This window comes from Pongo abelii, chromosome 4 (assembly GCF_028885655.2).
Source record: "Pongo abelii isolate AG06213 chromosome 4, NHGRI_mPonAbe1-v2.0_pri, whole genome shotgun sequence".
Lineage (NCBI taxonomy): Eukaryota > Metazoa > Chordata > Mammalia > Primates > Hominidae > Pongo > Pongo abelii.
This window is the reverse complement of record NC_071989.2, coordinates 80,616,857-80,688,945: the sequence shown is the minus strand read 5'-3', so window position 1 is coordinate 80,688,945 and position 72,089 is coordinate 80,616,857. Positions and strand designations below refer to the sequence as shown.

The 72,089-nt window shown below is 43.6% G+C and overlaps 1 protein-coding gene and 1 pseudogene across 1 annotated transcript; one reads left to right on the top strand and one right to left on the bottom strand.

The window, feature by feature from the left end:
• Nucleotides 1-49,057: 49,057 nt before the first annotated feature.
• Nucleotides 49,058-50,635, bottom strand: TMEM174 (transmembrane protein 174). The gene is made up of 2 exons (NM_001132669.2): nucleotides 49,911-50,635; nucleotides 49,058-49,720 (listed from the first exon to the last, which is right to left on the bottom strand). The coding sequence occupies exons 1-2, from the start codon at nucleotides 50,534-50,536 to the stop codon at nucleotides 49,615-49,617; spliced, it is 732 nt and encodes a 243-aa protein (NP_001126141.1). The 5' UTR covers nucleotides 50,537-50,635; the 3' UTR covers nucleotides 49,058-49,614.
• Nucleotides 50,636-64,262: 13,627 nt separating this feature from the next.
• Nucleotides 64,263-71,365, top strand: LOC100433739 (small ribosomal subunit protein uS3-like; annotated as a pseudogene).
• Nucleotides 71,366-72,089: the final 724 nt, after the last annotated feature.

Sequence of the window (72,089 nt, the reverse complement as noted above, 5' to 3'; positions counted from 1 at the left end):
CTAACTCTTAGTGCTTGTCTAAGTACACAAAATAAGTTAATCAATCATTTCAGATGATATTAAAGTCTTTCCAAGTTTTGACCAGGTGTGGTGGCTCATGCCTGTAATCCCAGCATTTTGGGAGGCCGAGGCAGGCAGATCACGAGGCTAGGAGTTTGAGACCAGCCTGGCCAACACAGTGAAACCACGTCTCTACTAAAAATACAAAAAATTAGTGGGGGGCGCCTATAATCCCAGCTACTCGGGAGGCTGAGGCAGGAGAATCGCTTGAACCGGGAGGTGGAGGATGCAGTAAGCTGAGATTGTGCCATTGCACTCCAGCCCAGGCGACAGTGAGAGACTTGGTCTCAAAAAAAAAAAAAAAAAAGTCTTTCCAAGTTTTTAAAACAATGGGATTAAAGTAGTGTGTATGCTCTTCTGTTTTCTATAGGCACTAACGCCAGACATTGCTTCACTGAACTAAGCAAGCCGGTTTTCTAAACATGCTCAACATATGCTTCTGATAACTTTCTAAAACTAGTAATGAATGGCACAGTATGTTAGAGCATGCTTATTTAAATTAATATCCAAGAAGTAATGGTTCTTAATTTTTATTCTCATCTTAAAGCCAGTTTTCTTTGCTTTAGTATTTAATACTATGCAATAATCATTCAAATCTCCCAAATCTTGGAGAGCTTTCTTTTTTCTTACATTTGGAGGTGTAACATAATTTTCTAAAAATAAAGAACACCATTTTCTAGCAGAAAAATTACATTAGTTTCTTCAGGAAGTGATTATTTATATTGTAAAGGTTTGGAACATGAAATTTTATACCTTCAACTCTTCGAATCTAATCAAGCCGGTTTTGGCCTTTGTCTCATTTTTAATCCTCCTTCTCATCTTCCTCTTTGTGGATCTTCATCCTTCCCCAACCATACACAATTTCATTATTCTTCCCTGAAAGCCATTCTCTGTAGCTCTCTATTCTAGGCAGATCCTCTAACTTCAGTAATCTTCCAGCATCAGCAGACCCTTTCTGGTTCCTCAGCCACTGGTGAAAAAGTCTGTTCCTTCCTCCACCGGCTCCCCCCCTCCTCCCTCCTCCTCCCTGACCCGCCACAAGCAGCAGAAGGGTAGGGTGCATTCCCTCCCTCTTTTCTCTGCTGAACCCAAAGAAAATTCCCCAAGAAGCTTTCCAGAGAGACCTGGCTTTAGCAAAGGAACATGCTTACAGGGCAAGAAGAGAAAGAGGGAGGACTTCTTAAGACTTATAATAACATTAAGAACAAGGAGAAGAGTTGACATGCAGCTTTAGGTGTGTGTAGGATGCTTCTAGTTGTCTTTCTAAAGCATCCTACTTGCTACTTTCCCAACCCGTTCGGGGCACTCCCACATAATTTGCTGTTACTAGCCACGCAAGTATTTTTCTAATTCACAATTCAAATTCCACCTTGCAAACAGGTGCCTTTTAGTGCAATCTGCACGTGTGGCTATTATTCTGTTTCTTTGAAAAAGGTGATGAATGGCGCAAGGGACTATCAGGCCCGCCATCCCTGGGTAATCTGCCATGAACCTCTGTGTGGATCCAGACCCTCCCTTTGTTTGCAATTCAGCATGTGATTCCTGTGGGTGACTGACAACGGCAAACTTGTAACAACATTATTTCAGGAGGATAATAACCAGCCATCATAAATTCCTTTTTTAATAGCTTATTGCAGGTTGCAGGCTATTGACAACGACTTTATTTTACAACATGAAGGAAAATAGTTCCTTGTTGCTGCTAGTGTCTAAAACCACTTTAAGACGTTTTAGTACCCTCTGAGAAAACTTAGCCTTTCATGAAATGAATCATAAATAGTTGAGTTAAGAAAATCACTGTTAAATAGGAAGAGAGAGAAACGGAATAAAAAAGAAATAATCTGTTTAAGATACAAAAGAGATGGCTCTAGGAGTCCCTTTCATGCAAATACAATTTTAATTAAACTTTCTTGGCTGTTTTTCTATGTCTTTCTTTCCTGAGTAATAAGTGAAATGGAATGATAAATGTCTAAAAATCTTAACCATAACTATGTAGAGAAATGAAAATTAGTTAGGAGGTAGCTCACTCTGAGATTTGAATGAGGAATTCAGTTTCATTTCATTTCTTGTTCTGCTAGAAGTATATCACTTCACTACTAATTCCTTTCCGTGAGAAAGGGACATTACATTTTTTCACTGACAATCTCATATTTTGTTAGGATTTCTACATCTTTACCTCAAATTATGAGGCAACAGATCTTTACCACTGTCAGTTCTTATAGTTTCAGACCACACACCAGTACCTATGCCAAAAACGTCTGTCATGAAATAGAAAATAATTTTATGGACATTTAATTAGAGAAGAGTGTTTCTAAGAGTGTGTGCATCCATTTCTCCTTTCCTTTAAACATGTGTTGTTTTTCATTGTAAAAACATGTAAGTCTCAAAATATCTTTTTAAAAAGCAATTCTTATAAAACACACATAGAGCTAGAACCATGCAAGTCAGATACATATATGACTAATCATATTTTTGATATATCTGGCTGCCTAATCATTAAATTTAAATGCCATATAAGAATTTGTAATCCACAGTAAATTATTTCATAGAAATAATTTAAGAGGGCTGCTGACTAATGTGAAACATTCTACATTTCTACCAGCAATTGGCTGCCAAATGTTGTAAAAAAAAAAAAAAAAGTCCCAGATGTAAGTTGACATAAATTATAGTGAATATAAATCTCTAATGATCAAGTGGCAGTTAGAGATTATTGCGTTTAGGAGATAGGGAAAAAACATATTAGACATCATGAAGTCTTTCCAGTTTCCAGTCTACATATTAGGAAACTGGATCTTTAAAATTCCCCTCAAAGCCTTTGAATTTCTTTGTTTAATGTCCTCAATTCAATGTCCTACATTTCAAAATATATTGTAATAGAGTTTATGGAGCATAGAAAATAGAGGAAAAATCATATTTTAATGACAAGAGAGACTGCCTACGTTCTATTTTTAAATGTAAATTAGAAAATCAACTAAGACTTCTAACTTTTTTCAAATGTTCTTCTTGGAGTATACATTTTGCAAAAGATCAGAGTAATGCAAAGTGATAATTACTCAAATACTAGTTACGAAGGAAGTTTTCCCCCTTTTCAGATTCTTAGGTTTTGGGCAAAGCTGGAAACATTTGAGTGGAAATAATGTTCAGATTATAAAAAGCAGCAGCACATGAGTGAAATCAGGCAGAATTGGCCTGACAGGGGGTCAGAAACCAGAAACAGTGACATGCAGCCACTCAAATGGCAGCATTATTCAGGTAGAAATCCATAATTAGCTGAATTTTTTGAGTTTAAAGGATTACTATGAAGTACAGGGGGAAAATAATAAGTCCGGTCAGGAAAATTAATTCCCTTCCCAAATCTTCATCCTTTCCTTCAAGATGTAACTCCAAAGAAAGACAATTGCATCAAAGAAGGTTAGGGGCCTAATTTTGAACACTGCCTTTTAAACACATTCTAGAGGCCTATTAGACATCATGTAAACTGTAGACAGCAGTGCTCCTACCACCCGAATATTTAACATCTGTACACCAGCTTCTTGGGAGCAGAAATAGAGACATGTGCATTTTAATATATTCCAAGAATAAAGTCTCAGGGGAAAAATCTACCTTTCACCATATATGGCCATTGTGCAGCTCTGTCCAAGAACCCAATACAGATACTGACGTAATATTGCCACTATCCACTGCCCCCCGGGTTGGCAGTGGTTTAAGGAGGTACTTTGGGGAGCCCCCTATGAAGTCGGTCTTCTAAAATGTGAATGGTGCTGATGGAAAAGGCTAAAATGTGTTTTTCAAGCATGAATTGAACTATCAGCATGTGGGGTATGTCAGAGTATTTTTTAATCAATCTTTATAAAAATATCTATGGTTATAATAATTTACAGTTATTGTATCTACTAAACATTGTATGTGTTTGGGCTTTAAGTTGTGATCTTATTTCTTTGGGGCATATCCTAGTAACCACCTGTCTAGTAATGAAAAAGAAGATCTGTGGGATAAAGTGAATGCTAGGTGATATTTTCTAAGTGGCTTTGGGAAATTGTCCAACACAATTAGATTAAAACCTTGCTGATTATTAAAGAGGGGAAATGCAACTAATACATAGACCTGCAATAATGTAATTCCAAAGGAAATGTAGTGTTAGAAATGATACTTTGAATTTTTTAACAGACTTTGCATAATTAAAACATTGTAAAATTAGTATGCATGAGTGTAGTGGCCATTTAAAGAACATATAACAGACATGACAATGTAGTCAAACAAGAGACTATGATGTTTTATTACAGAACTTGAAAGGCATGCAGAGGAGGGGGACCAGAAGGCTCCAATTCTAATTCTGCTCTGCTCTTACTAGCTATCTGACTGTGGCTAAGTCCTTCACCAGGAAGCAATGGAGATAATATCTGTACTGCTTACCTCACAGCTATTATGAGCATCAAATAAAATAGCATATAAAAAGGCAGGATGTGGTGGCTCACGCCTGTAATCCCACCACTTTGGGAGGCAGATCACTTGAGGTCAGGAGTTCAAGACCAGCCTGGCCAACATGGTGAAACTTCATCCCTACTAAAAGTACAAAAATTAGCCAGGTGTGGTGGTGCGCTCTGTGGTGTGTGTGTGGTGCATTCCTGTAGTCCCAGCTACTCACGAGGCTGAGGCAGGAGAATAGCTTTAACCTGAGAGGCAGAGGTTGCAGTGAGCCAAGATGGTGCCACTGCACTCCAGCTAGGCGACAGAGTGAGACTCCGTCTCAAAAAACAAAAAAGATAACATATATAAAATTGCCTTGAAAACTGTTAAATATTGCAGGAGCACAAGATACTCTCATCATCATATTCTCAACCATCCTGCAATAATGGGGTGCCACTGCATTTCAGTGCTAACGTAGGGCTCCCACTGGGAAGAAAGTAATCAAAAGAACCCCACGGTGGTACTCCACTCAAGTTCTCTGGAAGGAGCCCTCTGGGCATTGAGGAAGGGCTGTGGTCCCTCTCTACACTTCATCCCCTGCTCCTGATGGACACTCTATATCCAGAATGTTCTCCAGGAAAAGGGGTCAGCACACTTGCGCTCATGGAGCAGGCATTGCTCTCTCAATGAATCACCTTCTACCTGAGGGGCTGTCACGAGGGCCAACTGATGAGATTTATTTTGAAAATATAAAGGCTGTTTTCTGTTGTTGAAAGTTTGGCAATTCATTAACATCTCCACCAGAGGGTGAGCAGGAGAAAGGAAACCTGGGAACTCCAGTCCACCTTGCATTTCTTAGTAGTTAGTACTTCTAGTACTAGCCAGGTTTGGTGGGAAAAGAGCAAAGGCTCTTCTCAATACCTCGAGAATCAGAATACATCTTAAGAGAACAGAGAAGTGCCAAACCTCCAATGCTGCATGGCCTATTCTCTTTTAATGCAACAGTAGTGCATCATCTGTTTTTCTGCTCAGGTCATCCCTTTCTGCAAAATATATTAGACTTAGAATGTGTTCAGTTCATTGTTACCCAGGAGTGATTTTAGCCCCATGGGGAGAAAAGGGGCCCTAAAAATGTTAATTATCTGGACCATAGAGCTTAACATTCTGGATTCCAAGATGGTATTTAAGCCTATTTAGATTTTCTCTAAATTCTTTGAGGCTAATGCAACTTCTGAATGTGTCTAATAATCTCTAATTATTTGTGGAAATGGTAGATGTGAGGAGACTAGATTAAATCCACAGATAATCACAAAAGCTCATTTTAGCCAGCAGTACAGCTCTTTTCCCACCAAACCCAGATAGTACTAGAAGTACTAACTACTAAGAAATGCAAGGTGGACTGGAGTTCCCAGCTTTCCTTTCTCCTCCATCCTCTGGTGGAGATGTTAATGAATTGCCAGACTTCCAACGACAACAAAAAAAGCCAGCAAAAGAAGAAAGTGGAAACTCAGGGGCCTGGGCCACTACCCAGCTAGAAAAGTAGATGCTGAGGAACTGGAAGGCAGGACTCCTATCATAAAGGAGCAAAGCACGTGCCCATGCCTGAGCAGCTGGGCTACCACTTCCTGAAGGCGCAGCACTGTCCCAACTTTCTGTACTGTCACTCTTACACCATCGTTTTCTGTCCAGTTTGACCAGCTTCATTCTTGGAAGGTGGTGCAACAGAACTGTAACCTGGAGCCTCCTCTCCTGTCTCAAAGCACCAGATAAGGACCAGGCCAGGCATGGTCCAAGTGCTGTCCTCAGTTGACTAATAGGATGAGGAAAGAAAGAGGAAGACAAAGACTTTGTTTTGGGGATGACTCTATAAATCCCACAAGCCTTTGCTTTAGTGTTGCTCCCTCTTAGTGCTTTTCATTTTTTCTAACTTGATGGTTTATTAACGTCAGCACTGCAGTTTCACAATCCTTTTGAACCCAGGTCTAGATTTAATGAATGCAAAAATTTTACACGATCTGTAAGTTTTGTGAAGTTTCCAAATAAATATCATCTGTGAAAAAATCAATGCAAGTCATTTTGGAGCAAAGATTTTTCAAAAGACTGGAGACTATCTGATGAGACAATTTCATGTCTACTGTTGGTAAGGACCCACAAGACGTTATTTGATCTTTGGTAGGTGTATTTCTTCCCCCTCCTCCTTTTCCTGGGCCATTTTCATTTGGGTTGGAGCCCTCTGGAACTTTTCGCTAGTTTTGGTTCAAATGAGTTAAGAATTAAATTTGGGCCAGGCATAGTACCTCACGCTTGTAGTCCCAGCACTTTGGGAGGCCTAGGCAGGCAGATGGCTTGAGCCTAGGAGTTTGAGACTAGCCTGGACAACATGGCGAAAACCCGTCTCTACTAAAAATACAAAAATTAGCTGGGTGTGGTGGTGCACGCTTGTAATCCCAGCTACTCTGGAGGCTGAGGCAGGAGGATCACTTAAACCAAGGATGTGGAGGCTGGGGTGAGCTGAGATTGCCAGCCTGGGTGACAAAGTGAGAACCTATCTCGGGGCGGGGGCGGGGGGAGGGGAAGAGAGAGAGAGAGAGAGAAAATTAAATTTGGAAGCAGGGAGAAGAAAAATGGAGACGATTCGGTGAAGGAAAGAGAACCAGGTGACCATAACTTCTTGGGGTGGAATGACAGAAAGGTGTAGAAGTCTCTACTAAGAGATGAAAGATCTGACGTGGAGAAAATAGAAAAAGAAAAGGTGGCCATTCAATTATATATATATATATATATATATATATATAATTGAATCTATATATATATAATTGAATGGCCACCTTTTCTTTTTTATATCACCTTTTCATATATATATATATATATATATATATATCCTGAAGTTAAACTTTCTGACCACAGAGCTCAGAATCACCATAATTACTTTATGTTCTAAATGATGTCCTTTAGGCTCCCAACATCTCAAGTCTCAGTAGCTGCAAAATGGGGGTGACAGCTGGTCGCCAGCGCAGGGAAGGTGCGTTCGGAGGCTGGGGGTGGAGGGGAACTCAGGGAGAAGCTCGCCACCTTTCTTCCCGGAGCGGAATTCCCTGGGGTTGGAGTGACTTTCCGGCTGGTTTACAGCTCTGCTCTCCCTCGCGTCCCTTGCGGCCACTTCCAGGACTCGATCCGAGTCGCCGGGGGCGGCAGAGCCCGGGTGCCTAGGCGGCCGACCGCAGGCCTGTTCCCGGAGGTCGGGGATCGTCTCCCGCGGACCTCTCCCACCCCGGCCAACTCTTGGGCACTCCACTCGCTGGGGAGCCCCGCGGCCTCCCCCGCTGCCTGCGCGGTCCTGGCTCACACGCTCCGGGTCCCTCTCCGTATGCTCTGCGCCACGGCTCCTCTCTCCTGCCCCCCTGCGGCCATCGGGGGAAAACCGCGCGGGCGCTCAAGGGCCCCGGCCGCCCTGGCCGCAGCCGCTGCGCCCTCGATGCTGGGCACTTGGGTGGTGCGCGGGTGCACCGCACTTGGGCAGGGAGGAAAAGCTGCGCTCCGAGGAGGATGGTGCTGTTTCTGCGGGACAGAGACTCCCTGGGATCTTCGAGAAGGTTTCGACAGCCCCGCACCGCCCGCCCCCATCTAAGGCTGTTGACCCAGAAGTGAGGACAAGGAGGAAACCTTCTCCCCAGCGCCGCGAGGCTGGCCGCTTCGTGAACGAGAACGTGGTTATGCACGGACCGAGGGCAGGGTGTCTGCAGTGAGGAGGTGGGAGATGGGGCGGATAAAGCTTGGGGTTTAAGGCACCACGAGTAACTAACGTAGTCCCAGTTTTGCAGCTCCGGGCTTAGGTGTTTATTTCATTTTAAGTTCCCCCTTTCACTGCCTGTACTAGCCTAGAGGGAGTTACAAATGACTTCCACATCCTGGTAGTACGTGGGTTCGTGGCCTTTCCCTTAGCCAGCCCAGCCAGCGAGGTTTCAGCTGCCAGAAAATGTGTTTCCCATCCAACATTTCTCACACAAGGACAAAATATAACGTGTCTAAAAATGGCGAGCTTCCTGTCTGGGCTCCCCTCTCCCACCCCGGTTCCCCACTTAGGAATAAAACTTGAGGAACAAAGATTAGTTTGAAATCTATTTTTCTTTGCACATCCCAGATTTCTGCTGGTTCAGTGTCCCGTGTCAGGTGAAATTATTCATGAGGCTCTGAACTGAGTTGATAAGTCTTACTCCTTCTCCCTAGAAATTCCAACTGGATTTAAATCACTCCCTGGTTGCTGCAGAAGGTCTATGTTTTATGGGAGTTCTCTAGTGAGCTTTGAAGTATTTGCTTACCAAATCCGTTTCTCAGCTTCCAGCTCCTGAATAAATTACCTGCCCCTTCTCTCTGCTGCCACTCCCCCGCCCTCCTCAAATATGAACAGTGGGGATGTTTTCTGAACAATAGCTTGGAATGAGGGCTCTGGGACTTATCAGTCAATTGCCAGCCCTGGGACACCCATTTGCAGCCGTGGCTGACGGGAGATTTCCAATGGCTAATGGAATAGGCAGGGAATGGGGGCCCGTGGACCTTATTCCGTTCACAGGTTTATCCCTCACTCACAGAATCACTTAACGAGTGTCACCATATACTATCTCAAGCCTGGTTGCTTTGTCAGGGAAATGGTCACTAGAATCCTCATTTAGAGAACACATTAAAATCCTCATGTTGAAAACATCCTGGAGCTTTTTTTGAGGATTGCCACTTGCCAGGGGTTAGTGCTAATTGATGTCAGGCAGGTCTGTTTGCAGACTGAAGACTATAGACTTCTATTTATTTTGTTCTTTGTATAAGGGCTAGATAGGGTAAAGGGAAATTGGGCAGCCAAGACCCTTGGGTGAGCCAAGAGGCATTTCGCATTATGTCCCAGCTGCTTAGAAAGTATTTTTGTCCATCCTCCTGTATGAACAGGATGGGGCATGTCTAAATTGTCCATTTTGATGTCTGCCAGGAAGATGCTTCCCTTTCTGTCCCTAATACCTAAAATGTCACTAAAATCACCATTTTCTTCGTTCATGCAATGTGTTAAAGAGTTCATTAAAGACTCCCCAGGGGGCTCCAGAGCAGCCTCTTCTGGGGTTGTGATTTGTCACATTTCCATGATTCACTTCACCAGGGGCCTCAGCGGCTGGAGGATTCCTTGACTCTCTCACTGGGCCTTCCCAGACATGAACAAGGATCCCATTACCCTTTTCTTACTTCAAGTTTTTCTAAACCAACAACAACAAAAAGTAAAACAAACAAAAAATTAAAATATACCAAAACAAAGACATCTGGCATATTTACAGATTTACAAATTACAGATTTCTTACCCTAAAATAATTAAAGCCTGTTCCAGACTTGGCTGATCCTGCCTCTGGCTGGGCTCAGGGCTTCAGCCTCCTGGTCCTCTGATTGCTGCTGCTTCATTGGAGGAAGCTGCTCCCTGGTCTTCATCTTCGGGGGGTTTAGAGCATGGCTGGACACCTACTTTTGTGTGCACTTCACCCCATGGCCTCTGAGCCTGAGCAGTGGTCCTCTCGGGGAAGAAAAGCCTTTCCCAGTCAGGTCTCAAGGTTCCTCCCTGGGCCTCTTGGTAGCCCTAGGCACTCCTTGGGCAGCACGCAGGAAGGTTCAGAGCCCTTACCTGTCACTCTCTACTCTCAGGCAGCCAGCCTAGGCTGTGGGTGCTGGGCCCCATCCACCCAGAAGCCTGCCTACTTTCTATTCACCCCTCCCCTCTCCATCTTTCCCCCAGCCAGCCAACACCACTGAAAACCACCTGTTTTGTGTTTTCAAATCCTGGAAGCACCCCCATCCTCCACCCTCGCAGACCTCCCACTGTGTTCCAGTTTCCTGTTCAAACTCCAGATTTGAGTTCTTGACTCATTTCAAGAACATTAAAAAGTCACATACTCTGAGCTTGCTGCATATTCAAGTCTTTTCTTCTCTGCTCAGGTTGCCAATGGTCCCCCTCTCAGGGGAAGGGGAATCTTGTAAAGTTCCAAGCCTGGCAGCCCCCAGGGGTGATCCTCAGACTAGTCAGAGATCAAGTACCTGCAAAGTCACAGTCATCTCTACAGGGCACCGTGTAACCAATTAGTCCCCTCAAATGTGCTAGGAACAATTTTACAAGCAAAAACTATGACCCTGTTATGTCATCTACTGTAAAATCACAACCACAAGCAAACAGGTTCACACACGATTACAAGCACAAAGGAAACTACTGAATTCCCCGATTGGCAGACTGGCAGTTTCTGAATGTTCTGGTGATGCCAATTTGTTCAATAATCTCCTCCTCCTCCTCCTCCTCCTTCTTTCTTCTTCCTCTTCTTCTTCTTCTCCTTCTTCTTCTTCTTCTTCTTTTTGAATTTCCCAGAACTTTAAGTTCTGGGAAACGTGTGGAGAACGTGCAGGTTTGTTACATAGGTATACAAGTGGCATGGTGGTTTGCTGCACCCATCAACCCGTCATCTACATTAAATATTTCTCCTAATGTTATCCCTCCCCTAGCCCCCCACCCCCAAGCAGGCCCCGGTGTGTGATGTTCCCCTCCCTGTGTCCATGTGTTCTCATTGTTCAGCTCCCACTTATGAGTGGGAACATGCGGTGTTTGGTTTTCTGTTCCTGTGTTAGTTTGTTGAGAATAATGGTTTCCAGCTTCATCCCTGTCCCTGCAAAGGACATGAACTCATCCTTTTTTATGGCTGCATAGTATTCCATGGTGTATATGTGCCACATTTTCTTTATCCAGTCTATCATTGATGTGCATTTGGGTTGGTTCCAAGTCTTTGCTATTGTAAACAGTGCTGCAGTAAACATACCTGTGCATGTGTCTTTGTAGTAGAATGATTTATAATCCTTTGGGTATACAGCCAGTAATGGGATTGCTGGGTCAAATGGTATTTCTGGTTCTAGATCCTTGAGGAATCACCATACTGTCTTCCACAATGGTTGAACTAATTTATGCTCCCACCAACAGTGTAAAAGCATTCCTATTTCTCCACATTCTCTCCAGCATCTGTTGTTTCCTGACTTTTTAATGATTGCCATTCTAACTGGTGTGAGATGGTATCTCACTGTGGTTTTGATTTGCATTTCTCTAATGACCAGTGATGATGAGCTTTTTTTTACGTATGTTTGTTGGCCGCATAAATGTCTTCTTTTGAGAAGTGTCTGTTTATATCCTTCACCCACTTTTTGATGGGGTTGTTTATTTTTTTCTTGTAAATTTGCTTAAGTTCCTTGTAGATTCTGGATATTAGCCCTTTGTCAGATGGATAGATTGTAAAAATTTTCTCCCATTCTGTAGGTTGCCTGTTCACTCTGATGATAGTTTCTTTTGCTGTGCAGAAGCTCTTTAGTTTAATTAGATCCCATTTGTCAATTTTGTCTTTTGTTGCCATTGCTTTTGGAGTTTTAGTCATGAAGTCTTTGCCCATGCCTATGTCCTGAATGGTACTGCCTAGGTTTTCTTCTAGGGTTTTTATGGTTTTAGGTTTTACGTTTAAGTCTTTAATCCATCTTGAGTTAATTTTTGCCTAAGGTATAAGGAAGGGGTCCAATTTCAGTTTTCTGCATATGGTTAGCCAGTTTTCCCAATACCATTTATTAAATAGGGAATCCTTTCCCCACTGCTTGTTTTTGTCAGGTTTGTCAAAGATCAGATGGTTGTATGGTTGTAAATGTGTGGCATTATTTCTGAGGCCTCTCTTCTCTTCCACTGGTCTATATATCTATTTTGGTACCAGTACCATGCTGTTTTGGTTACTGTAGCCTTGTAGTATAGTTTGAAGTCAGGTGACGTGATACCTCCAGCTTTGTTCTTTTTGCTTAGGATTGTCTTGGCTATATGGGCTCTTTTGGATCCATATGAATTTTAAAGTAGTTTTTTCTAATTCTGTGAAGAAAGTCAATGGTAGCTTGATGGGGATAGCATTTAATCTATAAATTACTTTGGGTGGTATGGCCATTTTTACAATATTGATTCTTCCTATCCATTAGCATGGAATGTTTTTCCATTTGTTTCTGTCCTGTCTTATTTTTTTGAGCAGTGTTTTGTAGTTCTCCTTGAAGAGGTCCTTCACATCCATTGTAAGTTGTATTCCTAGGTATTTTATTCTCTTTGTAGCAATTGTGAATGGGAGTTCACTCATGATTTGGCTCTCTGTCTATTATTGGTGTATAGGAATGCCTGTGATTTTTGCACATTGATTTTGTATCCTGAGAATTTGCAGAAGTTGCTTATCAGCTTTAGGAGATTTTGGGCTGAGACAATGGGGTTTTCTAAATATACAATCATGTCATCTGCAAACAGAGACAATTTGACTTCCTCTCTTCATATTTCAATACGCTTTATTTCTCTCTCTTGCCTGATTGCCCTGGCCAGAAATTCCAACACTATGTTGAATAGGAGTGGTGAGAGAGGGCATTCTTGTCTTGTGCTGGTTTTCAAAGGGAATGCTTCCAGCTTTTGCCCATTCAGTATGATATTGGCTGTGGGTTTGTCATAAATAGCTCTTATTATTTAGAGATATGTTCCATCAATACCTAGTTTATTGAGAGTTTTTAGCTTGGAGGGGTGTTTAATTTTATCAAAGGCCTTTTCTGCATGTATTGAGATAATCATGTGATTTTTGTCATTGGTTCTGTTTATGTGATGGATTATGTGTATTGATTTACATATGTTGAACCAGCTTTGCATCCCAGGGATGAAGCTGACTTGATGGTGGTGGATACGCTTTTTGATATGCTGCTGGATTCAGTTTGCCAGTATTTTATTGAGGATTTTTGCATTGATGTTCATCAGGGATATTGGCTTGAAATTTTCTTTTTTTGTTGTGTCTCTGCCAGGTTTTGGTATCAGGATAATGCTGGCCTCATAAAATGAATTAGGGAAGAGTCCCTCTTTTTCTATTGTTTGGAATAGTTTCAGAAGGAATGGTACGAGCTCATCTTTGTACGTCTGGTAGAATTCGGCTGTGAATCCGTCTGGTCCTGAGCTTTTTTTGGTTGGTAGGCTATTAATTACTGCCTCAATTTCAGAACTTGTTATTGGTCTATTCAGGGATTTGACTTCTTCCTGATTTAGTCTTGGGAGGGTGTGTGTGTCCAGGAATTTATCCATTTCTTCTAGATTTTCTAGTTTATTTGCATAGAGGTGTTTATAGTAGTCTCTGATTGTAGTTTGTATATCTGTGGGATCAGTGGTGATATCCGCTTTATCATTTTTTATTGTGTCTATTTGATTTTTCTCTGTTTTCTTCTTTATCAGTCTGGCTGGCAGTCTATCTATTTTGTTAATCTTTTCAAAAAAACAGCTCCTGGATTCATTGAATTTTTGAAGGGTTTTCGTGTCTCTGTCTCCTTCACTTCTGCTCTAATCTTAGTTATTTCTTGTCTTCTGCTAGCTTTTGAATTAGTTTGCTCTTGCTTCTCTAGTTCTTTTCATTGGGATGTTAGGGTGTTGATTTTAGATCTTTCCTGCTTTCTCCTGTGGGCATTTAGTGCTATAAATTTTCCTCTAAACACTGCTTTAGCTGTGTCCCAGAGATTCTCACACGTTGTGTCTTTGTTCTCATTGGTTTCAAATAACTTATTTATTTCTGCCTTCTTTCGTTATTTACCCAGTAGTCCTTTAGGAGCAGGTTGTTCAGTTTCCATGTAGTTGTGCAGTTTTGAGTGGGTTTCTTAATCCTGAGTTCTAATTTGATTGCACGGTGGTCTGATAGACTGTTTGTTATGATTTCTGTTCTTTTGCTGAGGAGTGTTTTACTTCCAATTATGTGGTCAATTTTAGAATAAGTGTGATGTGGCGCCAAGAAGAATGTATATTCTGTTGATTTGAGGTGGAGAGTTCTATAGATGTCTATTAGGTCCACTTGGTCCAGAGCTGAGTTCTAGTCCTGAATATCCTTGTTAATTTTCTGTCTTGTTGATTTGTCTAATATTGACAGTGGGGTGTTAAAATCTCCCACTATTATTGTGTGGGAGTCTAAGTCTCTTTGGAGGTCTCTAAGAACTTGCTTTATGAATCTGGGTGCTCCTGTATTGGGTGCATATATATTTAGGATAGTTAGCTCTTCTTGTTGCATTGATCCTTGACCATTATGTAATGTCCTTCTTTGTATTTTTTTATCTTTGTTGGTTTAAAGTCTGTTTTATCAGAGACTAGGATTGCAACCTCTGCTTTTTTTGCTTTCCATTTGCTTGGTAAATATTCCTCCATCCCTTTATTTTGAACCTATGTGTGTCTTTGCACATGAGATGGGTCTCCTGAATACAGCACACCAATGGGTCTTGACTCTTTATCCAATTTGCCAACCAGTGTCTTTTAATTGGGGCATTTAGCCCATTTACATTTCAGGTTAAGATTGTTATGTGTGAATTTGATCCGTCATTATGATGCTAGCTGGTTATTTTGCCCATTGGTTGAGGTTGATGCCATTTCTTCACGGTATAGATAGATGGTCTTTATACTTTGGCATGTTTTTGTAGTGGCTGGTACAGGTTTTTCCTTCCCATATTTAGTGCTTCCTTCAGGAGCTCTTTGTAAGGCAGGCCTAGTGGTGACAAAATCTCTCAGCATTTGCTGGTCTGTAAAGGATTTTATTTCTCCTTTGCTTATGAAGCTTAGTTTGGCTGGATATGAAATTCTGGGCTGAAAATTATTTTCTTTAGGAATGTTGAATATTGGTCCCCCACTTCTCTTCTGGCTTGTAGGGTTTCTGCCAAGAGATCTGCTGTTAGTCTGATGGGCTTCCCTTTGTGGGTAACCCGACCTTTCTCTCTGGCTGCTCTTTTTCCTTCATTTCAACCTTGGTGAATCTGACAGTTATGTGTCTTGGGATTACTCTTCTCGAGGAGTATCTTTGTGGTGTTCTCTTTATTTCCTGAATTTGAATATTGGCCTGTCTTGCTAGGCTGGGGAAGTTCTCCTGGATAATATCCTGAAGAGTGTTTTCCAACTTGGTTCCATTCTCCCCATCACTTTCAGGTACACCAATCAAACACAGGTTTGGTCTTTTCACATAGTCCTATATTTCTTGGAGGCTTTGTTCATTCCTTTTCATTCTTTTTTCTCTAATCTTGTCTTCATGCTTTATTTCATTAAGTTGATCTTCAATCTCTGATATCCTTTCTTCTGCTTGATCGATTTGGCTATTGATACTTGTGTATGCTTCAGGAAGTTCTCATGCTGTGTTTTTCAGCTCCATCAGGTCATCTATGTTCTTCTCTAAACTGGTTATTCTAGTTAACAATTCCTCTAGTCTTTTTTCAAGGTTCTTAGCTTCCTTGCATTGGGTTAGTACATGCTCCTCTAGCTCATAGGAGTTTGTTATTACCTACCTTCTGAAGTCTACTTCTGTCAATTCGTCAAACTCATTCTCCATCCAGTTTTGTTCCCTTGCTGGCAAGGAGTTGTGATCCTTTGGAGGAGAAGAGGCATTCTGGGTTTTGCAATTTTCAGCTTTTTTGTGGTGGTTTTTCCTCATCTTTGTGGATTTATCTACCTTTGGTCTTTGATGTTGGTGAACTTCGGATGGGGTTTTGTGTGGACATCCTTTTTGTTGATGTTGATGCTATTCCTTTCTGTTTGTTAGTTTTCCTTCTAATAGTCAGGCCTGTCTGCTGCAGGTCTGCTAGAGTTTGTTAGAGGTCCATTCCAGACCCTGTTTGCCTGGGTATCACCCATGGAGGCTGCAGAACAGCAAAGATTGCTGCCTGTTCCTTCCTCTGGAAGCTTCATCCCAGAGGGGCACCTGCCAGATGCCAGTTGGAGCTCTCCTTTATGAAATGTCTGTCGACCCCTGCTGGGAGGTATCTCCCAGTCAGGAGGCACAGGGGTCAGAGACCCACTTGAGGAGGCAGTCTGTCCCTTAGCAGAGCTCAAGTGCTGTGCTGGGAGATCTGCTGCTCTCTTCAGAGCTGGCAGGCAGGAACGTTTAAGTCTGCTGAAGGTGCACCCACAGCTGCCCCTTACCCCAGGTGCTCTGTCCCAGGGAGATAGGAGTTTGATCTATAAGCCCCTGACTGGGGCTGCTGTCTTTGTTTCAGAGATGCCCTGCCCAGAGAGGAGGAATCTAGAGAGGCAGTCTGGTTACAGCAGCTTTGCCAAACTGCAGTGGGCTCCACCCAGTTCAAACTTCCCGGTGTGTTTGTTTACACTGTGAGGGGGAAAACCACCTACTCAAGCCTCAGTAATGGTGGATGCCCCTCCCCCCACCAAGCTCCAGCATCCCAGGTCGATTTCAGACTGCTGTGCTGGCAGCGAGAATTTCAAGCCAGTGGATCTTAGCTTGCTGTGCTCCATGGTAGTGGGATCCAGTGAGCTAGACCACTTGGCTTCCTGGCTTCAGCCCCCTTTTCAGGGGGTTAACACTTCTGTCTCACTAGCGTTCCAGGTGCCACTGGGGTATGAAAAAAAAACTCCTGCAGCTAGCCCAGTGTCTGCCCAAATGGCTGCCCTGTTCTGTGCTTGAAACCCAGGGCCCTAGTGGTGTAGGCACCCGAGGGAATTTCCTGGCCTGTGGGTCGCGAAGACCATGGGAAAAGCGTAGTATCTGGGCCAGAATGCACCATTCCTCACGGCACAGTCCCTCACGGCTTTCCTTGGCTAGGGTAGGGAGTTCCCGGCCCCCCTGTGCTTCCCGGGTGAGGCGAGAGCCCACCCTGCTTCTGCTCACCCTCTGTGAGCTGCACCCACTTACTGTCTAACCAGTGCCAATGAGATGAGCCAGGTACCTCAGTTGGAAATGCAAAAATCACCCGCCTCCTGCACTGATGTCACTGGAAGCTGCAGACCAGACCTGTTCCTATTTGGCCATCTTGCCAGCCCTCTTCTTTCTTCTTTTTTGCCTTCCACCAACATTTGCTACCAGGCAAGTGGAAGCAGGTGTCATAGGTTGGAGAAAACCTTTTGGAAGATAACAAATTTGAAATCAACAAAGCACTCCACACAGAATAGTGGCCTCCCCCAAGTGTCCACTTCCTAATCCCCATAACTTGTGAATAAGTTACCTCACAAGGCAAGCAAGAAGGACTTTGCAGATGTGATTAAGTTATAGCTCTTGAGATGGGGAGATTATCCTGGATTAGCTGGATGGGCCCTATGTAATCACAAGGCTCTTTATAAGTGGAAGAGGGAGGCAAGAGAGTTAGGGTCAGAGAAAGATTTGAAGATGCTAAGCTGCTGGCTTTGAAGATGAAGGGATATGGTGAGTCAAGGAATGTAGGAAGCCTCTAGAAGTTGAGAAAAGAACACCTTTTGGATTTGATGGGAACCCTCTGGTACAACATGAAGAATAAAACAGCATCCCCATTTATTATTTTTTATTCAATAGCTGTCATTTGTCATTTGCCCACTGCCTATGTTATGCCAGGACCTGTGCTAGTTATGGATATACTAGCAAGAACATTTTGACGTAAGTGTTGTTTTGCACTTTTTATAGAGGAGGAAACAGGCTCAGAATAGGTAAGTAAATTCGCCAGAGCTAAACATTAAAAGCTGATAGATGGAGAGAAAGGATACAAACTCAACTTCAGTGGATTCCAAAGCCCTTACTGCTTCCTCCACCCCTTCTCAGAGAGCAGCCACGGCAATGCTAGCTCAGTCAGAGAATCGCCTTTTCGTGGGGATTCCTGCCATTGTAGGTAGTGAGCCACAGTCAAAACCACTGGTTGGAAAGCCCTTTTTGGTTGCAAATAAGATTTGGGTTAAATTTTCCTCAGAGGCATAATCAGAAATTCTTTATTGGTAAACTGGACTTAGGTTCAGTTAATGCACACAACTGTGCATTGCTTTATATGACAAAATATCAATTTTAAAGCCCAGGATGGAGGAGATTCAGTGTCTATGACCAGCAGCAACTCGGCCCTGTGCTGGCTACACAGAAGCCCCACTTTCCTTGGTGAGGGGTAAGGAAGGCAGCAAGGAAGACCTGGCTGATGTCCTCTTTGCCTGGATCCAGTGAATCTCAACCCCAGCTGCACATTGCAATCACCTCAGAAGCTGGAGACACATCCACGTGGCCAGGCCCCACCCCAGCCAGTTAAACCCCACCCTGTAGAGTGGGGTCTGGGCCCCAAGGGACTATTCCGTCTCCCCAGGTGGTAGATGCCTGCTGCCAGAGTGTGTGCTTGTCTGGATGTGCCAGCCTGTTGGCTCAGAAACCACAAGACCTACAGGAGTCCCTGAGTGCCCCTCACAGAAGAGCATGTGAGAGCCTCATTCACAGGATGCTAGTGGCTGGTAAAGCACAGCAGACCTCTCCCTGGAAGGGTGCATTTTAAGGTGACCAGCATCCTCATTTGCCCAGGGCTTTGGGGGCAAAGGATGTGTTCCCAGGATGTGAGACTTTAAAGTGCTAAAATCAGAAAACTCTCAGGCATTTTGATAGGGAACTGCAAGTCTGAGGTCTCCAGGAATAAACTGTCATGGTTGGATGGTAGCACTCTGGCATCAGAGAAAGGGTGTGTGTGTGTGTGAGCGTGAGAGTGTGTGTGTTGCACCAATATGTGCATGTGGGTGTATGTGTGCACATCTGCACCCATTTGTGCATGTGTGAGTGTGTGAGATTTTGTGTGCGTGCATGGGTGCGTGACTCGTGCAAGTGTGTGCGTGTGTGAGAGTATGAGTTGTATGTGTGTGAGAGAGTACATGAGAGATTTTGTGTGTGAATCTGAGAGTGTGTGTGTTGTATGAATGTGTGTGAGTGTGCATTAGTGTGTGGGAGTGTATACATGTCTGAGAGCATGTGTGCACATGTGTGAGAGTGGTGGGTGAGTGTGTGTATGTGTGTGTGTGAGTGTGAGAGCACAGACACTCTGGAGAGAGCAGATCTTGCCAGCCCAGAATCGCCCCACTGCAGTGGCCTCTGAGCCTTTTGAGGGCATGTGCCTCCTGAGTGGGCCCTGAATCCTGCCAGAGAGCAGCTCAGAGAAGAGTTTACCCTGAGTGGTTCGTTGAGCTCAGGGGTAGAAGTTGTAAATTTCTTTTGCTCTACCACAGTATAATTAGCTCCCCCTCTTGTGAGGAATGAAAGGGCCGTGTGCTTTTGACAGCTGTGGGAGCCGCCTTCCTGCCTGGATAAATCTAGTCTCCACCGATATTGTTGCACCTGTTTAAACAAGGAACAGAATAGCTATTTATTTAAAGTTCAAGAGGCCATATGAGCCATGGCCTAAATATAGGCCTGGATATAATTATAAAGATACTTAATTCTTTGTTCTGAAAGATTTTTGCAGCCCACTATTCCCTCAAAGGCTTGGGCAGTTTCCTTTAACACGTGTACCTCCCAGAACGAGTAAAGGCAGGGCGTGAGAATGCCTCTTGGAGGCCAGGCATTATGGAAGACCCCTGGCCCCAGCCCTGACCTTGCTCATCATCAGAACCACCAAGGGGAAGACTCGATAAAGATACAGAGCTCTAGGTCCTCTCCCAGCAATCGTCATTCCTGTGCTCTTGGAGTGGAGCCCAGGAATCTGTATTTTTAAGCTCCCCACATGATTCTAATGCTTACCCAAGTTTGGGAACCCTTGATCTAAGGCATGGTAGTGGGGGCGAGGGGAAGCAGTCCTTTCTGTGAGGCATTTCTGGGACCAGGTCAGGGATACTAATAATTGGTATTTACTGAGCCCTCCTCACATACAGGCACCCACCATGATTCCCATTTTTCAGATGAGGTAACTGAGCTCTTTCATGCACTTCTCTGCTGTGTACTGAAGTACCTCAAAGCAGGAGTTCACCATGTTCTTGAGGCCATGGAAACTTTTGAGACTCTAATGAAAGCTATAAACCCTCTCACCATAAAACTGCACATGCACGGAAGATTTTGCAGTGTTGGAGGGTTCATGGAGCCCCCTGAAGCCAATCCAAGAATGCTTGATTAAGAGTGGTCATCCTGAAGGACATTCTTTCAGGGCAGGTCACCAACAGGCACAGTAAGCTTGATCCGTAGCAGCCTGAGGAAGGGCTTCTGGAGCACCTGCGTGTGCAGAGCACATTGAGAGACGCTGTGGGCACAGAAGTGAAGATGACATGCAATGAGCTGGAAAGACTCAACTGAACAGAAAGAGAGATAATATGAAATTCAAGGTAGTTTATGCCAAGTCCTAAACAACAGGAGCCAACAAGCCCTGCAGCTCAGGGTGGTAAGGGGTCATGCACTGTGGCCTTGGTAGGAGGGCTGAGAGGTTGGGAGGTGAGGCCTGACCTGAGCTCAGCAGGCAGGAGAGAATTCTGGGCAGTGGGGGCTTGGTGAACAGCATCTCTTTTTTTTTTTTTTTTTTGAGATGGAGTTTTGCTCTTGTCACTCTGAAGTACAATGGCGCAATCTCAGCCTACTGCAACCTCTGCCTCCTGGGTTCAAGCGATTCTCCTGCCTCAGTCTCCCGAGTAGCTGGGATTACAGGCACCTGTCACCATGCCCAGCTAATTTTAGTAGTTTTGGTAGAGATGGGGTTTCTCCATGTTGGTCAGGCTGGTCTCGAACTCCTGACCTCAGGTGATCCACCCACCTCGGCCTCCCAAAGTGCTGGGATTACAAGCCTGAGCCACCACGCCCAGTTAGTGAACAGCATCTCAAAGGAGAGGATGGTTTTTGGGAGGACAGGAGAACCACTCGCAGGGCAGAGACAAGGAAAAAACCTGGTCATTTGGTTTGGTTTTAAGGGATTCTGCATGCGGAAGTTTTTTAAAAGGAAACGAGAGAGCAGAATAAGAAAACTATTTTTTAAATGTTCAAACGGGGTGAAAACTTTTGTAGCCTTCTTATTTTAATTTAGTCTTCTTCTTTTTTTTTTTTTTTTTTTTTTTTTGAGTCTTGCTCTGTCACTCAGATTGGAGTGCAGTGGTGTGATCTCCGTTCACTGCAACCTCCGCCGCCCAGGTTTAGGTGATTCTTCTGCCTCAGCCCCCTGACTAATTTTTGTATTTTTGGTAGAGGCGGAGTGGAAATCATGTTGGCCAGGATGGTCTCAAACTCCTGGGTTAAAAGCGATCCACTGGCCTCAACCTCCCAAAGTGCTGGGATTACAGATGTAAGTCACCACGCCCACCTGTAGTCTTTAGAAAATATGTTTACGTTGAACAGTTAAATTATTGAAACACAAAACGCTACATAATTGTTCTGTTCAGAAAAAATATTACAGAATTAACAAAAAATATTAACTCAGTTCCCCACAAGCAATGTAGCCCAGTAACAGGGCCAGAGATAAAGTCGCAACCTCTGCCAGCTTCTCTGGGACCGTGTCCATAACCTCATTTGCAGATGAGGTCTAACTTCGAAGTGTAACCTCTTTGTGAAAGCAGAGTTTCAGGCCAGCAGCCCTCCTGCCGCCCTCCCTCCGCCCTGTGATAGGCCCTGCGAAAGGCTCTGCCTTAGTGTGGGGAGGGTCTGTGCCGGGATGTGTCCCTTTGGGTCCCATTGGAGAGGGCTCTGGGGCCCCGCTAGCGTTTCCTCCTTTGTCCTGTAGGGGGAGCCGCTGCAGTTTCGAGGGAAGTCGGCCCGGCGGAGGGCAGAGCCCTGGGTGTGGAGGAAGCTGGAGCCAGAGGAGACTGGCAGGAAAGGATCACATGGGCCAGCGAGAGGAGAGCCTGGGCAGGGGCCAGGAAAGGGCGGACTTCTACAGAGGAGGACAGTCCAGCCCTAGGGGTACGGGAGAGGGGAAGACGAGGCCGAGAGGGACCCTGATTTTGCAGCAGGGTGTCTGGGCATTGGTGGCTCCACCTGCAGAACCAAAAGAATCCACCGGGTCTGATGGGCAAAGGCAACAAACTCGGCGTGAGTCCTGCCTCGCTGCGTGGGTCGTCTCAACTGTGCTTCCTGCCGAACGCCCTAGTAGCTCCCTAAAAGATGGGTGCTGCGGGCAGGATCCCCTGGGGGCCTGCCACGGTATTCTCTCTGAAGAGGGTGCAGGTTCTGAGGAGCACCTGCTTTTTTCAGCTAGGGAGGTCCCGATCTTTTTGCTCTGGTCCCAGGACATGGCATCATAATGTGAGACTTAGATTCTTGAAATTGGGAAGGGATTTCAGCAACTCGAGGGCAAGTTGCAGATACATGCAGGTGAAAGTCAATCATAAGAAGACAAGGCCAAGAGTGAATCTGTAATGTGAATGTTAGATGTGGGCAGAAATATGAAATGTGCTGGCTGGAATGGACCTTGACTTTTCAGGAATAGCAAGAATTAACATAAAAAGAAGTTTATGTGGAATTAGAAGGAAGAGTGGAATCAGATATCTATTTCCCATAGTGGTCCAGTTTGCTATGAGTTTCAGAAATGCACATCACCACGATCTGGTATCGTGAAATGATTTCTTAGGTAAATAAGATGGTTTTCTGTTTCCAAATATAATATATATATATATATTTTTTTTGAGACGGAGTTTCATTCTTTTTGCCCACGCTGGAGTGCAATGGCACCATCTCAGCTCACTGCAACTTCCGCCTCCTGGATTCAAGGGATTCTTGTGCCTCAGCCTCCCGAGTAGCTGGGACTACAGGTGCACGCCACCATGCCTAGCTAATTTTGTATTTTTAGTAGAGAAAGGATTTCACCATGTTGGCCAGGCTGGTCTCAAACTCCTGACTTCAAGTGATCTGCCCGCCTCAGCCTCCCGAATTGCTGGGATTACAGGCATGAGCCACCACAACCCAGCCCCAAATATAATTTCTTTGCATAAAAATGAGCTTACTAAACAGACTCAGAAATTATTGTGAGATCCTATAACCCATTTTAAAAAACAATTGAAAACATGCTGCATGTCTGATTTCCCATGTTGAGACAAAGCTACATATGACCACTTTTGAAGAACAATAGCAATATAAAGATACATTTAGCTCTATTCTCATTTTAAAATGCTGTTATTTTAATTGACAAAACTTTACTGCTGGATTTCATTCTCCGTTTTGCATGGAACTTCCTTAGTCCTCACAAGTATGGTGTTTTAATTATATGCTTTTGTATTGACTGGTAAAAAGAACCAAACACCATCCTGTCTCGTCCAGAACAACTCAAAAAAAAAAAAAATGATGCAGTCATCTTCAATTCTCTTCTCTTGTAAGTTTTGCTCAGAGATGAGATATGTGCTGGGGTCTGCCATAATCGCTGTGGTAGCAACACTGAGTGTTTCTTGATTGTCGGGCCCTGTTCTAAACTATATACATTAACAGATTTAATCCCAAAGCAACACTTTGAAGAAGATAGACTATTATACTATTTAGAGATGAGGGAAATGAGGCAAGAGTGTAATGCCTAAAGTCACTGAGCCAGTAGACAGCAGAACCAAGTTTGAGATCCAGCCCATCTGATTCCCAGGTTCTCGCTCTTAAGCACTCCAGCATTGTGTCTATCATTCCAGAACTCAAGAAATGCCCTTCATTTGGTGGAGCACAGGGGCTCTGAGCTCTGGGAATTATAACTGATTAGATATCAACATAGGCCCAAATGTCAACAGATTTTTCTTTCTGCTTTGTGGGAGTTTCAAAGCAAATAAAGCCATCACCTGGTGTATAAGTGACAATCGCCTCAAGGCCCATGTAACTTCCCTGGTGTGTCTCCCCTGTGTTTCTCAGAAAGGACTCAGCTGATATTTTTTCATTACATTTCCCTGGATGTCCACTGTGGGGACAAGAGTTACTTTATTTTAAATGCTAATCCGCCTGACTAACCCCAACTCCGGGAATGACTCCAAAATGTCAAGTTGTATTACTCTTTATGTAGGAACATCTATTCACTCTCAAGTTTCCTCCAAAACAATCCTTGATGCTGTTGCAGAAATCATAGGATGTGATGCCTGTAGCCACCTATGTATTCTTCCAGAGTGCACATACTTTCCTCAAGATAAAAGCCCTGGGTCTGTGGGCAGTTGCAGTGCGGAGATCTATCTCATCTTATGGTTGTCTGCCTCATTCTTGAGTTTCTTGGCTCCTTTGGCATTTGGCGGTTGCTTTGCATATATGGCCATTTCAAGGAACATCCACTCTGTATCACATGTAGGAACAGTTCCTCATCTTAGAAGTGAGAAAAACCAGCTCAGAACAAGGAAGTCAAGGTGGAGCTTCTCAGAGTTGAACATGGGGAAAGTGTCTTAAACCCCGACAGCCTAGGCTGACAAGAGCAATTCATTTACGTTCCTCCCTGCGGGAGGCATGACTAGTGTTTAGCAATATCTTCATCTCTCCTGCTTCCTGGGCGTGTACTAGCATCGACTTCTCAGATCCCTTGTAGTTGGGCAGAGACATGCGCCCAGTTCTGTTCAATAATGTGGATGGAAATGTCACACACTGCTTCTGGACTGAGGCAGTGAAAACCCCTGTGTGGTTTTCCAGGTTCCTCCTCCCCTGCTGCAGCTAACGTGGAGGCCTTGCATGGAGATGGTGGAGTCACAGGATGAACACAGGCTAAGTCACTACCCGGAGGACAGCTGCCTGGACAGTCACCTGGATCGCAGTGGACTGCATGAATGAAAACAAAGTGAGATTGAAGAGTTATTTGTTACTGCAGCAAAACTTGGCCTACCCTGATATACTCACCTCTCTTTGTCCCCTAGGTTTCCTTTTTTGGTATAGGCAGTTTGCCAACCCCCTACATTCTCAGTCTGATTTCTTCATCCCAGTCATCATGGGAGGCAAGTGCTACTGATCATTGCACAGACAAGGAAATTCAGGTCACAGTAATGACAGCCATAGAGTCAGTTTGGCCAGGTCTCTGGCTTACTCTGCATTCTTTACCTCCTTCCCACTGCCCATCTCCTTCTGGGCTCCCCACCCAGTCCTTTGTGGGATGCAAAGGGTGAAAGGGTTAAAGGGATTGGAAGACTCAGGAGACATGAGGCCCAGGTCCCACCACAACCTTGATGATGCCGAAAGAGGCAAGAATAGAAAAAAAATCTGCCCTACTGAGGTGGGCATCTGCTTTCCCCCACCGCAGGAAAGAGGGCAGCAGTGTCCTCCTGAAGACTATGACTTCCTAAAGTCTGTGAGGGTTTAATGTGGAAATATCATGGAAGGCAGGGGGAGGGAACATGCCTTGAGCCGAGGGAGTAGCCCGATCTTGAGAGAGGTTTCTGACTTCTCCCAGACGTAGACAGGGGAACAGAGGGCCAGGGAATATGAGGAAGTTGAGATTTGGCAGCTAGTAGATGCCAAGCCTGGAGCCACTGAGGGGAGGAGAGCTGTGAGGGCCTCTCTGAGCCCCCTAGCAGTGCCTGACAGACAGGCAGGGAGGCCTGGGGTCCATCAAAGGCACAATGGTAAAGGCAGCAACCCCAAGGCCGAAGGCTGTGCCCCTTTCCCTCCCAAGTTCTAGCCTCACACAAGCTCAGAATTCCCACAGGCTCCCCGGATTGGGAAAAGGAGTACTCTGATTTTTTGGAGGCTAAATTTTGTTTTGGGGAGATAAAAGAATGTCACATTTCTTAAATTTTATATTGTGCCTTCAAGGATGTGGTTGACTACATGGTCACGAGACCTGTGCCATCACACAGAGCCCCACACTTAAAAGAGCCCACACTGGTTTACTGGTCTGCTGTCACCACCTTGAAACTCTTAATAACTTTTGAACAAGGAACGCTACATGTTCGTTTTGCACTTATGTGCAAATTATGTGGCTAGTCCTGCTAAAATGCATGCCTCCGCCATCCCCATATGGCAGAAGTTTCAAGAGCCTTATACCTTTGGGGGAAATCCTCACTAAGCAAGCTTGAGCAATTGATGAGAAGGTTAACCACAGCCAAGCCCACTATACTGCTACATGCATCATGACCACCTCATGTTTGCTCGTGCTATCCTGTTTCTGTAATACTCCTTTGGTGAAGGGGTTGGTTACAAACACCGTTTTCATGAAAATAGAACCAAATATAAACTTAATATGTATTATTATAAAGCTAAATATGAAAACCATGGTGGCACATAGAAGGGGTAGCTGAAATGAAACAAAGCTGCTCAGGGGGATATTTCTGGGTGAATTCCGATGGAGAGGGCTCCAAAGTGCAAGAGAGCCCTGAGCAGTAGTACATGCATCACAGTGTCCCCGGCTACCTCGAAGCAACCAGCCCTCGCCTAGTGCTGACAGCTTGGAGTGTTTCTCTCTGCAGATGCAGCCCCCTCATGTTCCTTGCCCTTTCATTTGCATAGATCTTCAGAAGTTATAAATCACTCTGGAGTCTTTGTATGTATTTGGGACTGAATAATTTGCTTTTGAGGCTGTCAGATCCTGACCTTTATAATTTCTGTGCAGTTTGTTCCCAGGTTCCTGGGACTTGAAAAGCTCCCTTTATGGAGTGAAGCCACTTTTTCTCAAGGTTCTGAAACTCACGCTGCTCCAGTCTGAGGCTTCCAGAAGTGCCCTACAGGTGCCTGAGTGTGTGGGCCTGCTGCCTGCAAGTGCACCCGGGGAGTGTGGGGTTTGGCATTTACAGATGTGACCAGCAGCTAAGAGACTGGGGCACAGCCTCTCCCCAACACGGACTCTATTTCCCCACACGCTCACTTCCCCTCCCTCAACTGCAGTCTTCTTTCTCTATAATTAACACAGGGATCACTGCCTCTATTTTCTTAGAGGTATTGTTCATCGCTCACCCCTCACCCTGTAAGTATGTGTTCAGGCACAGAGCAAAGGGCTGAGAGAAGGGAGCTGCTGTGGGTGCCTTCAAGGAACTTATCACAGCAACAGTTAACAGCAGCAGGAAGATATTGTTAAGTTTTTTCTGTGTACCAGTCACTGTTCTAAGCATCTCTCATGGATGATTCTGTTTAATCCTCAAAATGACCCGTGGAAGTGGGCATTCCTATTATCCCCTTTTAACAGATGAGAAAAATACAACACTGAAAAGCCAAAGAAATTCACTCTGGCTAGCAAGCGTTGGAGCCAGAATTCAAAACCAGGCTGAGTCCAGCAGTATAATCCCACTCGTGCTACCTAGAAAGCTGGAGGGAGAGAAAGCTCATTACAGCAAGGGCCCCAAGCAAGGGTACATCCTGACACCCACTGAGAAATGTGGGATGTTTAGACATGAAGGGAGCTTGGGGGCAGCAGCCTCGTGGAAGATGGCAATGAGGCCTAAAACCATCCCCTAAAGGCAGGGAAGCATGGACACTCCTAACCTCCCAAGGAGTGGCCAGATAAGGTTGGGGCCCCTTGGTAACCAAGCCAGTCCAGGGACACAGGTGAGCGGTCAATGAAGAGGCACCATTCTGAGTCTACCCAGAACAGGTGACTCAGATTGTCCAGCCCATCCAGGGCCACTAGGTGTGCTTCTAAAGGAGAAGGTGCTAACAACGGAAAGAAAGTCCACGAAAGACCTACTCTTTCAGAAGCTTTAAGGAAACCAAGAGGAGAGCTTGCTCTGCTTTGTGCCCTAATGGTGGAGTTTTAAGGCAGATGAGGACAGAGTCTTTCCTCCAATTGACTGGAACAACTGTCGGAGCTAAACCTAGGAGTGGTCACATCCCAATGCATGAGAGGAGGTAGAGTGTGAACATCATGAAATTGCCAATGAGATAGGTCACAAACAGTAGAATATTGCCAGTTTCATTTATTCATTCTAGTTCACTCTGGTTGGCAGCAGAGCATTCGGCTGTAGCCAGGACAAGGTGGGTTGACACAGTGGTCTTAGGTAAGTGCAGGGAGCAGCCCACATGGGGAGGGCAGAGACATTGGATCAGAGCAGAGGACAGATAGGGCACACATGCACGAGCCACCCCAAAGAGCCCTTGAACCTAAAGGAAGGAACTGTGTGTGGCTGCTGCATTTCCTTGAGCAGGAGCTGGAGGCTGAGATCAATGTCCTGTGAACATTGTTCAGACCCTGTTCTGAGTGGTTGTGGCTGGGGAATGTGGGTTATACCAACACTCAGGCAGAGATGGCCACCAACACCAGGCACCCGTGGGCTGGGTGATCAGGAGAGGCTCCTGGTGAGGAGGTGTACCTGGGGCTAAGCCTTCAAGGATAGGTGGGAATTGAAACACGTTCGGAGAAGAGGGGAAGGTTTAGACCAGAGAAACCTAAAATTCTAAAGGCAGTTTGAAATACAGTCACAAAATAGTATGGCTACTATGATTCCTTTTTTGTTAAAAGTAGAAGTGAATATATACACATACATACAGACACTCATATTATATATATAGAATGATGGAAGGAGGAATGTATAACAAAATTTTAGCTATCTTGTCATTATAGGGTTTTTTTTTCTTCTTTGTGCTCATTTGCATTTTCTAATTGTTCTACAGTAAGCATATATTACTCCTATAACTTTTTTTAGAGAATAAGGAATAAAGGTTGCTCTGAGTCTCATCAATGTGTAAGATGGTTCAGGTATGAAGCAGTATCTGACTGTAAGTTAGAATTCTCTCAAGGTATTACAGAAATAGCGAACTTCATTAATTTCTACAGCTTCTAGTATATATAACATAATGGCTAAGAAGACGTAATCTGAAGGTTTGATTCTGTCTCCACAGCTTGCTAGCTAGTCACATGGAACAGTGGTAGTACCTGCCTCTCAGGTTCCCTGTGAGGATTCAATGGGATAGTGTATGCGAGACACCTGCCACATGGGAAGCACGCAACACATGTTAGCTATTAATAGTGGCACCTCTCTCTCTCTCGCTCTTTCTCTCCTTCTCTCTCACACACCCCCAGAACGTTATTTGAACACTGCTCTCAGCCATCCACATGACAGTGTTGTCATAGACCAACCAGGGTTTCTCAAATGTTGACGTGCAAACAAATGACCTGGAGATCTTTTTTTTATTGTTTTGTTGAGATGGAGTCTTGCTCTGTTGCCCAGGCTGGAGTGCAGTGGCGTGATCTTGGCTCACTGCAACATCTGCCTCCGAGGTTCAAGCAATTCTCCTGCCTCAGCCTCCCAAGCAGCTGTGATTACTGGCACGTGCCACCACACCCGGCTAATTTTTGTACTTTTAGTAGAGACGGTGTTTCACCATATTGGCCAGGCTGGTCTCGAACTCCTGACCTCAAGTGATCCACCCCGCTCAGCCTCCCAAAGTGTTGGGATTACAGGCCCATGCCCAGCCAACCTGGAGATCTTGTTCAAATGAAGGCACTGACTCAAAAGGCCTGGAGTGGAGGCAGATTCTGCATTTCTAACAGGCTCCTGGTGATGTCCTGCTGCTGGTCAGGAGATCACACTTTGAGATGTGAAGTCAAGGATGCATTAATATCCTTTTAAGACTTCCAGGAACAGAATGCCCTTAAATGTGTTCAGATAGAACCTATCCTGTGGATTTCGTTCTCTCTTAAGTAGCACTATGTCATTCTGTTCATCTATACACATAGCCACCTACTATGTGTAAGACCTTATGCACTTGTTACAATACAGGGCCCCGACCTTAAGGAGCTTGTATTCAGCATCTCAATGCACATGTAGGTGGCCCAGGAAACTGATCCTGGGTGCTCAGTGAGAGCTGCCTACAACAAATGAGAGCAACACTCCAGAGTCTATTGTAAATTCCAAAGAGAACTAAAGTCCAAATACTTACTTTGAAATGTTGAGGATGAGCACATGCTCCAGATGCTGGGTTGCATTAATATATCTTAACTTTACAATGAGAGTTAGTCTATGTATATAAATACCTACTCTCTTAGGACATGTGATGTTGTGGTATATTGCCATGTTTTCATAGTGGCAAGTTTTTCTCATTCCTTGTTAGTGGAGGAACCACGGGTTGAGACATGGGAGTCATCTGGAACATAAGACACAGGCTTGCAGTGCACCACACCACTGTGTCCATTGTTTAAGGAACATGTTGGTCTCATCTGGCTGCCTCTTGTGGGACTCGCAGCTCCTGCCTTATTCCATTTGAAGATTACTATTTGCTGTGGAAAAAGTGATGTCAAATTGATGGGGTGGGGCTTGGGGCCATGAATAAATACAAAATAGTTCACCCTACAGGGTAGGAGTTATTATTAGGTTTAGGAGTTGCCAGCTTATGCAGGTCACCCACCCCAGGCCCTGCTTTTTGGGTGGAGCAGTCTGGGAAGGTGTGGGGTGGTATCCTTGGCAGAAAGTGTCTGTTCTAAATAGCACAGGTGAATTGGGACAGGTATATCATCCCTACTGAAACAGGACATGATCTACCTGCAGGAACAATGGGAGAAGAAGAGAGAGGTGACTTGAAGTGGCACACTAAGACAAGTGATCAGATGTTAGAATAATTTCAAGGGTGGCTATTGCCCTAGAAAGCAAGAACCCTCCAGAACTAGTTTCATCCTTTCTATACTTTCACCACAGGCTAAGCATGGTATCCCCAGACTTATCAAATCAAATTTTAAACTGCTTAATGCCACCTCCCTCTGTCCACCCCCACATCATGCTGATTATATAAGGAGATTGCATGGATTTAAATCCAGTTCTATTACTTACTACCTGTGTGTACCTGTGTGAAAACTGGTAAGGTTTTTTTGTTTGGTTAGTTTTTGGTTTTTGAGACAGAGTCTTGCTGTGTTGCTCAGGCTAGAGTACAGTGGTGTGAACTTGGCTCTCTGCAACCTCCACCTCCCAGGTTCAAGCAATTCTGGGCCTCAGCCTCCTGAGTAGCTGGGATTACAGGTGGTCACCACCATGTCCGGCTAATTTTTGTATTTTTAGTAGAGACGGGGTTTCGCCATGTTGGCCAGGCTAGTCTCACACTCCTGGCCTCAAGTGATCCACCTGCCTCAGCCTCCCAAAGTGCTGAGATTACAGGTGTGAGCTACTGTGCCTGGCCCCAAGAGCTCTTTTTGGAGTTAAGAAATTTCCATCAAGTGAGGACCTTTGGAATGAAAACTCCTAGAAAATAGGGCTTTCCCGGCATCCTTGGAGTTGAACAGAGCTGAAGTTGGCCAGAGCTGCCGTGAGAAACCATTGGAGAATTTACTAAGAGAGCCTTTAGTCCTAGATCACAGGGAGGGGAGATATAAACAGGACTGCCCATATCACGTGCTAATTATGTCCCAGGCATTATATCCTTTGATTCTCCCAGTAAACCTATGCCATAAACAGTAGCATCAATTTCGTTTCACAGATGTGGACATTGACATTTTACAGAGGGCAAGAACCTTGCCCAAGTGTATTAGTCCATTCTCCTACTGCTATGAAGAAATATTTGAGACTGGGTAATTTATAAAGAAAAGACGTTTAATTGACTCACAGTTCCACATGGCTGGGGAGGCCTCAGGAAACTTACAATCATGGCAAAAGGTGCCTTTTCACAGTGCAGTAGGAGAGAGAATGAGTGCCAGCAGGGGAAATGCCAGACGCTTATAAAACCATCAGATCTCACGAGAACTCACTCATTAGCTCTAGAACAGCATGGGAGAAACTGCCTCCATGATTCAATTACCTCCCACCAGGTTCCTCCCACAGCACGTGGGATTATGGGGATTATAATTCAAGGTAAGATTTGGGTGGGGATGCAGCCAAACCCTATCATCAAGGCTATATATAGCACAGTGGTAGAGCAAAACTTTGAGCCCATTTTGACTCCAGAACCTATTTTCTTAATCACTGTTCTAGGTCATTAAAGAAAAGGACTGAACTGGAACCTTACAGTTCAAATATATTCTGCTAAAAATGTTAGTTATCTCCTGATCCATGAAACAAGCACACATCATGGCCGGGTGATAGAGGGCCCATCAGATCAGGCCGTGGGGAACAGGAAGGAGACCAGGCTCCCCCTGCTGGTTTTCACTGGTGAAGGCAGTAAAATCGGAGATAGACCGGAGCCTGCAATAATACCACTGCCACCATTTATGGAGCGCCCTGCTAAACAGCAGCTGAGTCTCACAGCAACATTAAGATGCTGGGACTATTAACCCCACTTGTCGGATCAAAGAGACAGAGGCACGACAATTTTCAGGGACGTGTTCACAGCCACTCAGCCAGTCAGGGGCCAAGTCTTTTGGCTACAGGAAGTTGGCTGCTCTGCTCCTACTGCCTATGGACCAGAGACCTGGTGACAGTACATGAGTGTTAGGCCACCCGAGGACCCAGACTGTGAAGCTGGCTCACCAGGACAGTTTCGGGAGCCCCCTTTGACTATTGCCTTTGACAAGGCTAAAGATGGGCTAAGACCAGAATCCTCAACCAAATTTAAAACTACTTAAGCTTGGAATATTCCGTTCTTTTCTGTGGCCGTAAGTCTCCCTCTCAGCACCCAAAGCCTCCCTCCTGACTGGTGGCTGCCTGCATGGTTTGCCAACGCAGCATCCACTCTGCATTTGTTCCACAAAGTGCTGCTAAGTGTCTCCTTTGTGCCTAACACTGGGCCTTTGGTGGAGAACAGACGGCCATTTGACCTGTGGCCCTACCTTGAGCAAGGATGAGGCCACATTGGAAATGCTGGTTTTGCCCATAAACTCATGCTCCAAGTTGTTTCATAGTAATTAAAAATTCAGCAAAGAAAAAAAAATTCCCAGCAGACACCATAGGTGGCAAACCTCTGTGTAGAAGCTGGTGAAAAACCAATCCTCCAGTTCTAATGGCACCTGGATCTGAGAAAGAAAGGGACTTGGATTCCACAGACAGGGGGCAGAGATTTTATGAGTCATCCCGGTGAGGATAATGGGCATTGAAACACTGCTTTGCAAACTCTGAAGTGATGCATGAGTGTTTGTTGGTTGCTATTTTAATTACATAAAATACATATCTTAGACAATATCCAAGAAATGAAGATTAGGAACTAGAGCAGATTAAGAGGAGAGAAATCTGGGATCATGTAAACTGTTCAGGAGCCCCAAATAATAGAATGCCTTATTTTTTTTTTTACCCAGTCTACAGGCAACCCTAGTCACAGGAGGCTGGTGTGAGGGCCACTTTCTGGATTTCCTTTTGACATGTCTTTTTTTTCCTGGAAGGCATCCCCATCTTCCTATTGTCCTCTGCTAACTCTTTGCATCTCCACTTCCACCCAGGACTATGAAATATGTCTTTGCAGGTCATACTCAGCACAGCTATAGGGAGTGCCATTCACATCAAAGTCTACATGAATGAGACCACTGGGCCTTAAACTCAGCTGCATGTTGGAAACATTTGGAGGAAATTTAAACATTATTGATGTCTTAGTCCCTCCTCCAGGTTGTCTGATTTAATTGTTCTGAGTTGCAGCCTGGCTTGGGATTTTTTTTAAATGCCCAAGTGATCCCAATATGCACCCACCATGTTTGAGAACCAGTAAATTAGACTATGCTGTGAATGGTGCCCACTGAGGATGTGTGGTAGATAATCTGCATAGCCCTTCAGATGAGCCCTGCCCACCCCAATTGGCCTGATGCAATCCCCAATGACCTGAACTTGCTAGTGGAATAGATCACAGACTAAATACATACCTCTCTGCCTTTTATGTTGTTTTCCCTTGGGTCAGGATTGGGGTTTGAGAAAGTGTAGGGACTGAACTCTGATCCTTTAAGGAATCCCTTACACTTCCTGCATCCTTCTGAGGAATGAAGGAGAGGCAAGGGTCTAATCCTGCTGAAAAACTGGGAATTTTTTCAAGACCAGTTTTAGAGGCTGCCCAACTCTGGTGCTCTGCCCAGGGTGAGCATGCTGTTTTGATCGCCTGACTAAGAGAGTGATTTAGGCTTCTGGAAGAATCTGGCTCATTTCCCCTGGTACCTCAGCCATTCCCGGCTTGTAAATCAGCCACCTTTAGCAGCTGCATTTTACTTTCCCAGGCCACAAGGGAACTGTGTAGTTTTTACTCAATTAGCAACTTAATTGCACCAAACATAGCTCTAATGCTCCCAAAGAACTCGTGGCAGCTCCCAAAGGTGTCTGGCTTCCTGCTGTTCCTCCCTCCCATCCTGTCCCCACCAAACTCAGGGACCAGGTTAAATTCTGCAAAATTCGAGCTTATTAAGTCACAGGCTCTGGAATGAACTTACTTTACTTTGTTTATGTCAAATCTTGCCATATGAATTTAGTGTCACTGTGTCCATAACAACTGATGTCCTTCAAGTAGGAAGATGGGGGATCAAAATCCAGCCATATGAGACAAATATGTGATACAAACAAGTCCTTGGTGTCATGGTTTAGTTAAAGCTTGCCTATTTTACAGCTCAGATGCTCTGTAACTCATTGACAGCTCTCGTGCTGATAAGTGCATCTGTTATTCTAAAGTTACAAGTCAAACTTCTTTAGCCAAAACCTTGCATCTGTCATGTGTATTTATACTCGGTATTTCAAAGTTAATATTTTTGGTTCAGCAGAGGAATTCAAAACAAACATTTTTTCTTAAATTCCAAATTCTTGAGCAGGTATTTGAATCTAGACAGAAGGAAGAGAGAGAGAGAGAGAGAAACAGAGAGACAGAGAGAGAGGACCAAGTATGGAAAAGGCTGCTAGTTGCCTACCTAACAGCTATTCTATCCTTTTCCCTTTGTAACAGAACAGCAACCAAGAAGACTACATTTCCCAGACTCCTGTGCAGCTTAGTGTGGCCATCTGGCCAAATTCTGGTCAGAAGGTGGAAGTGTTAAGTACAGCATGGAGCTTCCAGGAAGACTTTCTTTTAGAGAGTTGAATCAGGTGTGAGGTGTGTTCTTTTTTTCCTGTCTGTTTCTCTTTCCTTCCGCTTCAAGCATGGACATAATGCTGGAGCTTCAGCAGCCATCTTAGACCATGAGGTGACTTTCAAGAGGAAAGCCACATACTGAAGGAAGATGGCACAGGAGGAAGATAGGACCTAGGCCACTGAGGACAGAGGGAGCAGTGCTTTAATACCTACCTCTAGACTTCCTTTATGTGACAGAGACGTAAACTGATCTTCTTTAAGTTAAAGTTATGTGGAGTTTTTAGTTATATGAAAACAAATCTAGGTCGGGTGCTGTGGCTCACGCCTCTAATCCCAGCACTTTGGGAGGCTGAGGCAGGCAGATCACTTGAGGTCAGGAGTTCGAGACCAGCCTGGCCAACATGGTGAAACCCCAGTCTCAACTCAAAATTAGCCAGGCATGGTGGCGTGCACCAGAAATCCCACTACTCGATAGGATAAGGCAGGAGAATCTCTTGAACTTGGGAGGTTCAAGGAGGTTGCAGTGAGCTGAAATCACGCCATTGCACTCTAGCCTGGGTGACAGAACAAGACTCCATCTCAAGAAAAAAAGAAAGAAAGAAAGAAAGAAAATAAAACAAATCTAACTCTAAATGTTATATTAGGGTAAAATTGATTTTTTAAAAAAGTCATTTTTCAAACTCTGTTAGCACCTTTTTACCATGTTAGTCCATCTGCTAAAATGAACATCATTATTTGAAAAGGTGTACATCAAGCTTGTCCAACCCGTGGCCCACGGGCTGCATGTGGCCCAGGATGGCTTTGAATGTGGCCCAACACAAATTCGTGAACTTTCTTAAAACATTATGAGATTGTGTGTGTGTGTGTGTGTGTGTGTGTATGTGTGAGCTCATCAGCTATCATAGTGTTAGTGTATTTTATGTGTGGCCCAAGACAATTCTTCTTCTTTCAGTGTGACCCAGGGAAGCCAAAAGATTGGATACCCCTGGACTATACCTAATTATTTCTTGTGCTCAGCAAGGTTAAGCAACTTGCCTAAAGTCACCCAGCAAACAAGTGGCAAAGCCAATATTCTAATTCAGCCTGTACTTTTAATTGAATTTTCTTTCCCTATCAAGAGAGCACAAGTTAATAACTATAGCTGACATACAGATCTGCAGAATTTGTACAGTTTTTGATCATATGTTATCATGTTTTAGCCTCACCAGGCTGTGCAGTGGTTAGGTCTAGCCTGAATCCATCCTGAACCCAAGGAGTATGGTAGAGATTTGCTTACTCTAAACATGTTGCCCCTTACAGAATCTGCCTGGTTTTTGTGAGTAAGGCTTTTGGGTATCTCTCATTTACCTACCCATCACCTATGATGCCCCCAGTTAATGGCAATAGATTCTGTGTAACACAAGGAAAGAGACCATCTGATGTTCTGTAGAAAGTTATCTTTGCTTTGAAGATTTTAGTTACAGGGTGGGTCCATGGACAAGGTCTGTTGACTTTCTGCAACTGTACTTTCAAATTCAGTTGGTTACTATACTGACAATGGTAGGATGGGAGAACACTGAACAAATGACATGGCTTATCAGGGAAATTAGACATGTCAGCCCATCAAAATTCAGGAGAGGGAAGCCTCTTTGTTTATTTGGGCCGTTTTGGTTCAAGGAGTGGGGATGACAAATTTATTCAAGAGAATTTTAGGTCCTACCTCAGAAACACAAGTTAAGTGACAAAGAGGTATGCTTCTCTCTCCACGCTGAGAATAGTGTGTTACCCGATAGTGGGGCCTGCAGCAGGGCTGTGAAGACAGTGCCGGGCCCTGGAGGGAGGTGAATTCCCCCCATGACCCACAGGGCTCTGAGGACACATGTGCTCAGAGCCTGGCTCGCTGCATGCCAATAGCATGAGCTCCCGAAATGTTTGTTGCTCAGAGTTGAACAAATTTCTGAGTGCCTTTATTACTAATCCTGAAGAATAATGTTTTTTCAGTATCACACATTAAGACACGGAAAGAAAACCCCATTTTAAAAATACAGAAGAAATCATTATATAATACACATCCTGAAACTAGGTCCTCGGTGGTTGGTCTTAGCACATTGTCACATTTAAAGGAAAGAGTAGGATTAGGTTCCACTGTATGTAACAGAAAAATAAAAATAATAGAAGCTTAAACAAGATGTAAAAGGTTTTTTGTCTCTCATTTAAAAGAAGCCTGGAGTAGATAATCAGGCAACATCATTGTTATTGGGGATCCAGCCTTTTTTTTTTTAATCTTTTTTTCATCTTGGTTACAAGTACCTTCTATCCTCAAGGTCACCTCATAGTTCAAGGTAGCTGCTAGGGCTTCCACAATCATATACAAATATATTCTCTGAGAATGAGAAAAAGCAGAAAGTCAAAAAAGGAATTTTCCCAGCCATTCGTTCTCCATGTAGGCTTTCAGGAAGTCCTTTTTACAAACTTCTGCTTATATATGATTACCCAGAACTTACCATATGGCCAAATTTAGCTGCAAAGGCATCTGGAAAATGTAGTCTTTCAAATGGGCACATTACCCCACTTCTTAATAACATAGAACTGCAGTTCTCAACCTTTTCGGGCTTGAAAAAGGTTGATACCTTTTATACCCTAAAAAATTATTGAGCATCCTAAAGAGCTTTTATGTGAGTAATATCTATTAGTATTTGCCATATTAGAAATTAAAGCCAAAAAATCTGAAAATATTTGTTTATTCATTTAAAAAGTATATTTATATGCTCTTTACAGTTAAATAACATATACTTTCCAAGGAAAAAAAAATAAAGTGAAAAGAGTGATATTGTTTGACATTTTTGCAAATTTCTTCACTGTTTGACTTAATAGGAGACAGCCAGACTCTTTTATATCTGCTTCTACACTGACTCTGTTGCAATATGACATCTTGCTTGAATTATATGGAGAAAATCTGGCCTCATGCAGATATGTAACTGAAAAATATAAAAGTGTTTTTAAAAGTTTTTCAGGTAATTGCGGTTATTTTTCTTTTTTATGATACCATAATTCATGTGGTAGTTATTTAAAGGTTAGTTGCAATGTAGAATCTGAAACCGTATCAATGAATATTTTGTACTCTGTTATGTTAAAATTCACTGGGATATCTTGCATAGTGAATGGATTTTTAACCACACATGATATTGCAATATCACATAATAGTTATATGGAAAATGTTTGTTTAATGAATTATGCAGACCTTTCAAATGCTGACACATTTCATTATATAATTTTAAAATCACATTTTAAAATATCACCACTGATCTAACAAGAAAAGAACACTTTCAAGAAGTTGTCAAGCTCATGATGACAAACATAAGTTTTCAAAAATTCTAATTTTTACTTGAAAGTTTGAATGTTATCATTGGCAACTAATACTGTAAGATATTTATCTTGAAGTGGCAGGCTCACTTTGTTCAGTTTTGAAAAAATATCTACCAAGTACACACATCTGAATAACTATGGTGTATCCAGCAGTCACTCTTCCGAGTAAAAATGGCATTCCATGAGAAATGTGGCTAGTTCAGCTTGCAACTCACAGAACTGCTTTCCCTCCAAGTAACCATCATAGTCATGCAGGCAGCAGAAGCATGTTATGTGTACCTCCCATTCCATCACACAGACTGTTAAAAAGCTATGTACTCAAGGGTTGAGATTTAACAAAATTAATAATTTTTACTGCTTCAATAAGGGCATTTAAAAGTGAAACTGGCCATTTTTATTGTACCTCATTGTTTTTACTGTGAGTGCACGGTGGTGAAGAACAGTTATTGCTAGACAGTTTGGTGCTTGTATTAGTTTCCTGTGGCTGCTCTAACAAATTATTACAAACTAGGTGGCTTAAAACAACAGACATTTATTCTCTCACAGCTCTGGAGGTCAGAAGTCTGAAGTCAAGGTGTCAGCAAGGCCACACCCCATCTGGAGGCTCTCAGGAAGAGTCTGTTTCTTGCCTCTCCCAGCCTCTGTGGCTGCCAGCATTCCTTGGCTTGTGGCCACATCACTCCAATCTTTGCCTCTATTTTCACATGGCCTTCTCTTCTTCTGTCTGTAAAGTCTCCTTATGTCTCCTTATAGGTATACATGTGTTTGCATTTAGGGACCCCTCAGATGATCTAGGATCATCTCCCCATCTCCTTAAATTAATCACATCTGCAAAGACCCTTTTTACAAATAGAGCAACATTTACTAGTTTCCAGAGATTAGGTCCTGATATCTTTGTGCTGCGGGGTGAGGGGGTGGTTGGTGTGCATTTTTCAGTCTGCTACAGTGCTATTGCTGTGATTGGTGCTAAGACACCAGCAGTTTGAGCCACTGTTGCTTTTATACCATCAATGCAGATGTCCCTTCAATCAAGAAGGTAAATAATGTTTTAGAATTATTATTTAATTTGTTTTGACCTTGCATAACATGCATCCCAAACCCCTCTGCCAAAAGCAAACAAACAAAGGTCTCAGGGAGTCCCAGGGACTTATGGACCACACTTTGGTAACTGCTGATGTCAGGGAATAGATGTTAGGTATACAAATAGAATTCTCTGCCTCAACAGCCTGGAAGAGAGGCTAGTCTTTTGCATTCCTTCAAAGTGAGCCCATTAATTTCTGAGTTCACTTTGGGGGAAATAGAAATGGAGATGTAAGACTCACTAGTCTCAAATGATAGATAAAGCCACAGGACTACATCACCCTTTGGAAAAGAGGTTTCCACAAAAGTTCTTCACCTGGGATCCACAGAGCTCCCCAAATGATGAGGATATGCATAGTTCTGGGGAGGAACCAGAGCAGGAAGGAGGAGAGCAAGAGCCAGGGCCCAACAGAGCCCAAGAGAATCAGGGATGGGAAGCCTGCAAGGGAGCATGAGAGCAACTTGGGCCAGCAAAGAGCCTTCACCACGGTCCCAGCATTCCACAGGCCCAGCATGTTTCCGTGAGTCCTGTTTAGGCTGTTGAGAGATCGGGGTGTCCCTCATGGCTGAGGTGGGATCAAACCAGCCCCAGAGAGAGGAGGAAGAGTCCAAGCCAGAGGAACCAGGGGGCCAGGGGGCAGGAGCAGCTACTGCAGCCACTGATTCTGCCTCTCACACCCCGAGAGGGAGACGTGCAGAGTTCCTCCCTGTGCTCCACCTTCTGCTGAGGAATCAGATTACTTAGGTTATTTTCAGCTTCACCTCTCAGGGTACAAAGGTGGTGGCTCCCCATAAATGAATTACCATCTGCCGGGAGTGAACAGTTTTTCTAGGTGTGGTAGCGAGGGCTGGGTTGGGAAATCTATCAAAGAAAGACTCATGGGGTAATCTGATCTGATATTCTCTGTGTGTGCTGCTGTGACACTGTCATTAGCTAGCAGAGGACTTTAGCAACAACATATATATATATGTGAAATACCGTTCACGTACATGAACCTCTGCTCCCTCCCAAGAGGCTTTGTGTATATGTGTCCATGTAAAAGTGTTATTGATATTACAATGTATTTGTGTCCACGTAGATGTATGCATACATGTCACATTTGTATCTATGTGTCTTGCGTGTTTACCTATGACATATGTAAGCGGCAGCATGATGATGCAGTGAAAACGCCAGGGCTGAAGAAGATGAGATTAACAGAAGGACACAGAGACAGATCATTTCCTTCTTTTCCTCCTTTACTCTAAAAATAGTTTTATAAACAGGTAATATATGAACATGGTTTAAAAAAATCATTAATCGCCATCAAGTAAAGTGAAAAATGAGTCTCCCATCCTCCACCCCAGAAATAATTATCACTAGTTCTTATGTATTCTTCAAGAGATATTTCATATATTTGAAAAAAAGAGTATATACACACACACATATAGATGTATATATATTGTATGTATACGTATGTGTGTATATGTATCTATATCCCTTTTGAATTAGTTCTTTTAAACTAGTGAATTGCAGGGTTGGAAAAAGGAAAATCTCTATCTTCTCATACCTTGTACATAAGCACAAATTCCAGAGCACATATTTGTTTGCATCTATGATTTACACGTGTAGGCTTTGTGATAGAGGGCAAATTTTTTTGTTATAGAAAACTTCTGGAACCTAGGAAACTAATTTCCTTACCAGATCATCTGGTAATTAATCTTAAAAGCTCAAGACAAAAGATTTCCCTATCTGAGACCTTTGTGCTTTCCCAGAGGCAGGTGAGAATCATTCCAGTGGAGGTGTCTGCACTTTCTGACTTGTCATCAATTCCTTAGGAGCAATCCAGTAAAGATTTATTTAGTACATCCCTCTGTTGATTTTATAACCACTGCTGACTGCTTGGGACATAAAACTCTTGATGATTTATAAGCAGTAAGTGGGCAAGAAATTCATAAATCACATTCCATAATAAGGGTGTAGGTGAATACACACACATACACTTATTCATATCCACTTTCAGAGGAAGAGCTGTAGGTATGTCCAGAAAATATATTCATTTTTAATTCAAAAAATTGAGAGCTCATTGATAAGAGGCCCACAGTCAATAACATCTGAGAGGTAAATTATATCAGGCAATATTTTAATGTAAAGCAAGAGGCTTTGCTCTTGTATTTCTGAAAGAGGAGACTGGTTCGTGCTTTTGAGATGTTCAAAGGGGTTTTTATGATCCCTGAAGGAAAACAATAATTTTTTTTCTAAAAAGCTTTACTGACCAAGCCAAAAATGTTGAAGATTGCCAAGGTTTCCTGATACTCTTGAAATTATTCTGCAATAGATAATTCTCAACTAAACAGTCATTTAAAGATCTCTCTCTCCTTTTTTCTAAGTCTGGGTTTAGAAAAATCCCTAATAGTATTCTAAAAGTAGGAAAAATACAAGTTTTTAATTCCAGGGAAGTAGTAGGGCTTCAGGGAACTAATAGAGAAGGAGAAAAATCTTGTAAAACATATTTGTTTGGAAAGTAAAATTTAATAATTATGAATCTGCTACCATGAATAGTTTGCCAACCATCTGCCTCTCAAAATGTAGTATGAAACAGCAAGAAATTTAAGATGCAATTGGCAAAATGTAATTCTTATTTGGATTCTGATTCAAACAAAACAAAGAAGAAAAAATAAGAGAAAATGAGATGGGGGAAAATTGGGGAAATTTGAACACTGATTAGGTATTTGATGACATTCAAAAATCATTGTAAATTTTTAAGGTGTAATAATGGTGTTCTAATTCTTTCAAGTCTTTATCTTTTAAAGATACACAACAAAATATTTTAGGATGAAATTATTTGATGGCTTGAATTTGCTTTTAAAAAATCCAATTGGGGGAATTGTGAGTGGGGGGTATAAATTAAACAAGATTGGCCATGAGTAGATAACCACTGAAGCTGGATGAAAGATACATGGGGTTACATATACAGGCATACTTTAGAGACATTGTGGGCTCAGTTTCAGACCACTGCAAGAAAGCAAACAATGCAATAAAGTGAGTCACACAATTTTTTTGTTTCCCAATGCATATAAAAGTATATTTATGGGCCAGGCGTGGTGGCTCGCGCCTGTAATCCCAGCACTTTGGGAAGCTGAGGTGGGTAGATCACTTGAGGTCAGGAGTTCAAGACCAGCCTGGCCAACATGGTGAAATCCCGTGTCTACTAAAAATACAAAAATTAGCTGGGCATGGTAGTGGGTGCCTATAATCTCAACTACTCGGGAGGCTGAAGCATGAGAATCGTTTGAACCCAGGAGGCAGAGGTTGCAGTGAGCCAAGATTATGCCACTGCACTTCAGCCTGGGCAACAGAGCGAGACTCCATCTAAAAAAAAAAATACATTTACACTATACTTGTCTGTTAAGGGTGCAGTAGCATTATGTCTAAAAAACAATGTACATACCTTAATTATAAAATACTTTGTTGCTTATTGCTTAAAAATGCTAGTGATCATCTGAGCCTTCAGCAAGTCATAATCTTTTTGCTGGTGGAGGGTCTTGCCTGGATACTGATGCCTGCTGACTAATCAGTACGGTGTTTACTGAAGGTTAAGGTGGCTGTAGTCATTTCTTAGTAAGACAACAGTGAGGTTTGCTGCATAGTTGAACTCTTCCTTTCGTGAAAGATTTCTCTGTAGCATAAGATGATGTTTGATAGCATTTTACCCACAGTAGAAGTCAACTTTCAAAATTGGAGTCAATCCTCTAAAACCCTGCTGCTGCCTTATCAACTATGTTTATGAAATATTCTCAATTCTTTGTTGTTATCTTGACGATGTTCACAGCATCTTAATCAGGAGTAGTTTCCATCTCATGGAACCATTTTCTTTGCTCATTCATAAGAAGCAACTTCTCATTCATTCCAGTTTGATCATGAGATTGGAGCAATTCAATCACATCTTCAGGCTCCACTTCTAAATCTAGTTCTCTTGCTGTTTCCTTCATGTCTGCAGTTACTTCCTCCACTGAAGTCTTGAGCCTCTCAAAGTCATCCAAGAGGACTGGAATCAACTTCTTCCAAACACCTGTTAACGTTGCCATTTTTACTTCCTCCTATGAATCACAAATGTTCTTAATGGTACCTAGAATGATGAATCCTTTCCAGAAGGTTTTCAATTTACTTTTCCCAGATCCATCAGAGCAATCACTATTTATGGCAGCTATAGTCTTACAAAATCCATTTCCTAAGTAATAAGACTTAAAAATAAAAATCATTCCTTTATCCATGGGCTGCAGAGTGAATGTTATCTTAGTGAGCATGAAAACAACATTAATCTGCTTGTACATCTCCCTCAGAACTCTTGGGTCAATGAGCAGTAATATTTTTAATGGGATCCTTCTGAGCAGCAGGTGTCAACAGTGAACTTGGAATAATCAGGAAACCATGCTATAAATAGATGTGCTCTCACGCAGGCTTTGTTGTTCCATTTCTAGAGCACAGGCAGAGTAGATTTAGCATTATTCTTAAGGGCCTTGGGATTTTTGGAATGGTCAATGAGCATTGGCTTCAGCTTCAAGCCACCAGCTGCTGTAGCCCGTAAGTCAAGAAAGTCAGCCCGTCCTTTGAAGCTTTGAAGCCGGGCACTGACTTCTCCTCTCTAGCTGTGAAAGAACTAGATGGTCTTCCATCTAGAAGGCTGTTTTATCTACAGTGAAAATCTCTTGTTTAGCATAGCCACCTCCATCAATGATCTTAGCCAGATCTTCTGAATAACTTGCTGCAGCTTCTAAATCAGCACTTGCTGCTTCGCTTTGCACTTTTATGTTATGGAGATGGCTTCTTTCCTTAAACCTCATGAAGCAACCTCTGCTAGCTTCCAACTCTTCTTCTGCAGCTTCCTTACTTCTCTCAGCCTTCATAGAATTGAAGAGAGTTTGGGCCTTGCTCTGGATTAGGCTTTGGCTTAAGAGAATGTTGTAGCTGGTTTCTATCCATACCACTCAAACTTTCTCCACATCACTAATAAGGCTGTTTCAATTTCTCGTTATTCGTGTATCCACTGAAGTAGCACTTTTAATTTCCTTCATGAACATTTCTTTTGCATTCACAACTGGCTAATTATTTGGTAGAAGAAACCTAGCTTTCAGCCTGTCTGGGCTTTCAACACACCTTCCTCACTAAGCTTAATTTCAAGTGAGCTTTTGATTTTGAGTGAGAGACATGCGACTCTTCCTTATACTTGAACACTTAGAGGCCATTGTAGGGTTATTAGTTGGCCTAATTTCAATATTGTTGTGTCTCAAGGAATAGGAAGGCCCAAAGAGAGGGAGAGAGTCGGGAGAATGGCCAGTGGGTGGAGCAGTCAGAGTGCACACATTTATCAAGTAAGTTCATCATCTTATATGAGCAAGGTTGATGGTGCCCCAAAACATTTACAACAGTAACATTAAAGATCACTGATTGCAGATCACCATAATTGATAAAATAACAATGAAAAAGTCTGAAATATTGCAATAATTACTAAAATGTGTGTAGACACACAAAGTGAGAACATGCTGTTGGAAAAATGGTACTAAGAGACTTGCTCCACATGGGATTGCCACAAACCTTCCATTTGTAAAAAAAAAAAAAAAAAAAAAAAAAAAATCTGCAAAGTCCAATAAAATGAGACCTTCCTGTACTTTTTTATGTACTCTTGTATTTGTTTGAAATTTTTTACAATGTGAAAAACAACAAAAACAGCTAACAAGCTAGAATGGTTATTCATTAGGTATTTGAACATTTTTTCATGTATTCATATCACATTTATTATTCAACAGAAACTGAGCATTGGTTCGGAGTGAGACATTTCAGTAAATGCTGAGTGGTGTGAGCTGCAGTCACTCCAGACAGTGCAGGTTGTGACGGGTGGGGACACTACTGATATCTAGACCCCATCAGCGTCTGTGATGTGTGCTGGAGCCTCTCTCCTCTAGGTAAGTAAGAAGGTGTCTACCCGTTGGTTACTGTGAAGAGCTTCTGTTTAGGGGAACGGCCACCCAGCAGTATTCAGCTTTGGTGCAATCTACTCCACTGATCTAACAGTCATCAACAGCTAGTTGGAAGCTAGCAGAGGTTGCTTCATGAGGTTTAAGGAAAGAAGCCATCTTCATAACGTAAAAGTGCAAAGTGAAGCAGCAAGTGCTGATTTAGAAACTGCAGCAAGTTATTCAGAAGATCTGGCTAAGATCATTGATGGAGGTGGCTATGCTAAACAACAGATTTTCACTGTTAGTCATCTAACAGGACCGGAGAAGCCCCAGAGGTCTGAAGCTGAAAACAGAGACTCAAGGCCAGCTCTCCAGAAAAAAAAGGAGGCTTTATTTTTATGCTGTACCTAAAAAAGAAAAAGTAAGGAGAGCAGTCAAAGGGCTCGTTTTGTAGCAGACAGCCATGTGGTGAATTTGAAACTCACACCAGTGCCTGGCCTGCAGAGCAGAAGGGAAGGTGACTGGGATCTCTGGAAAGCCCTCCACCTCTACAAGGCACTTCCCAGAGGGCAGTGAAAACAGAGCCTCTTTGCACAAGAGATCCACCCTCCAGTGGCCCAAAAATGAGAAAGAAAAGTCCTGAGAGCTTTGTGAAAGCTTATTCCCCTTGGTGTCTGAGCCTCGTTTCTCAAACCTGGATGATCCCTTTCCTGCTCCATCAAAACCATCAGCTGTTATCAGTCACTCTAGCCAAAAGACCCAGCCCAAATTGCTCCCAGGGGATAACAAATTCTTAAGAAACTCATGGCTGGGCGCGGTGGCTCACACCTGTAATCCTAGCACTTTGAGAGGCTGAGGCAGGCAGATCACCTGAGGTTGGGAGTTTGAGACCAGCCTGACCAACATGGAGAAGCCCCATTCCTAGTAAAAATACAAAATTAGCTGGGCGTGGTGGTGCATGCCTGTAATCCCAGCTACTCGGGAGGCTGAGGCAGGAGAATCGTTTGAACCTGGGAGGCAGAGGTTGCAGTGAGCTGATATCGCGTCATTGCACTCCAGCCTGGGCAATAAGAGCGAAACTCCATCTCAAAAAAAGAAAAGAAAAGAAAAGAAAAGAAACTCGTTTCCTGTAATCAACAAGACCTTTTAGCTTTATTTTTAACTCTGTGTAGATCCCCAGAGCCTGCCCACCACACGGCCCCTCTGCAGGCTGAGGATGGAGGAGAGGGGAGGAATGGCTCCCAATATTCTGGTCACTTAGCTCTGAATGCCACCAGCAAAGTGAATATTATACCCGTATATGCCCTCTGGATCTTGCCGTAAACAGTCAATGTGCAAAATCTGATCACAGCTCCCTCTTCAGAAAAACACTTCCATGGCTTCCCAACTGCTCTTTAAACAAAGCCTAAAATGTTTGACAAGACTGATAAAGTTGACCAGGCCCTGTGGGTTCTGGCTGGACACCAAACCTTCAGGCACCTGCCTCGAGCCAGGGCTGCTTCCTCCACTGATAATCTAAGGGAGAAGAGCAGAGCCAGGAGCTGGACTCCAATCAGTGTCCCCAGATCATAGTTTCCCATGGTTCATCCCTGATGAGATACTGAGTGAAAGAATGACAACAGGCAAATATCTGGACAACAAACCAGAAACTCTGTCGAGAATGTGTCCTGCTGGTCAGAGACGTAGCAAGGACCTGGTTGGAAGTCAGAGTTTAGGAGCCACCCAGTGGGCTTCCCATCAGGTTGGCCCCTGAAATTCCCAAATAAAGAAATAGAGAGCATGAGTGGTTGTCTCAAAGCAAGAAAACTGGTGGGTGTAATTTCTTGGTTCCTGGAAGGCACCTCTGTTTGAGGGTTGTAGCAGCAGAAAAATAAAAAGCTTTACACAGCCTGCTGAATGCCTCATAACACTGCCTCCCATATGGCGCTCTGCCAGGCCCCTCCCTCCTGCCCTCTCCTCTTTGTCTAGGAGACAGCCACTGTTCCTTTAGATCCTAGCACAGTCTCCACAGGTCCACAGACACCCTGTGAACAGTGCTCCCTGGGATTATGCAAGGCAATGACCCTGACTTCACTTCCAAAGCAAGCCTCATGACCCTTTTATGAGTCCAAATCCCTCTTAGGGCTACAGGACTTCTCAGTGGTGTCAGAGAATAATTAATAGACGATTAATACAGATAATGAATCCATATCTTTCTCCCCCACTAAACTACTAGACTAGAGGCTCTGCAAGGGCAGAACCATGTATGCTCTCTTGTTGGTGAAATTTTTAAGTTATATTTCCATCTGTTAAAATGGAAATATAACTTAAATGGAAAAAAATTTAAGTTATATTTCCAGACCAGACACAGAGTAGGTGCTCAATAAATAAACGTTGCACTAATGAACAAATTCCTGTTTTCTGATCTCTGACTGCTGCAGATCCTAATCCTACCTCGAGATCTTGAAGCCATTAGCCCTGAAGCACTCTCTTTGGAAGCATAAATGACCTCTACATTAGCACTTTTCCCTCTGTCTTGGAACAGGAATTGTTGGTGCCAGAAACTAATCATCCCAACCCTCCAGGCCACCTCCCTGCATATCTGACTCCAGGCATCTCCAAGACAAACTGGCTGCCCTGATCTCCCCAGCTGTACGTGGGGATGCCCTTTCCTAAAAACATTTTCTTTTTTGAGCTACTTTTGATGTTCATTGTAGCCCAAATTTATGAACATAAAATTATGGGGTGGGTGAGGATGGCAGGGAGTTGGGGGGAGACAGTGAGAGAAGCACTCAAGGTAAGGGTGGCATGAGGGGCCCAAAGTGTCATCTGCTGGTCAGCATGCCACTGGTGATGCTCAGTCTGGTCCTTGTCACCAAACTTCTTCTCCAAAACCAGTGGCCCTAAGCTAGGGACCAGTGTCTCAGAGATCTGCTGAACATAAAGCTAGTTTCTGTAAATGAAATCATTTTCACTTATCACCTATCATCAAACATGGAAGTGTATGTGAAAAGGTTTTGTCCCTAAGATATAACATAAATGACAACAATAATATACCAAGCTTACTTCATTCATATCCTTAGAAAACTAGATACTTCTGATCAAAATTAGTAAAAGTCGCTCCATATACAAACGTTATGTCAAAATTTTTTTAAGAATTGCTAAATCCTGTGTCTTCCTTTAGGATGTGCCACCCTTACCTTGAGTGGCATTGCCTTTGAAGCCCAAAACAAATATTTTCTTTTAAAACCTAATGGTTTTAAAGTGTCTCTTCTGAAGTCTGTGAGTCAGTTCCAGTTGTTTATTACACAGCCAAATTCAGAGAGATTAAGGACACCAAAGTTTCTTTAATGAAGAAGATGAGTTTCTTTTAGTCATAACGATTGTTTCTATTATATCATTCCCCATGTGCTGACATGGCAACTCTGCTCTGTCTCGCTCCACAGACCTACGGGTACTTAGGGAAATCCTGTGTTCTGTCAGCCACTGGTCCCAGCTAGTTCATGCTTGGCGCAGGCCCCAGCCTGGGGTGGACCAAGAGCCCACCCATGTACATCACATGTCAAGCTTCAACCTTACAGAAGAGAGCAGCAGCCAAGGGTCACTGTGACTCAGTGATCAGGGAAGGATGTATTCACAGCGTTATCCTATTATGGTCTGTTTTGTGTAATTTAGTCAGGTCAATACTATTCTAGCAGAAGACATGATTTATTTTATTTCATTGGTTTGATGTTTTTGTTTTGTTTTGTTTTATAGCCTTTAAGGTACCCAGAGTCCTCAGAGAGGCCAGATGGCAGCTGAGTTGTTTGGGATTAGTGAGTCTGCTTTGGGGCCAAGGACAGCCACCGGGAAATCTCCAGCTGGGCCTGCTTTCTCTTCCCTGCTTCTTTCCCACCCGACTCCCACCTCTGTGGAAACTCCCAAAGTCTCAGAAGTCGTGATTTTTCTGTTGGCTGCTGGGGTTAAAATTGAGCCACCAATGCCTTCCTACAGGGAAGGGGGAGGGTGGTGGACGAAAAAGTGAAATTCCTGCTCCTGAACCTTATACAGGAGATTTCTTACCTGAGGGAATTTGAAACTCTTCCAGAGGAGAATTTACCCAGCCCAGCCTAATTTTTACCAGTCTGAGAAATTGCACCTCCCACTTCCCCTTTCCCCCCTTGAATGATCTCTGTCAGGCTGCCCAGGCGCTGCTGTAACTTCTGAAGGTTACAACATAGAACACCACAGTTGTCAGGTAACAATGATGGAAACACTTGCTCCCTGAGCTGAGCATTGTATTATTATATCAGAATAGTCTCTAGCGAGGGAGAGAGTATATTTCTTCATAAGGGGGAGGAGAGAAGCAGGCACAGGCCTCCTCTTCCAGCTGTGTCTCTTCTAGCTGGTCAGCATCAGGATTGGGCCTGAAATGTGAGCAGAAAACACAGGTACATTATGGTCCAAAGCACCATTCACAGAACCAAGGCTGCCATCGTGGGCAACAGGCTAAGAAGAGATTCACAGTCTCCCAACACCTTATTCATGGACCAAACAGCCACAGATCATGACGGAGATGGCTAGAAGGAGTGCATTCCCCCAGTAGACACGTCATACCTGTGATTTCCACCATCTGCGAAAGAAGGGCAGCCCTCATCAACCACAAATGCAGAGTTATCTTGAGGGTAGATGGTGTAGTATTGAGAAGGACTTGACATGGCAGCTGCTGCCCCTCCAGAGGTTATGAGGCTGCAGGGGCTCACCACAGACTGCAGGTAGCTGGTATTTATCCCCACAGGCTCTGGAGAACCATAAGGAGGAGGGATGTACTGCACCACAGTGGCCCCATGGAAGGTGATGGGTTGGTTGATGCCAGTGAAAACAAATGATGGTCCTCCTGGTGTCTGTTCCGAGTCCAGGACCCTTTCCTCACTTTCTTTGCACAACTGGCAGGAGAGCATTTTGAACTTGCACACAGCAATCAGGATGAACGTCACCCCAACTGACAGCAGGACGGGCCCAAGGAGCTGGGTCCATTCAAAGTGGGAGACACCTTGGTATTTGATCCAGCCCATGACAGTGAATGTGATCCCCACCAGTCCCAGAAAGATGCCTGAGAAGAGCAAGGTGGCCCCCGCCTTGTCGTCATCGGACACCTGGATGTCAGCGGTGCTGGGTGTGTAAGGAGTGACGGAGAACACATTGACAGGGAAGTCCTCCAAGCGGCCGCTGCCCTGCTCCATTGCTCCTTGTGGGCTCACCCTGCTTCTTAGAGTGGAGAGGATTGTGAGAACCAAGGAATCACAGGTCCAAATTAGTTATAAAAGAACTTAGGGCTTGTGCTTAACAGGGTGTAACACACAGAGGGCTGGACCTTGTTTAGAAGAATAAAGGTCTGAGAAATGAAGCCTGAAGTTTTCTCATGTATTGTCAACAAGTGGAGGTCTCTGTTTTGCAAGTCAATGACAAGCTGTCTCTCTAATTCACATTCATTCATTCACACATTCAAAAATTAACTTACTGAGCCCATCTTTCTCTTTCTTTTTCTTTTCTTTTTTTTTTTGTTTGTTTGTTTGTTTGTTTGTTTAGGGTGTGGGTCTCAGTCTGTCACCCAGCTGGAATGCAGTGGCACAATGATAGCTCACTGCAGCCTCAACCTCCTGGGTCAAGCGATCCTCCCACCTCATCCTCTCCAGTAGCCAGGACTACAGGCACACATCACAATGCTCAGCTACTTTTTAAAATTTTTTGTAGAGATAGGGTCTCATTATGTTGACCAGGCTGGTCTCAAACTCCTGGACTCAAGTGATCCTCCTGCCTTGGCCCCAGGAGGTACTCTTTTATAGCAATTTAAGACGCTGCCATAAGACCCTGTTTTTGTCCTACCCAACTTTGTAGAAATGGCAGAGCTCCCTCAAGGGTCTCCAGCAGTGAACGGGGCCCTTGATATATCCACACATGCACAGGAGTTTAACCTGATTTTCCTAGTGGTTCAGCTCATTAGGAACAGACAGACACCTATTTCTTGACTGCGTGTGTATTCCTATCTACTTCACGAACCCCTAGCTGTGATGATACTTAAACTTTAATAACAGTTCTCACAAAGCCCTGAGATCCTGTTCTTTTCTGGCCAGCCCCACATGCCTTTTGCTTTCTGCATTTGGGGAGTAATTCCAGCCTTGGGAGAGGAACAACATCATAGGAAACTTTTTATGCACTGCATCACTGCCAGGGGTTGAATAAGCATCAGATATGACCTGGCTCACTGGGACACGTGCTTCGGACCCTCCCTCCATGGTGGCCACACAGTTCCTGGTCTTCAAGGTGAAACAACCAGCTGTGTTTTGGAGCCTACTATGTTTTGCAACCAAACCCAAGTTGATGTAGAGAAGACAGTTTAATTTTCAATAACATTATCTGTCATTCATGACTGCAAAACTTCCGAACAGCCCCATGAGTTTCTTCCTCCACCGATTAATAACTGTAGCCTTCTTTCCTTCCTAGACAGATTTTATCCAAGCCGATGCTTTCTGCAGTAGTTAAATATTATATTAGCTCCTTTTGCAGAATTGAAAGGGCTGCCGTCTTGCCCTAAGGCAGGGCTTCCTAAACTTCCCTTGACAAAGAAATCACATGGGCCACTTTTTTAAAGGACAAAATGTGAGCTCCCATTTCAGACCAACCGAACCAAATATCCAAGGGAAGGACCTCAGGTGATTCATCATCAAGAAATCTTAGGAAACCCAACCCCAGGTTAACCTTAAATGCTTCTAGGAGACCAAAGGAGTTTTTTCCCCATGAAAATGCCTCTCCCTGCTACAGGACAAGGCCTGTAATCTCCTACTTCACTGCCAAATAGATGGGAAAGCAAGCAGGTGACCCCTGAGGTATCTTCCTGGATGTGCCTTGGAGCAGCAAGGCTGGAGTTGGGTTGCTATAGGAACAGGCTGCCCTTTTTCCCACTGAGCTAGATCAGAGATCCAGGAAAGCCAGATTTTCTCTCTAACTATAAATTTCTGGTAAGTTAGCCTGACATTATTTTCAGGTTCTTAACTCCTAAGTTAACAGTCAAAACAATCCCTGACATTTAGAAAAAAGCTAGGATCTCAAAATTGTCTTCCAAATCACTCAATTTATGTTTTCCATTTGCCTTTAGCTATATCCACTGAGAATAACTGGGAAGCCTGAGAGAGTAGAGGAAACAGATCACTCTCCTTTAGACAGCTCGTGAACGCAAACTGGAACTGCTTTCAGAGCAGAAAGATCAGAAAGTTCTCCAATTACATTTTCAAGGTCAGTTTGACTCAGCTGCTTCTTCCAAAAGCCCCACCTCTGTCTAGATGGTAAATAGCAATTTTTTTTTAAAGCTAACCAACTGAATTCAACAGCATATTAAAAGGACTATATGCCATGACCAAGTGGAAGGCAAGGCTGGTTCAACATACAAAAATCAATCTATGCAATGCAGTATATTCACAGAATGAAGGGGAAAAAAACCACACATGATCATCTCAATTGATGAGTGAAGGGGAAACATTTATTGAATACTTACTATGTACCAGGTGTAATTCTATACATTTAATGTAGGTGACATAATTTCATTCTTTTAACAACCAGGTTACAGTCAAGAAAACTATGCTGATTATTAAGCTATGGTGACTCAGCTCCAAACCCACCTTTCTAAACTTCTCTTTGTCTCAGACTCTGCAAAGCACACTTTTCCTTTCCCAGGCTGCTCCAGTTAGGCTCTGCCAATAGGGGGTGCTACAGGGAGACTTCAAGGTGTGAGGAAGGAGAAGGCACTTAGCAGTTTCTATTTTGCTTGCTGTTACTGTCAGTGTCACTCCAACAACAGTTCTTCATCCTGGCAGTAACAGTTCCAGTTTCCAGAACCCTCCTCCTGCCCTCCAATCAGCCTCGCTGTGCCCCTTCAGGGAAACCAACACCAGCCACTGTTCTTTGTCCAAGCTCCTGAGATACCAGCATCAGCCGAGTGACATTTTCTACTCAGAGAGCTGGATCCCAGCTCCACAAGGGCCCTTCTCCAAGCTTCTGCTTTCTAATATAAGCCCAACCTCTTCCTTTTGTTCTCCCAGCCTGTTTTCACTAAGTCTAAGTGGCCTTAGTGTTTATTTTTTGCCTTTTCAATCCTCCAGTATCTGTTAAACTAATTTCCTATATCAAATTCTCTCTATTAAAATAACTGGTATGGTTTCTGTTTCCCTAAGTGATTCTGACTGATATGTCGTATTCACAGTGGGGTTAGGAAACATACCTGTGAAGATGGGATTCTGGAATTGATTTGGTCATATTCTTGGCCTCAAATACAATGCTGAGTCCTCATCAATGAAACATGGTATATTAGTAGATCATGGCATGAAGTGGCATCAAAAGTAATAAAAATAGCACCTGTAGTAGGCTGTGATAAATTCCCTACTGGAGCAAATGCCTTGGGGACCAACTGGCTGCTACACTTAATCACTATGACAATAATGATGGACTGCAAGTTCTGTGGGATGGAGACGGCCACTTCAGAATGCCCTGCAATACTTATAAAAAGAAAAGTAACAAGCTCAGGTCTTTAAATTCAGCTCAAGTCACAGTCAGAGAACCAGAGAGTTTCTGTGGTGGTCCTGAAAGAAACACTTACCCTATATTTACAGGGCTGACATCACCAAAAGTCAACAAAATTTAAATAGATATCTTTCTATATAGCTATACATCTGTGGAGGCTACAGCCACTCCATCTTAGATGATAACCTGCCATGTTGACTTCTGTCTAACTTGTTCCAGGAATGCCTTTAAAATGTCTGTTTTGGAAGGGGAACATCACACACCGGGGCCTGTTGTGGGGTGGGGGGAGGGAGGAGGGATAGCATTTGGAGATATACCTAATGTTAAATGACAAGTTACTGGGTGCAGCACACCAACATGGCACATGTATATATATATGTAACTAACCTGCACATTGTGCACGTGTACCCTAAAACTTAAAGTATAATAAAAAAAAAGTCTGTTTTATCTACTGTTCCTTGCATGAGAGCATGTACTTACTGTAAACCCTGCCCTTAGATCAAAACAACTTTAATGTTATAGTACTTACCATAAATCCTGACCTTAAGCAATTGTTCTACACATCCCTTCTGAAGCATACATACCCTTTCCCTGAGGTATGTAAGCTCTGGGTCTGGTGAGTAATGGTACAGGATCCACCATCTTGTCTCGTGGCTCCCAGGAACATGGCCTCTGTTCTTAAGTCCCTATTAAATGTTCCTTTCTGAGAAACTGGATTTGTCAGCCTCTTTCCTCAGCCTCTCAGCTTCCTTGGCCTTTGAGGATAAGTTTGCATAGACCTGCTTACCATGGAACAGTATCTATATCTACATGCGATTGGTTCAGTTTCTCTGGAAAACCCTAATAGACAATGATACTTAAAGTATCTATGGTAAGTAGTGATGCTGTACAGAGTAATCATAGATAAAACCAAAGTGCAGGCCTCCAGGGTTTTAGAGAAAATCCATGCTGCTTCTGCAGGCAGCTATTCTCCTTTTGAGACACAGCTCATGATTCTTTACTGGGCCCTGGCTACTGGGCCCTGAATCACCCTGGGACACTGAATGACCCCTGAGCTGCCAATCATGACCTGAGCATATCTGACCCACACAACTGTAAGTTTGAGCATGCACAACAGTGATTCATTATCAAGTAAAAATGGTATTTAAGAACTTGGACATGAGCAGGTCTAGAATTACAAGTAAATACATAAACAGGTGGTTCAGAGCCTTACACTTACTCTTACTGTGTGGCATCTTCTCCTACAATCCAAACCTATAGCCTAGTAGGGAGCTCTTCCCAGCTAGATGACTGAGGAGAAAAAATCTTAGGTCTTGTGTGTACGTTATTCTGCACAACAGTGGACTGCTGAAGCATTATGACACCCATCAGGAGTGTCCCTGAAAGACGCTAGAAATAGGGGAGAATGGAAATCCTAGAGAGCAGAACTTCAAGCAGAACATTTGGTTGTCCATGTTGTCTGAGCTGAGAGATGGCCAACAATACAATCGATGTTGGTTCATAGGCAGAGGTGAGTGGTGTCCTAGGTTTCAAGGACTCAGAAAGAACGAGATTGGAATGTGAGTAACAGGAAATATGGTGAACAAGTATAAGGATATCTCAAAGTGGGCACAGAGTGTAAAGATAGTTGTGTTCCCTGTGAACACACACCCAAGGGCATCCCACTGCAAAGGAGGCTCTACCAGTCAGGTGAACAAGCGGGTGTATTCTGTGGATATCAGTCAGTCTTTTTCCCCAGACATCAGAGTGTTTCCTTAATGAGCCCATGTACACAGGATGCAGGCTACCATAATGAAAGGGATAAAGGCGATGCATGAGCTTAAAACTGGTAGCTAATCTGGCTACCATCACTGTTGAGTACCTAACCTACCAAAAGCAGAGACCAATGCTGAGCCCTCAGTGTGGCACTATTCCCTGAAGATCACAGCCAAATATCTGATGGCAGCTGGATCATGGTGGACTCCTTCCAAGAGGGACAGCAATTTGTCCTTACTCAACTAAACACATATTCTGGGTTATAGATTTGCCCTCCCTGACTTTAATACTTCTACCAGCATCATCGTATATGATGTACAGAATGCCTTATTCACCATGATGGTATTCTGCAAAACATTGCTCCTGATCAAAGAACTTAGTTCACAGCAAAAGAAGTACAGCAATGATCCTATGCTCATGAAATTCATTGCTGTAACTACATCCGCTATCATCCAGAAGCAGCTAGACCAATAGAACGGTAGAATGGCTTACTGAAGGTTCAGTTATAGCACCAGTAAGGAGATACCACCCTAATTAGATAGCATCTTGGGTAGGCTCCCTAGAAAGAGATGCTGAGGGGGTCACTTGAATGCCATAGATTTGTTGGAGAATGCTCTAGGAAACAATGCCTGATGGGAGTGAGGGTAGCCGAATTGCACAAAGGGAAAAGTTGAACTATGATGCAGTTGCAACATAGGCTTCAGCTGAATGCTTAGGTCTTCCTGGAGCTTGAATGCTGCTTCAGAATTGTTCCAAATTGAGGTTAAGGTGTCAGGCCTTTGTATTCCCGTATCAACCAGTCACTGAACGCAGGTTGCCACCAAGAGGGGAACATAATCTTGGTCAAGGCAGCCTCCTTTGCTGCTGAGGAAAATGCCCAGAGAAGAGGGTAGTATGAACTGTCAGAAGGCAACACTTCTGGTAGTTGGGGGAATAAATGCCTCAGTCTTAAGGTGGATCTGAGCAGTGTTCCACAGCATCCGCCATAGATGTCATTTCATCTCCAGGATGCAGTATATGCTTTAAACCAGCAAGCAATATACAGCATTGTTTCTTTCATTGTCAGAATAAACGGGTCTAGAAATTAAGGAGAGAAAGTAGGAGTGACTCCTCTCACTATCACACCTGATAATCTACTCACATTATTTTTTCTGACTGTCTTTCAACTTTGACCTGGGAGGTCTTAGTCTTACTGTTGTGTACCAAGGGACACAACAATAGAAAATGACACTGCCACTTGGCCATTCTGAGCTTCTCATGACCCTGAACCAGCAAGCAAAGAAGGGGTTGCTTTTCTGGCCAGGATACTTGCTCTTTATTACCAAGAGGAAACTGGGATGCTACAACATCATGGGAACAGAAAGGACTATATTTAGAACCCAGGGACTCTCTGGGACCTCTCTTCATATTTTTATGCCCAATAATAAAAATTAAAGGAAAATTGTAATGACCAGCAGACAGGACCATTGTGGATTCAGATTCTTCCAAAAAGAAAGTTTGGGTCACTCCACCAGGTAAAGAACTGATCAACTGAGGCCTTGATGAGGGCAAAGGAAACAGGGACTAAGTAGTGGAAGAAAAAAGTTATAAATATCAACTAGGGACTCATGGCCAATTGCAGGAATAAACATGGTAGCAGCTCTGCATAGCTTCTTCCTTAATTGTTATGTATATATTTATTTGTATATACAAATCAATTTCTTTTTCTGCCTTTCCTCCTTCCCCTTATTATTTTACATAAATATTGTTGTCTGTGGTTAACTTTACAATTTAGTCTTTATCCAGATGGGATTGTGGCCAAATTTGAGAAGAATGAACATTGCCCAGAGATGAATGCATGAATGATTCTTAGAAGTTTGTATCTCCCATTTCAAGGAGAGGATGAGGGCATCTCTATTTGGACACCAGTTTCATCTTGTTATGCAAAGCACAAAGTGGTTTTTGTTTGTGGATACAAGTGCAAATAATGTATAGAAGGCTGTGTGTGGGTGCTGAGTAGCCAAAGGGGTAGATGGTGGTAGTTATCAAGCTATTGTCCCTCAGGTCCAAATCCATCCTTCTCTACTGTGTTTTGTAGTGATGGGGCTGGGACTCCACAAGCCACATTTCACTCTGGCTTGCTATTAGGCATTGCCACAGGAGGTATTAGAGGGAGGCTACAAGGTGGAAGGAGGGAGAAGGGATTTTCTGTTTTCTGTTTTGCTTGCTATTTCTGTTATTTCACCCAGCAATGCTTCTTGTGGTAGTCACAATTGGGTCCAGTTTCCAGTCTGTCCCCATATCCCCACTCTCATTGTACCCTTCAGAGGTACTAGCACCAGCTGGACAGTGCCCTCCTGAGAGGTCTGGGTCCCAGCCCTAGGGGTCTCTCCCCCAAGCTCTAAGCCCTGATACCCTAACTGCTTTGCATTGATTCCTCAGCCCTAGAAGTGGTAGCTTCTTCCTATTACGTCAATGTTTCTGTTTTGTCTTTTCAGTCTTCTACTATCTGTTTAACCAATTCCCCAGATTAATTTGTCTATTAAAAATCACTGCTGTGTTTCTGTTTTCATGAGTGGATTCTATCTGAAGCAGAAATGGAGGGAAAATTAGAGAGTGGCAGAGCTGCAATGGAACCCGGGTGGCATATTAGAGTCTCCTTGTGGCTTCATTCTCTAAAAATGCTTGGTGGCTCCTGTGCTGTTCCTGTCAGATGTATGACATTTCTGAAGACACTGTCTAATTATTTTTCAGACTGCTGGGGATTGGAGTTGATAACCCACCAGTAGTCTGAATTTTTGTGTTTTATGTTAAAAGCCCTTTGAATTTTTCATTCCCCTCCTTGCTATATGGGGATTCTTTTTAATTTTTTTAAATATTAAAATGGTTTACTGCCAAGACAAAATAAAAAGGTGAGTTTCCTACCTGTTTCAATGAAGTAATATTTTCTACATTATAACAATTTGTGGTACTTGTTAGAAATGCAGATTTTCAGCACTATTGGCAATGAGTGAATCAAAAACCCTGGATGTGAGGCACATAAATCTGAACTTGTATTATAAGTTCCCAGATGATTCTTAGGCAGATTGAAGAGTGAGAACCACTAGGGTAATGGTGAGGTGTAATTGCATTAAATATATAGACTTGGGAAATTTGTCTAACGGCCAGACAATTTCTCTGTGCCTAATACTTCAACACTTCTAGGAGCAAAAGTCCCATTAAAGAAAGTAGTTTTGCCCTGCTTTGATAGCTACTTCAGGCTAATAACAGGAAAGGTGGCAATGAGATGGTATGGCCAGGGACCAAGAAATACCCAAATCCTGCCACCCACCCTACCACCCCCCATGACTTCCCCATGGGAGACAGAGGCACAGAAGCACAGAACAAATTTACTGCTATAGGGCTTGAGCTGTAGAGAATGCCCCCATGCACAGAACTCAGGTAAGCTTGGCTAGAGCGTGTGGTCAAGGCTGGAGGCCTCCCCTAAACTTGAACCTGATCTCAAAGAAGCATAGGAAAAGTGATAACCAGAGAAGGCCAGGGCATGCAGACCCTCTGAGGACAGAGATATGTGGAGGAGAATGAGAGATGACATAAAAGATGATTGGGTCTCATTCTACCTGCCAAAAGGCTCAGCCTTCTTACCATCTTACCGCAGCAGCCACGTAAAAGAAGGAAGTAGAAAGGAGCTCCATTTAAGCAAGTGCCCTTCTCAATCACAAGGCTACCACCCATGTGTAAACATAGTCCAATTAATCTAGAACCTAAGCAAGGAGATTCATAACTACTCCTTCCCGAGAAAAGCATCAGATAGAAGACGACACCATCCAGGAATTTCTTTGGTGAAAATAAAAGAGAAATTCTTTTAACACTAATGCCAAACTTTTTTCAGTACAATATAATTAAATGGTTTCAAATGGCTGATAGTCTCAGTGGTCAAGTAAGGCTCTTCCTTTAATTCTCAAACTTCATTTTTATTGTTGGGGTGTCACATACAATAAAAACACATGGTTTTCCCTTGCAATTGTTGTTTGAGAATATCTAGCATAGAAACTTGAAAAACATTTGTTAACTAAGCCAACTTTGTGAGCAACCTTTGTTATTAAGGTAAGCTATTAATTCATTTGCTTTATCCAGAATTTTACCCTTTGTACTGGGTGGAATATACCTTCTTTGAAAAATGAAAATGAAAATAATTTTTCACCGGGTGCGGTGGCTCATGCCTGTAATGCCAGCACTTTGGGAGGCCGAGGTGGGCAGATCGCTTGAGGCCAGGAGTTCAAGACCAGCCTGGCCAACATAGTGAAACCCTGTCTCTACTAAAAAAAATAAAAATAAAAATTAGCTGGGCATGGTGGCACGTGCCTGTAGTCCCAGCTACTCGAGAGGCTGAGGCAGGAGAATCACTTGAACCCAGGAGATGGAGGTTGCAGTGAGCTGAGATCTCGCCACTGCACTCCAACTTGGGCAACAGAGTGAGACTTTGTCTCAAAAAAAAAAAAAAGGAAAGAAAGAAAGAAAAATGAAAATAATAAGTTACATTATTCACAAATTCTCAGAAAAAATATAGAAAATAATAATTCAACCCTGAATTCAGAAAATCTGGCTGGTAAGTTTTCAAAGTTATTAATCATTTTTTTCTTTGGGGTTCATGACAAAGGAAATTATTTTAATTTGTTGAGAATACATATATTCAATGTGCTATTTCCTTTTTAACAAAGCTTCCTGCTACTTAATTCCCTTAAGTAAGGAAATCCAGAGGCCAATTCTTTGTGGTGGTGTTCTCAATGGATGCAGTGGCTACTGAAGAAACCTCAGGACCCCATCTTATTGAACTATTTGTACCAGTTGTTTTATCTGATCAAGCTCTGGGCACGTCTTCACAGGCATTATCAATGGGAACTGTCTCCCTTAGGGCTCCCCCAGCTCTGCTCCTTGTTCTCCAATTGCAGCAAATAAAAGGAACTGACTGAATCAGAGATTAATGACATGTCTTAAGATGCAGTTCACAATGACAAATGAAAACTGGTCAACTAGGCCAGGCGTGATGGCTCACACCTGTAATCCCAGCAGTTTGGGAGGCTGAAGTGGGTGGATTACCTGAGGTTGGGAGTTCAAGAACCAGCCTGGCCCACATGGTGAAACCCCATCTCTACTAAAAATACAAAAATTAGCTAGGCATGGTGGCACGTGCCTGTAATCCCAGCTACTCAGGAAGCTAAGGCAGGGGATTCGCCTCACTGCACTCCAGCTTGGGCGGCAAAGCGAGACTCCATCTCAAAAAAAAAAAAAAAAGAAAAAGAAAAAAGAAAACTTGTCAACTAAAATTAAATACTTTTTTAAAAATTTAAGTTAATCAATTGGTCATTTCGCAAATTAGTCTTTAAGCAAATTGACCTAGATTCATTTTGCGTAAGTAGAACAAAGACGTGTAAAATGGCTACATCCCTTCTGTCTGTGCTTTTATCAAAATGTTCAAAATTAATTTTTTGGGAGGTTGGCAATATTTACTCAAATTTAAATTTTAATCTCTCTCTAATTATTTATATATGGCTTTTTAGCACATTTAGATTTTTTTAAATAAGAGCACCCTTTTTGGTTTAGACTGCCTGTTTTGACCTAAGTTTTTCTTCAGCCATGTCTACAGAGCAGTGCCACCTCCTTCCAAAGCATTTGTGACAGTGACCTTTCAGGAAATTGCAGGCAATGTTTCGTTTGCTAGATGGACTGTGGTTTATAATTAGGAAGGACTATGCTTCTTACTAACACTTTGTATATCTACTTCCAGATATTTTTTTACTTCTGCAGGTTCACACATCTCATAAAAATGGAATCTCATTAAACTTGATTTTTCTGGCCCAGTGCAGTGGCTCACATCTGTAATGCCAGCACTTTGGGAGGCCGAGGCAGGCAAATCACTTGAGGTCATGAGTTCGAGACCATCCTGGCCAACATGGTGAAACCCAGTCTCCACTAAAAATACAGGAAAATTAGCCAGGTGTGGTGCTGGGTGCCTGTAATCCCAGATACTCAGGAGTCTGAGGCAAGAGAATTGTTTGAACCCAGGAGGTGGAGGCTACAGTGAGCCAAGATTGCGCCACTGCACTCCAGCCCGGGCAACCCAGCGAGACTCTATCTAAAAAAAAAATTATTTTTCTTCAACTCACCTTTTTACCTAGTAGCTCATATCATCTTTACCAAATCCATACAATTTTAGTTTTTAATATTTTGACAAGAATGAGTGATGCAATTATAGCTGGAAGTTTCTCAAACAAGCAATACAAAGATATCAAATAGATATCAAAGTTTAAGCTCATTTTCTTCTCCACAATAAAATCCATAATTTGAATAAGAATCTAGGGTAAACCATTTTTAAAACTTTATGAATGCATTGTTTTGGCAAGTCTCTGGGAAAACAGCCTTAAATCTGAGTGGGGAGAGTATAACTTGACACAACCTCTTTTTGGGGGGCTTGGCAATATTTACTAAAATTCAAAATGCACATACAATAGAATTAAAGAAGCTACAAATATCTTCTAGGAATGTAACCTATATACTTACAATAGACACCTCACAAAAGGATACTTTAGCAGAATAGACAATGAATCACTATCTGTACGAACAAAGTACAGGGATGGGGAACCCTACATGTCCATCAATAGTGGACTGGCTAAATAACTTATGGTGGTAAAATATAAGGTTCGCTTCCACTGTTAAAGAGCAAGTCAGCTCTACGTGCACAGGTATGGAATAATCTCTAAGATGTGTTATTGGTTGAAAAAGAAAGCAGAGTGAGTACTGTAGTGTGTTTATTATGCCATTATTTGCAAGAGGAAAGACATACACATCATTGAATGTCTGTGCATAAAATGTCATTGAAAGAATACAAAATAAATTTGACAAAAAGAACTGAGAGGGTGTTCCAGTTGTCTATTGTTATATAACAATCCACTCACAATTTTGTGGCTTAAAACAGTTATGTGGCTTGGCTGAGTTTTGTCAGGCAGTCAGCAAGGGCTGCCAGCACCTAGAAGCTCACCTGAGTGGGACGTCAAGATGGTTCACTCATGTGACTGACAGCTGATGCTAGGAGCTTCACTGGCTCATCAACCAGAGCACTCACCTGTGTCTTTCCATGTGGTTTCTCCCAGCCAGGGGACTGAGTTTCAAGAGGAAGTGTCTTAGGAGCAAGTGCTCCTGGGGTCCCAGGTGGAAGCTGTGAGGCGTCTTATGACCTGGCTTTGGAAGTCCCAGAATATCACTCTCATTTCATTCTATTGCTCAAGCAAGTCACTAAACCAACCCAGATACAAACGGAAGGGAATTCAATTCTTCCTTTCTATGGTTGGAATGTCAAGGTCACATTGCAGAACACTTGGGAGAGGAAATATTACCGCCTTTCTCTTTGGAAAACACAATCTTCTGCAGAGGGAGATTTACTTTTCACTGTTCAGTCTTTGATACTGCTTGAATTTTCGTCCATGTGAACATCCAAATACAGTCCAAGATTTTAGATCAACCATGTTTATATACCCATTCACTTGTGGCTGGTTAGTAACCTCATCCTTCTTTACTGGCAAGTTTTCAGTGAGTCCCCAGGTGGTAACACTCTGTCACAATCATCAATAATGGCAGGTTCTGAATTTTTCTGAGTTTCTTACATATTTTCACTGCTTTTCAGACATAGACATCAAGCTTCCTGTTTTTAACCACCAATCCACATTCCTAGTTAAAAATTGTAATTTTGAAATGATTATAGTTTAAAAAGATGAATAATGAATGACAGTATAACCACAAAAACAGAGTTTTCAGAGGTTATCAGAGACCTGCGGTGGGAAGTGAAACTAAGCATGGTCATATAGTTCTGAACAAATCATTTGATTGAACACATTGTGGTTGGAAGTAAATTGCTTTGTGGAAGCTGTGTGTGTGTGATTAAATGTCTTTTTTCAAAAGTTTGGTAAAGTGACAAACCCGTGTTTCAAAGATCTGTCTGCTCGTGCTGTGATCCTGGGGGGTAATCTATTGGCCATATTCACTTGGCTCAGACTACAGACAGAACACTCCCAGATTCTCTGCTAACAAAAAAGCCCCAAAATATTTCAACAACTTATAGCACATAAAAAGCAAAATAAAACAAAACAAAGCCACAAGCTTGAGTGACATGGAAAAACAGGAACCTGCATGTTTTACTTGCAAATACATGTCTCAAAACCCTTCAAGATTTCCAAAATTCAAAAGAATGTCTTCCCAAACATTTAGGTAAAAATGGCACCATGTGGCCTCCCCTACGGTGGTGCACCACAGGAGGTGGGGGTTCAGGAAAGGGGGGTTGGGGAGAAAAGAGAGAAGCCACAGGAAGGGACCTGGACATTCTTCTCTGCACTGTAGGACCCTGTCAGTGGCCACCATTACCTGGCAATCCTGAGATGATCAACAAAATCAGAAAAGGTCTGGATGACAAAATCAGGCTCCAGAGGAAGGTGGTTCATGGGTCCACGTGGATGTGAGAGGAACACAGGGTCAGGATGCATAGTCTGCTGGGAAGCCTTCTGAGAAACCCAGGTGCTAGACCTGTCCTGGTGTCCAGCACAAGGCAGGAACATCCTCCATGATATTCCTCCAGTCATTAGGGCTAGATCAGTGAAAGTAGGCGATGTCATGGCAAGGGGTGACTACGGTCAGAAAGCTGCACCCTGCGCAGCTCTGTACCTTCAGAGGGCCACAGTTGCAGACCTGCAGGGAGTAGAAACAAGGATGGGGTGACCTATGCCACTTGGCCCCACTCCCTCAAGGACATGCGGCAAGAGGATCCATGCACAGTAAGGACCTGGATGGAGCAGATGTGGAACCTCAACCCTAAGAATAGATTCTCTACTTAAATGAGCATCAGGTGTCTTTAAGTCATTTAGGGGGAATATTTGGGGGAAATCTTAATTATAGGAATTATCTACTCACCTGTTATATTTACTTGAACTGTGTTGGACCGTGGCAGCCTCAAGGTTATATTCAACTTTTACAATAAAATGACAGGGTGGTTGAATCATGACTATACTATTATTAGCTACAGGATGGATCTTGTTGAAAATCAAAACTGTCCCCTCATTCTTCAGATTTTATTTTATTTCAAGAATAACAAGAGGCTGGCGGGGGGTGGTTCACACCTGTGATCCCAATAATTTGGGAGGCTGAAGCAAGTGAATCACTTGAGCCCAGGAGTTCAAGACTAGCCTGAGTGACATGGCAAAACCCCACCTCTACAAAAAAAAATATATAAAAATTAGCCAGGCATGGTGGTGCAGCCTGTAGTCTCAGCTACTTGAGAGGTAAGGTGGAGAATCACTTGAGCCTGAGAGATCGAGGTGGCAATGAGCTATGATCATGCCACCACCCTCCAGCCTGAGTGACAGAGTGAGACCCTATCTCAAAAAAAACAAAACAAAACAGTAACAAGAATATTTGAGGTGGCAGTGGCGATCATTGCTGTATGGAGTATGGATTCTGTGTCTTTACACCATATTCTTGCTGGAACTTTCTGATATCCTGGTGAGAAGCAGTGCCTCTGTTTTACAGATGATTAATCTCAGAACAGGAAAGTAGGCTATTTGATTTAGTGGTAGTGCAGGAGGACAATCTGTTTTCCTAAAGTGTTTTTAAAACTGCTCGTCCATGAAGGGCATGCACTGGCAGGCAAGTGATCTGCCTGTGTTCTCAAGCGAGGCTGGTGTCTGCTGAGGTTGGTTGCGTAGGCACTTTCCTGGGTGTCCTGACAATCTTTAGATTTTTTTCCCCAGCTGTGATGATTTGAATGTTTGTCTCCTCCAAAACTCATGTTGAACTCTGATCCCTAGTGTTGGAAATTGGCCTGATGGGAAGTGTTTGGGTCATGGGGGATCCCTGATGAATAGAATAATGCCCTCCTTTTGGGGGTGAGTTCTCACTCTATTAGTTCCCTGTAAAGCTGGTTGTTAAAAGAGCCTGGTGCCTCCCCACTGTCTTTCTTGCTTCCCCTCTTGCCATGTGATCTCTGCACACATGAGCTCCCTGTCTTCCATCATGAGTGGAAGAAGCTTGAGGCCCTCACCAGAGGCAGATGCCCAGTCATCAAAATTATAAGCCAAATAAACTTCTCTTTATAAATGACTCAGCCTGATGTATTCCTTTATAGCAGCAGAAAATGCACTCAGACACCAACTGAACTGAAAACTACCTTGATGGGGCTGGAATTTAAGTCACAGCCACTGCCATTTCCAGCAAATGATAAGGTGAGCCTCCCAGAGGCCCAGCTCTTGGTGTGAGAAGCTTCTGGATGGAGTAGGTCTGCAGTGGGCTTGCTTCTGAGCTCAGGAATTTATGTACTTGTATGTTAGTTTCCACTTCAGCGTAACCACACGCTTAGAGGCTTAAAACTACATTCATTTATTTGTTCATGGTTCTGTAGGTCAGGCATCCCTCTGTATTATCTGGAGGCTCAGGAAATAATCTGTTCCCAAGCTCATTCAGGCTGTTGGCCGAATTTGGTCCTATGCAACGTAAGACTGAGGTTCCAATTCCCTGCCAGAGATTGCTTTCTGCTCCTAGAAGCCCCCCACATTCCTTCTCACTTGGGCTGCTCCATCTTCAGAATGGCAATAGTGCTGCAAGACTGGCCAAGCTCTTGAGCTTCAAGTCTTTGATTTCCCCCTTTCTGCCCGACTCTTCTGCCACAACTGCCATGGAAAGTTATCTGGTTTTAAGGAGCCATGTGATTAAATTACACCCACCCAGATACTCCCTTTTTGTGGGTCCACTGTGCCGTATAACATAACACAATCATAGGAACGATGCCACACGTTCTCAGGCTTTGAGGGGTAAAGATGTGGGATCTTTTTGTAGGGGGGAGAATTTTTAGAATTCTGCCTGCCACATTCTGTTTCTGTTGCTGAGACCCAGAGAGAGTTAGTAAAGGACAAATGACCCTGCTAAGAGTGACCAGGGGACTGTTTGTCCAGGCCTCATCAACACCGCTAAGCACGTTCAAGTAACAACACTGCAGTGGGTCTTGCAAGCCTTCACATGTCCAATTTACTCTACTGCAGCGGTTCTCCAAGTGGGGGCCCAGAACCAGCAGCAGCAGCACCTGGGAACTTGTTAGAAATATATATTTTGGGCCCCACCTAGACCTAAAGAATTAGAAACTCTGGAGATGGGGCCAGAGGTCTGTGTTTTAGCCAGTCCCTTGGGTGATTCTGATGCTTGCTCAGGTTTGAAAACTATTTCTCTAAGGTAAGTCCCCAGTTTCCTTTTCTGTGGAAGTAAAAGTTGGGGAGGAGTCAGATAGGTAATCTCTAAAATGACTTCCATTTCTAACAACGTATGATTTGCGAATATTACAAAAAAGATTACACTGTAGAGACCAAAGGATGCACGTATATGTCATTTTTGTGTGTGTGTGTGTGTGTGTGTGTGTGCTTCCATGCACGTCACGGTTAAGATTACAGGCTCTGGAGTCTTTTCTACAATCAAATCCTGGCTTCTCCAATCATTAGCTATGTAAATGGGCCAGCTGCTTAGCCTCACTGAGCCTCAGTTTCCTCATTTATGAATGATGGGACCTACATCATAAGGTTATCAGGATCAAGTGAGATCATACAGAGAACATGTAGTGTAGTAAGTTCAATGACTCTCGGCTGTAATTATTTCATCCTGTTCAGTTTCTGGAAACTTTCTCCTTGAGTGCTTGAGTCCATGGTGGGGGTAAAGCACCCAGGCCCTTGTCAGGAGGCCCTGAAGGCAGCCCCGGGAGGCACTGCCTGGGAACTGAGGATGAGCTGCTTCTAGGCCTGAAGGCAAAAGTGAACCTTCTCTGATTCCTAGTGTCAGCTTAAGTCCTGTCACTGCAAAGGAAGACATCTTGGTAAAGTGTGTGTATATAATCCCACAGCCGCCTTGATCTCCTCCTCTGAGATCATACAACCTGAGGCAGGAAGCACGCATCTGAACACCAAGTCGGCTGAGATGTGGAGAGCGGGGCTGGAAACCCTCAGGGGCCTTTGCTGTGTTTTTATTATATTTGTTATTATTGGTTTTTGTGTTTCATTGTTGTTTTTGTTTGTTTTACATGTTCAAAGGAACAGAAATAGTTAAGGCCTGGCATAGAGTCAACATGTGCCTCTATAAAGTTGAGGTAAGTCAGGAAGTGTGTCACCGGGGGAACATAAAGCAACCCCCGCCCCTGCCCTGGCTTACAGGCCTCACCAGCGGAGCTGCGAGAGGTCTTGCCAGAGCTTGCTGAGAGGCCTGAGTGGAGATGAAGACCCTGTGAGCCAGAAGTGTGGGAGAGGAGAACAGCCTCCTCGCACAGGCCACTGTCCTCCAAGGGGAGCTGCGCTCTTCTCAGCCTGCTGGCAGTTGCCTGTGGCACTGAGGCACTGAGGGAGGGAAGGCAGAGACCACCCAGTGTGAATTGCTGCTGCCTGAAAAGGAAACTGTTCTCCCAGCCATAGGCAGGCAGAGCTAGGAGGGGCTATTCCACAGCTGCTCCCCACTCGCAGCCCATTCCCAGGCTCCACATGCCTCCCTCAGCCTCAGTGCCACCAAGAGAGCTGCTCAACCTGCGAGGCACTAGCTGGTCTGCTAACAACCACAGAACGCTCTGGGCGGGATGCGGCTGGGTCTCCTTTGCCTCCTCTGAGCCACAGAGATTGGCCCCCCGGGGACAGGTCTTCCGAATTGGGTTCAATCTCTGGCTGAGGTCTTAAGCAGTTTTTCTATGCTTGATGATATATGAGTGAGAGCCCGAGAACTCTTTCTGTCTCCTCTTGGAGAATGTCTGCCAGCTCCACATAGGAGGTAAGCTATTCCAGGAATCATGCATGGGAATTCGGCTTCATAGTTTTGGCTCCATAGACGGCTTCATAGTTTCAAGATTAAGGGCCAAAGATGAATTCACAACGGTTCTTGCCATCCAGTACTTCATTTATTCCTCTTTAATGTCCTCTATATATTAATCCATTTGGGTCCCTTCATGCAGATCAAAGTTGTCCAACATTGGAGTAATACTTTCCTGTCCCTTTGGTCCCCTCTAAAAAGCCCACCAATAATTTGATTCACAGTAGAAGAACTTTGGATAACAGAGCGTTCTGCAATACTAAACAAGGTTCATAAAGTGCCACTCTGGAAGGAGCCTTAAAGACCAACAGCCAGCACCATGGATATATTTTTAAATGGTGCTGAGTAAATGTTAGGAAGCAAATGAGGACTATAACATAATGTAATATATGTAAATTTTAAATAAATACACAAAATAATACTCATATATTATTAAAATACACACCTATTCAAGGATAAATATCTTTCACATTGATGTAGTAGCCTGTCGGGAAGAAAGGAATTAGTGCTGGGAATGGAGAAGGAGGGAGGGAGAGAGGAAGGAAGGAAGGAGGGAAGGAAGGAAGGAAGGAAGGAAAGAAAGAAGGAAGGGGAAGGGAGGAAGGGAGAGGAAGGGGAACAGGGAAGAAGGGAGGAGAGGAAAGGGAAGAATTTAATAATGATGATAGCAGATTATGTCTTGAAGAATATGGAGTAACTCTAACATAAGTTAAAAAGGAAGCAAGCCCTAAATTAAACCTTTCATTCTACAGATGGAGAAACTGAGGCTCAGAAAGATGAACTGTTTGATGCTGGGATTTTATTGCTGTTCAGAGGCAGAAACCAGGCATTTTGACTTCCAATTCAATGTGCTTTCTACTGCATCAAACTGCTACACGTACACTTATAATGCCTCACTTCCTTCCCTTCTAATGAGTAATTCATCTAAGTATAGTTTTAACTAGAGAGGTTGATCATTGCTGGCCCAATTCATGGTCCCTCTCCCAGAGAAGCCACCCAACCCTGCTGAAAGACTGAGGCCTTGTTGGACACCAGGTGACCCAGATCACCTTCTCTTGGCCGATGGGCCTGAGGTGGGCAACTGATTCAAGGGCAGCCCTTCCAGAGACAGGGTGGGGGTCACCAAGCATCCTGGTTTGCCTGGGACTGAGGGGGTTCCCAGGATGCAAAACTCTCAGTGCTGAAACTAGAAAAGTTCTGAGCCACCTGGGACAAGATGGTCATCCTGGCAGGGAGGGACTTAGGACCTGTAAGGCCAGCTTCAAAAATAGATTCTCAGTGAGAAAGAGGGAATCTAGCAGACCAAGACTGTTGGCTGCAATAGAAGTGCCGTGGTGTAGAAAGAGGGCAACGGGCACTAAGGAACTTCCACACAGGTCCTATATAAACAAAACTCAAGAGCAGAAACTTCAAGTAAGTGGAGGACACTGGTTGACCAAGACAGGAGACAAGGGTCTATCTTTGTTCAAAGACAAGCAGATACCTGCCCGCAAGAGAAGGACTCTGATCCAGATAGGATAAAACTCTCGCATCGGCCCTTCATTTCAGAGGCACACGGTGGCAAGAGGGGGGTGCAGATCTCCAAGAAGAGAAAGTTTGTCACTGACGGCATCCTCAAAGTGGAACTGAAAAAGTTCTCACTCGAGAGCTGGCTGAGGATGGCTACTCTGGAGTTGAGGTCCAAGTTATGTCAACCAGGACAGGAATTAATACAGCAGTTTAAAATAAATTATTTAGGCAGATAGTGAGGGTAAGAGAATCCTTGGCAAGACTTCTCTCTTAACAAAAAGCAGCCCCCAAATCATTTATTTTCTAACAAAGAGCAGCCTGTAAAATTGAGCTGCAAACATAAATAAACAAGCTGGAAGCTTGCATGGTGAATGCTAGCAGCTGTACCAATAGGAAAAGGCTACCCGGGGGCCAGGCATGTTCAACATGGAGGCTCCATCTTCCCTTTTCTTTGTCAACCACGTGTACAATAAAGGAACAGGCAACATAGCACAGGCCAGGTAGAGAACCCATCTACATAAAAAATAAGGGTGGCATGGCCAGTTTCTTCACAAGCTATGTAAATGACACATCTGGTCCAACCAATCGAAAACGCCTCCTCAAGCTCATCTATAAAACCCTGTGCATTTCACCATGAAACTGAAAGACCTGCTTGGGAGCCTGTCTCTGCAGGAGAGAGAGCTTTTTTCTTTCTTTTGCCTATTAAACCTCTGTTCTTAACCTCACTCCTTATGTGTCCACATCCTTGATTTCCTTGGCGTGAGGCAACGAACCTCGGTTACTACTCTAGACAAATGACGCTGCTTCAAAATCATAATCTTAGCCACCAAAACACAGAATGTTCTTGGTGAGAAGGGCTGGCAGATTCGGAAATTGCCTGCTGTAGTTCAGAAGAGGTTTGGCTCCCAGAGGGCAGTGTAGAGCTTTTTGCTGGAAAGGTAGCCACAAGAGGTATGTGTGTGTTTGCCTAGGTGGAGTCTCAGTGTTACCTCCTGGGAGGGCTTGCAGCGCAGAGGGCCTGCTATGGTGTGCTGTGGTTCATCAGGCGAGGTGTAGGGGGCCACAGGCTTCAAGGCTGTGGTGTCTGAAAACTCTAAATGCAGGAAGTTTGTGGATGGCCTGATGATCCTCAGCAGGAACTCTGTTTACCTCATTGACACTGCCATGTGCCAGGTGCTGCTCCAACAGGGTGTGGGGGCCATCAAGGCAAGGTCATGCTGCCCTGGGACCCAACTGGTAAGACTGACTCTAGGAAGGCCCTGCCTGAGCACATGAGCATCGTGGAACCCAAAGATGAAGTACTGCCCACTACCCCCATCTCAGAACAGAAGGGTGGGGAGGAAGCCATAGCGCCTGCCATGCCCCAGCCAACCCCCACAACATGACGGGGTCTCCTTGACAGCTGTGTCTGGCGTCTGGATTTTGTCCTGGAAAGGCCTTTAATAAAATCTTGTACAAAGGCACAAGGCCTGACTCGACTGTATGTCCAGTGTTCAGACTGAGGGGCATGTTGGCCTGCAGAGCATTCCTTAACCTCTTGGTTAAGGAATTTGCAGGGCCCAGCATGGGAGGACCCAAGCAGAGCTAACCAGAGGAATGTCCTGTGTGAGAGTGAAGGCTGATGGCTAGCAGGGCAGCACCTCAATTAACTGTTCTGTAGTTCAGGATTGTAGCTTTAGAAGGGGGATATATTTAGAACGATTTTTCCTATGCCTAAGGAAATACGCATTGCACTTAGAAAGTAAATACAATGGTCATTATAGTGTGCGTCATACTGTGCTAAATGTTCTTTGCATTCACAATCATTTACTCCTCAACATCTGGTACGTGGAAAGGAAATGTGCTGCACCACTGAAGCTCAGGCTCAGAAGCAAATTTGTCTAAGCAGCATGAAGCTGGCATTAGAATCCACATTCCTAAATTCTGCTCTCTTGACCATTCTGTTCTGGAAAACTATAAGGAACATTTAAATTGTCAACACAATAACAACAAAGCACCTCTTACATCAGTCTTTGGTAGCCCTGAATGTGGTCTCAGCCTTCCTCCAAGGCTTGCACATGCACAGCTTACAACCAACCCCTCTTCTCTGGAGCTTCTCTCATTAGCTTT

Coding starts and splice junctions, on each gene's coding strand:
- TMEM174 (NM_001132669.2), bottom strand. CDS start 50,536: ATGGAGCAGGGCAGCGGCCGCTTGGAGGACTTCCCTGTCAATGTGTTC. Junction 49,721..49,910: donor GCAGATGGTGGAAATCACAG/GTATGACGTGTC, acceptor CTCACATTTCAG/GCCCAATCCTGATGCTGACC.